This window comes from Cnephaeus nilssonii, assembly GCF_951640355.1.
Source record: "Cnephaeus nilssonii genome assembly, chromosome: Y".
In the NCBI taxonomy this organism is placed as follows: Eukaryota; Metazoa; Chordata; class Mammalia; order Chiroptera; family Vespertilionidae; genus Cnephaeus; species Cnephaeus nilssonii.
In genome coordinates, this window is record NC_137096.1 from 10,544,185 (window position 1) to 10,616,273 (window position 72,089).

Consider the following 72,089-nt stretch of genomic DNA (forward strand, 5'->3'; position numbering starts at 1 on the left):
TCTTATCCAACAATCTAGGCCTGAGACTTCAATTGTTCTTTTCTGTCCCTTTCACTTTTTCCTTGGATATCACCTCATACTAGCATTCCTACCCATTTTCTCTGTAAAAGACTCTCAACCTCTCACCTGTCACCCCTTATAGGAAGCAACATGGCAGCCACCCTCGCGGTTTGGAGTGCAGAATGAGGATAGAGACCCCCATATGCTGCAACTCAACTTTTCTCTCTACACCTTTCAGCTTGTATCCATAATCAGGGAGCCTTCGTCCTCTGTGGACAAAACACATATGTCTGTCTCCCCACAAAATGGACAGGGACTTGAACTCTCATCTATCACTCACCCAATGTAAATATAGCCCCCAATATTCAGTCCTTGCCCATCCCTGGAACACACCATATCCAATACAAAAGAGCGCCCGAGCTAATCCCTCTCCTTATTACACTCAGCATTTCATCAGGGGCTAGCACTGGAATAGGGGGACTGGCAACTTCCCTCTCCTACTACCAGAGCCTACCCAAAGACCTTTCTGACAGCTTGGAAGAAATAGCCCAAAGGATTGTTGCAGTACAGGATCATATTGACTCACTGGCAGCTGTTACTCTCCAGAATCCAAGAGGACTAGACCTTCTCACAGCAGGGAAAGGGAAGCTGTGCCTGTACCTTGAGGAAGAGTGCTGTTTTTATGCTAACCAATATGGTATTGTAAGAGATGGGGCCCAAGAAACTAGCTGATCCAGCTTCAAAAATAAGACAGGAGTTATCTCAGACCTGGGCTACATGGGAGGTGGGGGCGGGGGGAGGGAAATGTTTCCTTCCATTGACAGGACCAGTATTAATGCTACTCATAACCCTAGGACCATGTCTTCTAAATCTGTTAATTCGCTTTATCTCATCTCATCTAAATGCCTTTAAACTTCAAATGGTCCTGCAAACCAGAAGAATTCCCTACAAACCTCTCTGAGAGGAAGAAATGGGATGTTAACCCTTTGGTCATCGCCCCTTTCCAGCAGGAAGCAGTAAAAGAGCGGTCATAATACCTGAACACAATAACACCCTGTGGTTATGGTACCACAAGGCTAAAAAGTTTGTGGGACAGGCCGGGGGGATGACAAGGCTAACCCATATTTTGTAAAACTACTTTTTTAAAATTCTCTGCTGTTTAGATAGTCCCATATTCTGTAAAGTAAACTCTGCTAATTTTAAACAGCCCCTTATTCTTAAAAAATAACTTTGCTTTCTAGCCTGCTTGAGTAATAAGGAAGATAAACTTAGCTGTCTGACTTTGTAGGCCAGAGACTAGAATGGCCATACCCTCATGCCATGTCAGATGCATTTTTTAATTGGATGGAACTGTTGTTTTCAAGGCCACCAGCAGGGTAACCACTAAGCACACATAGGGCTGGCTCTTTAATTAAAAGTAAAGTTCTGCTTGTAGCTCTGCTTAGAATTTTAATTCACTTTTCTCTAAGCCCACTGGTGTATGTATTAAAAAGTGTAATGTCAAAGTCTAAATGCTGCTTGGTTTTCTTCTCCAGTCTTTTGCAACAAAACAACACAAGCCTTTTCATAGAATCTAAATGAAAAGGACCCAAGTTCTGTGAATGGCAGACACCCTTCTAAATTTATTGTTAAAAGAGGAAAAGGGGCATCCTGGAGGCAAAGACCAACAGTAGTTAGCATAATAAATGCAAGAAGTCCCTGATAAGGCTGATGGACTTTGCTATTCAGCAGGGTTGAAAATCTGCATATTATTACCTGCTATTGGCTGAACAGCTGAAGGCAATATCCCTAACCTGAAAATCCTTTATTGTTTACCAAACCTTATCTTTGATATGTGTGTTTGCTTTGCTGAAGGGCAAAATGTATCAATAAAAAGCCTTGAGTCCTGAAATTTGGGGACCACTCCACTAGAGAGTAGGTATCCGTCTGGCTTGCCCAAATATCTTCTAAATATATATTTATTGCCTAGTTTATCAATTTATGTTGCACCCCATTCTCCAGATTCCTGAACTCTTGCTGCAAACACACAAACAAACAAACAAAGAAACGAACAAAAAAATCGCATCGTGGTTTCTGGAAATTATTTTTAATGTAATACTATATGTGAAATTCATTGAAAAATTTGGAGACTGGAACCTCAGTTGTTTAAGGAGTTTAAAGTCTAGCAAGTCAGATTGGGGGACTGTGGGGGAACAAGCCCTGGTGGGTTTTGCTCAGGGAGCCCCTTTTCATTGCTACCTGGTATGCTGCTGGATTGGTGAAACACTTAATAAAGCCATTTGCATATCAAATTTACTCAGGTGAATTTTACCAATGTAGGTTTGAATTGATAATGTACTTTGGTGCAGAGAAATACAAGAAGGCAAACAATACAAAACTTCCCAGCATAGAATAGATCACATTATATAGAATCCTTTGGGGAAGTGGACTACAAAGGAAGATTAAAGGAGAAGAAGGAACAGCATAAAAATTCTGACCATGGCATAGGACTCCTTCTTGAATTTCTTAAATGGATATTCTGGGTATCAGAATTCTAAGCTATTTACATATTTTAGATATATTTTTTTTTGTTTTTTTTTTTTTGTTTGTTTTTCAGAAAGGAAGGGAGAGGAAGAAAAAAGTAGAACCATCAATGGTGAGAGAGAATCATTGATTGGCTGCTTGCTACAAGACATCTACTGGGTTTGGAGCCCACGACCCAGGCATGTCCCGGACTAGGAATTGAACCCAGACCTCCTGGTTCAAAGGTGGAAACTGAACACCTGAGCAAAGTGGACCAGGCTTTGGCTCTTTTTATTGAGAGTATTCCCTTAGACATCCGTGTACACAAGCTGTCCTAAATCCAACCTGCCTGACTGCTGTGCAAATTGGTGGACTCGGGGATAAATTCAATAGTAAGAAATCGACTATGTGTGCCTTACTCTCCCTGCTTGCTTTCTGATGGTCTGGAGATCCTCATCCATGGGGCCTTCATGTACAGAATCCCTGTACACCAGCAGTCACCACCTACCCAGGGTCCCTGTATGCCCATCTTCACAGATGATGTTTCTATCTAAACATGCACTTTCTATGCCTCATTGCCTTGGTACTGAGCCTTTTTTAATATTTTCATGGAAAAGTCCAGATTCCAATAAGGAATTTTCTGGATTTCTCAGTTGTGGTCTCCAGAAGGAGTTAAGTGTCAAGTGCAGAACACCCTGTTGGGAGACAACATGCAGCAATGAGTGTTCTTTGTTTTGTCTTGTTTAAATGTGGTGGGTTTTATAATTGACTAGAAGCCCGGTGCACGAAATTCGTGCACGGTAGGGGGTTGTCCCTCAGCCCAGCCTGTACCCTCTCCAATCTGGGACTCCTGGAGGGATGTCCGACTGCCCCTTTAGGCCCGATCCTGGTGGGATCGGGCCTAAACGGGCAGTCGGACATCCCTCTCACAATCCAGGACTGCTGGCTCCCAACTGCTTGCCTGCCTGCCTTCCTGATTGCCCCTAACCGCTTCTGCCTTCCAGCCTGATCACCCCCTAACCACTCCGCTGCCAGCCTGGTTGATGCTTAACTGCTCCCCTGCCAGCCTGTTTGCCCCCAACTTCCCTCCTCTGCCAGCCTGGTCACCCCTAACTGCCCTCTCCTGCAGGGTTGATCACCTCCAACTGCCCTCCCTTGCAAGCCTGGTCCCTCTCAACTGCCCTCCCTTGCAGGCCTGGTCCCTCACAACTGCCCTCCCTTGCAGGCCGGGTGCCTCCCAACTGCCCTCTCCTGCTGGCCATCTTGCGGTGGCCATCTTGTGTCCACATGGGGGCAGAATCTTTGACCACATGGGGGCAGCTATATTGTGTGTTGCAGTGATGATCAATCTGTATATTACCTTTTTATTAGATAGGATAGAGGCCTGGTACAGGGGTGGGGGCCAGCTGGTTTGCCCTGAAGGGTGTCACAGATAAGGGTGGGGTTTCCCTTGGGGCGTGGGGTGGCCTGAGCGAGGGGCCTGTGGTGGTTTGCAGGCCAGCCACGCCCCCTGGCAACCCAAGGGGAGGTCCTGGTATCTGGAATTTATTTTCCTTCTACAATTGAAACTTTGTAGCCTGGGGCGGCAGCCATTTCTGGGGCGGCAGCCATCTCTGTGGCAGTTAATTCACCTTCTACAATTAAAACTTTGTAGCCTTAATCAGGTGAGCCCGGCCAGGGTGTGCGGAAAGCTTTGCTTCCCCTGTTGCCACCGGCAACCCTGGCCTGCTCTCTCAATTGAGTGGAGGCTTAGGCCTGCAACGGCTATGGAAAGCTTGGCTTGCTCTGTTACCTGGGAAACCTTGCTCTCTGGCTGTAGCCATCTTGGATTGGGGTTAATTTGCATACTCGCCCTGATTGGCTGGTGGGCGTGGCTTGGCTGGTGGGTGTGGCTTATGTAGCGTAGTAATGGTTAATTTGCATATTACCATTTTATTAGAGAGGATTCTTTAGAGAGAGATGAATGGAGAGAGACAGACAGAGAAGCATGCATTCATGTGGTCCAGAAATATTAATGGTTGCCTGGGGAACGGACCTGCCACCTGGACATGTGCTCTGACCAGGAATCAAACATGTGACCTTTGTGATGCACAGGACAATGCCTAGCCACACTGGCCAGGGTGCACTGACTTTCACTTTTCTTCGTTAACTTGCATCTGGTAGCTAATAATCACTATTAATGGTAAGTCCAGAACAGGACATGCTGGCAAGTGCTTTACATAAGTTATCCCCACAGGTGAATCTAACCACAATGTAATGGGACACTGTCTCTATGTGTCGTGAGGAACCAACACCTAGATCATGCAATGTTTAGCCCATGCCCTTCCTCCCCCAGAACCTGCCCATTTTAATACTTTTCCTCAAATTCCCGAAGTTCTGATTCCCATTATGAACACTGTTCCCTGTCAAGGAGGCATAGGATGACAAGATGCATGTCAGAGATGGAGAGAGAGAGAGAGAGAGAGAGAGAGAGAGAGAGAGAGAGAGAGAGAGAGAGAGTTTGATGTAAGAGTGAAGCTTTTTCAGATCCTTGTTATCTGATCCCCTTTCGTGGGTTTTAGGAACTCACCATATGTTATAGAGATTTCAGCATTTTCCCTTACCACTAGAAGTAGTAGAGTGTGCCTGGCAAGTGTTGCTCAGTAGACCATAGCAGATGGTCAGGGGCTCCCGGTCTAGTATGGTGGCCATAAGCCACGTGTGATGATTAAGCCCTTGAAATATATCTAGTGCACTTGAGTAGCTGAGTTTTTATTTTAACCTAACTTTCAATGGAACACATTTTTGGTTATTGTTTGGAGCGCCTTGGGTGTATGAGTGAATCTATTTTTTCAAATGTCAGGAAATGCAAATAAAGACCCACCATTTCTGATTAAAAAAGATTAAAATTTGTACTGAATCCTTAGTGAGATGGACTTTGAGAGATATCAAACTAAGAAGACTTTTTGCAAAACATGAAGGTAAAATAACTCATTAATATTTTTGTTGTGGCTAAGTTCTTCTAGGCTGGGCTAATAGCCAAACTAACAGAGAAATATTAATAGGAGAACATCAGGGTTTAGTACATGTGCAAGGAGGTTTCACATAGAAAAGATAAATGCAAGGAGGTTTCACATAGAAATGATTAAAATTTCAAACACACTGAGGAAACATTAGCTGTAGAAGACATTTTTTAACCTTTTAAAACACATTTTCTTGATTTCAGAGAGGAAGGAGAGAGAGAGAGAGAGGTAGCAACATCAACAATGAGAGAAAATCTTTGACTAGCTGACCCCCATGGCCACAATACTGGGGATCCAGAATGAAACCTGGCATGTGCCCTGATGGAATATCAAATGGTGACCTCCTGTCTTCATAAGTCAATGCTCAACCACTGAGCCAGGCCGGATGGACTGTATATAATATATTTTGAATAAAGGAGAAAGGGTAAAAATGGGATATTATTTTTCAGCAGTGAGAATGGGAGATTTGCAAGTAGTCCAGAAAGAACAGAACACACGTGTCAGGAAAATTAAGAAACCATGCAACATGGGTTATCTAGATGACAGATACCTGCCGGAACCCTCATGTAGCCTATCATTAAGAATTAAAGGGAACAAGACTCTGACAATGTGAAGATGCTTTGGGGGATATTGATTTTCAGCTGTTAAGAGGCAAAAGTCTCAGAGAGAACCTTTGGAAACCACCAGCTACCCCCTGCCCAAAAGATTAGAGAGAGGAAAACCTGCTTCAGGAAGGTTGTTGCCTTTTCCTCATTTGAGTGAAACATGGTAAACAAGAGGACTTCAACAGGTGTCTATTAGCTAGAACCCCGTACTCCCCGTGACAGCATCAATCAGGCATGCGGGGGTGGTTCCCAGACATTGTTGGTTCCAAGCAGTAGGGTTAAAATTCCACAGTGGCTGCTGGGACCAGTGTTGAAGATGGTGGCTGTTCAGCTCACCCAGAACACCTCCTGAGCCCACAGCAGGACAGGGAAGAGGCGGGATCCCGGTAGGCTTGGCCCAGGACCAGGAGAAGAGGGGAGAAGGCATGGAGGGGTGACTCAGGTAAACTTGGAGGGGAGGGAGAGGAGTCAGTCCAGGTAGCCACATAAACTGTCCTTCGGAACTGTCTCCTGGGCCCTGAGTGAGGACAGAGAGGGGAGTAGAGCCTAGGACTTGGGGGAGACCCCTCAGGGTTCTGCCTTCTGAGACTCTGACACTTGTAAGTACACCCACGACTGACTCTCTCATCCTCTCCTCCTCCAGCTTCTCAGGTGAGGAGGGATATCCATGCAAATTTATTCCTGAGCTCTGAGGATTCTAAGTTCTTTTGTTCCAAGCTGTGAGTCTTAGCAACCAGGGGAGCAACCAGTGGACACCCTGTTCCAGGCAGGACTGGACCAGGCCTGGTGGCGCAGCCAAGTCCTCTTCCCAAGAAGTTGCTTTGAGGTGGTCCAAGGCCCTGGAGCTGTGGGAGCCCCTCCTGTCAGTGAGCAGCTGGCCTTCAGGTGAGTGTTCCTCTCCACACACCGGACCTCTCCCCCAACATTTACACACCCGGGAGGGCCGTACCCTCTTCATGTCCAGCCTCTCAGAGGCCTAAATCTGGGAGAAAGGGATGCCGCCCACAGGTGAAGATTCCTGCCTTCCCCTTGGGCTCCTGGATGGGTAGCCCAGAAGGATTTTCAAAAGGTGTGGTTCACCCAAATCAGTACACACATCCTAGGGAATGCTCACCTGCCACCCTGAGTGCTCTCCAAGACCTTTCACATAGGCTAATCCTGCAGTGGACTGGGCGTACAGAGGACATTGCAGGTAACTGTTACTAAATCAGGAGGCTAATGTACAGGGCGTGTGATGGAAGTGCAAGTCAGCCCCCAATTCCTTCCTGATTAGCCCACCCTGAATTTACCTCTGGCTTAACCTTTCTCATCTCAGTGTCTTCACCTGAAAGAAACAACAACTGACAGCATTAATGTTCAAAGTTTCCTGGCATGAGTCTGGGTAGAAAATCACCTTCCACTGATGCATCCCTTGCCCGTCTGTCACTCTTATCATCTCCATTGTACCCCAGTCTCTCTTGTGTCCTCATATTGGCCAAGCACTTTACTCTTCCAGAATTTGTGCAGTCTGTCCTCACGCCCAGAACAGGATCCTTCCAAGGCCCCAATGGACCTTCCTTGCTCAGACCTCAAGGCAGGAGTCTGCCTGCCTCTGTACGTTTCCATACCATGCCCTGTGTTTCTAGACAGAATTCGTTACAAAGAGCCAGTTGTAGACAATGGTATCATTTGCTTTGGATGTGTGTGTGTGTGTGTGCGAGTGTGTGTGTGTGTGTGTGTGTGTGTGTCCTATTTTCATCCTAAACCTTGTGAGGAGAGACTGTGTGTAGCTCTGAGCATGGCATTAGCAGCAACAGTAGGACAAATACATGCCAAATGCATCTAGAAGAGAGGAGGGAGGGTAGGCTGAACCTCTAGTTCCAAGGTGAAATAATTGAGGTTTTTGGTGTTGTAGTTTCCTATCTGCTCTGCTCTAGGTGACAATCCCTGATCCACTGGGGATGAGTGCAGTGGCCTCATTTGTACTCATCTGTTCATCCATGTAGCTGCAACTCTAAAACTCTTCTAGTTCATATGCATGGGGAACATCTGGAGGAATGGCGGGGTAGGCTCACAAAACAAGGTAGACTTACCACCCTGCCTGTTATTCTCAGCCCCACGACCTTCCCTCAGCCTATGGTAAAGAGATGCAGAGCCACCTGCATGACAGGGACACAGTGCCCACTGCCACTATCCCTCTCAGGAAAAGTGTCACAGTTGGAGGAGTCTGAGTATTTCCCAGGCCTGAGTGAGGAAGTGAAACGGGACACAATGTGTCTGAGGCTGCCTGTCACTACTTGAGCCAAAATAAGCAGAGACAGGGTAGAAGCACATGTGAGCGTTTATTCCAACAATGCGGTCAATAATGGGGTCAGTAGTCGCTCACCCTGGAAAGGCTGCTCTGACCCCCTGGGGGGAAGATAGCTACCTGTAGCTGCCAGCTGCTAGTGTAACATGGAAAGGGGAGGGGAGGGCCTGCAGTCCGGCCTTCAGGAGCACAGACTACTACAACACGCTGGCTAATCTTCTATGACCTTAGCAACAGCTCAGCCCCTTCCTGGGAACGGAGAATGGTCAGCCTTCCTGAGAAAAGAAGGGTGAAAGCGTGCCGTGTCCTTGGTCTGTTCCTAAATGCAATTATTTTCTGAGTAATGGCCCCATGGAGGCAGCTTATGTTTTTAGTACAGCCTGGTTCATCCTCCAGTGTCCCAGGGCCTCTTATTCATAGTTTGGGAGGTGAGTAATGATGAAACAACTGTGGCTCTATTCTTATTACATGCCCTTCCCCCCTGTCTGAAGCTGATTTCAAAAGAACCCACAGAGAAGCTTAATGCCAGCATGAATGACAGGGCCTGGGCCTCTGCTTTGCATGTCACCTCTCCCTCTCCTCTCCAGCCTGACTTTTGTCTCCTAAAGAGACTATGGAAAAGCAGGCACCAAAACCTGTCACAGGGAGGTGCCAGCCCCCTGGGCCCCCTGGAGGCACCATCCCAGAGGGGAGCCCAGGTTAAGGTTAATCTAAGGGGCAGCTCTGCCAGAGGCTGCGCACCAGACTGCAGCTGGTGCCTCCCACCTCTCCTCAGCTTTGTTGGCCTGCTCCCCCTCAGGAGCCTCCTGCCCCTCTTTCTGTTTTCAGGCCCAGTTGCCACTTTGCCCAAAGGGATTTGTTGGGGAGAAGGCGGCTTGGGGGAGGTGAGCAGAGCAAACGGGGCAATTGGGGCTGCTGACAGAGCTCTGGTAACCCAAACCCCAGGGGAAGATGCGGAGAGCAGCTGTGGAGAGAGACACTGTAATTGCTTGTGGCCGGCTCTCCTCTGCCCAGGGGGTTACAAATATGTCCCCGTCCAGACAGTAGGGACAGTGGCCTAGCCGGGGCAGGGAGCTCTTTTCTAGACAGAGGGCTGCGGTGGGGGTGGGAGAGGGGCCAAGCCTCGCTCAGGGACCCCTGGAGGTGAGTGGCAGCCCAAACCTCAGAGGGAAGGGGCCTGAGGGAGAGGGCTGCAGGGAAACACAGACCAGGGGTGGCAGTGGGAGGTAAGCTGGGGGTCGGGGCCTCCTGTTTCTCCCTGCACATCCGAGCCCACCCCACCCACCCCACCCTCATACCGGAAGCACCGGGTCCCCCACACTGCCCCCCACCGGTTCCCACCCCTTGCAGCTGGTGGGCGGGCCCCAGCGCCCCCTCCTGGGCTCCCTGGGAGACCCCGCTGGTGATCTCGGGATCTCGCGAGGGTTCGCCCCTGAGGACCCGGGCCGCAGCTCCAGGAAGCTCCTCAGGCGGCCACCGCTGCTTTCCCTCCAGCCGCTGTGCTGTGCAGACCAGCTGGTGAGGAGCGCGGCCTGTGGAAAGGTAAGTTCACACTCTGGGTTCTTGCTTTCTCCGGGGTGAACTTCTTCCTCCTTGGGGCAGCTTGTGCTGGTCATGGTACCCCGCAGCCCCTCCCCGCCGCCATTTTCCTCTGAAAATGAGCTCCCCGGGGGTTGGAGGGAAGGCCTGAGGGAAAACCTGGCTCTTCGTGTGAGGCCAGGCCCTGGGCTGCGCACACGTGGCGCTCGCTGAGGAGACTGACACGCAACAATTCATGGAACTCGGGCACCGGCGTTCATTGTTGGACCTCCGCTGGCCGCCTTTGCACTTGACAAAGGGTGCCCCCCACCCCCCACCCCACCCCACCCCCGGGATCGGCTCCTCTGGCTCCTCAAGTCTGTGGGCTCTCAGGCCAGCCCAGCCCTGCTCCAGGGCGTGGGGGACACAGAAGGGGCAGAAATGTGGCTGCTGGACGGTGGGCAGTGTCCACTTGGGAAAGGTCGCTGTTGACAGAGCATAAGGCCTGTGGCCAACGTCGTCCTCTGGATCAGCCGGTGAGAAAGTGGTGGTCAGGTTTGGGGATAAGAGGTGATGCCCACTGAGAGGACAGGGTCCTGTCTCCCGGGGTGCGTGTGTGTGTGTGTGTGTGTGTGTGTGTGTGTGTGAGAGAGAGAGAGAGAGAGAGAGAGAGAGAGAGAGAGAGAGAGAGAGAGTTCTCACCTGATGATATGTGTGAGGGTTTCTTATCTTTGTTACTGGTTAAGGTATTACATATGTGCTCTTATCGCCCCATATCCCCTCACCCCTCAGTCATGCCCTCCCCCTCACCCCCGGGTGTCTGTGTCCATTGGTTAGGCTTGTGTGCAGGCATACAGGTCCTTTGGTTGATCTTTCCCCCTCACCCCCACCTTCCCCTACCTTCCCTCTGAGGTTTCAGCAGCTGATCATGCTTCTCTGTCTCTGGATCCATTTTTGTTCATCAGTTTGTGTTGTTTATTATAATCCACAACTGAGTGAGATCATGTGATATTTATCTTTCTCTGACTGACTGAGTTTGCTCAGCATAAGGCTCCTCAGCCCCATCCATGCTGTTGCAAATGGTAAGCGTTCCTTCCTTTGTATGGCAGCATAGTCTTCCAGTGTGCAGATGCACCACAGTTTTTTAATCCACTCATCTGCTAATGGGCACTTAGGCTGTTTCCAAATCTTAGCTATGGTGAAGTGTGCTGCTATGAACATAGGGGTGCATGTATCCTTTCTGATTGGTGTTTCTAGTTTCTTGGCATATATTTCCACAAGTGCTTATTACTGGGTCAAATGGAAGTTCCATTTTTAATTTTTTGAGGAATCTCTATACTGTTCTCCGCAGTGGCTGCACCCATCTGCATTCCCACCAGCAGTGAAGAAGGGGTTTTTTTTCTCCCCATCCTTGCCAGCACCTGACCTTTGTTGATATTTACCATTCTGACAGGTGTGAGATGCTACCACAGTGTCATTTTTATTTGCATCTCTCAGATGACTAATGACTTTTGTCTGTTGGCCTTCTTATGTCTTCTTTCAAAAAGTATCTATTTAGATCTGTTGCCCACTTTTTGATTGGGTTGTTTATCTTCCTTTTGTTAAGTTGTATGTTTTCCCTCTAGATATTGGAGATTAAACCCTTATTAGAGATAACATTCGCAAATATCTTCTCCCATGTGGTGGGTTTTCTTGTTGTTTTGGTAATGGATTCTTTTGCTGAGCAGAAGCTTTTTATTTTGATGTAGATCCATTTTTTTCCCCTTTAGTTCCATTGCCCTAGGAGCTGGACCGATGAAGATATTGCTTTGGCATAAGTCTGAGATTTTGCTGCCTGTGGATTCCTCTAATATTTTCATGGTTTCCTATCTTATGATTAAGTCCTTTATTCATTTTTGAGTTTATTTCTGTATATGGTGTAAATTGGTGGCCTAGTTTCATTTTTTTGCATGTATCTGACCAAATTTCCCAGCACCACTTATTGAAGTGACTGTGTTGACTCCATTGTATGCTCTTGGCTCCTTTGTCAAATATTAACTGAGCATAGTGGTTTAGGTCTATTTCTGGGTTCTCTATTCTATTCCATGGGACTATATGTCTGTTCCTGTGCCAGTACCAGGCAGTTTTGAGAATAGTGGCTTTGTAATACAGCTTGATAGATGGTATTGAGATTCCTCCTACTTTGTTCTTTCTCAGGATTGCTGCAGCTATTCGCGATCTTTTCTTTATTCCGGATGAGTTTTTGGAGAGTTCGTTCTAGGTCTGTGAAATATGCTGTTGGTATTTTAATGGGGAGTGCATTGAATCTATAGATTGCTTTGGGTAGTATAGACATTTTAATGATGCTGCTTCTACCAATCCATGAACACAGTATGTTCTTCTATCTGTTTATGTCTTCCTCTATCACTTTTCTCAGAGTCTTTTTTATTTTCTGAGTAGAGGTCTTTTACCTCCTTAGTTACGTTTATCCCTAGGCATCCTAATTTTTTTGGTGCGATGATAAGCGGGATTGTTTTCTAAATCTCTTTTCTGTAAGTTTACTATTGGTGTATAAAAATGCCATAGATTTACTGGCATTGATTTTGTATCCTGATAAATTGCCGAATTCATTTATTAAGTCTAATCTTTATGGAGTTTTTAGGGATTTCTATGTACAGTATCCTGTCATCTGTAAATAATGACAATTTTATTTATTTATTTTTTTCCAATTTGGGTGCCATTTATTTCTTCTTCTTGTCTGATCTCTGTGGCTAGCACTTCTAGTACCATGTTGAATAGGAGTGGTGAAAGCGGGCATCTCAGTCTTATTTCTGTTCTTAAGGGAAATGGTTTAATTTTTTGCCATTGAGTATGATGTTACCGTAGGTTTGTCATATAAGGCTTTTATTATGATCCTGCTATTCCCACTTTGCTGAGTGTTTTTATCAGGAAAGGTTGTTGGGCTTTGTCAGATGTCTGTTTCTGCATCAATTGATATGATTATTTGATTTTTATCTCTCAGTTTGTTTATGTGATGTTGACCTGTGGATATTGTATCAGCCATGCATGCCTGAAGTAAATATCACTTGTTCATGGTATATGATCTTTCTGATGTCATGCTGGATCCGGTTTGCCAGAATTTTGTTGTGGATTTTAGCATCTATGTTTATCCGGGATATAGGCCTGTAATTCTGTTTCTTTGTGGTGTCTTTATCTGGTTTTGCTATTAGGGTAATGCTGGCTTCATAGAAAGAGCTTCGACGTGTGCCTTCCTCTTGCATTTTTTGGAATAGTCTGAGGGGGATTGGATTTAGTTCTTCTTTGATGTTAGGTAAAACTCCACTGTGAAGCCATCTGACCAGGGCTTTTGTTTGCTGAAAGCTTTTTGATTACTGTTTCAATTTCATCAGTATTTATTGGCCTATTCATGTTTTTTTTTTTTTTTTCTAATTGAGTTTTGTAAACTTGTATTTTTCTAGGAACGTTTGAATTCCATTGAGGTTGTCCAGTTTGTTGGAATAGAGTTGTTCATAGGATTTTTTTTTTTTTTTTTTTTTTTTTTTTTTTACAATCCTTTGTATATCTGTGGGGTCAGTTTTTACTTCACCTCTTTCATTTCTGATTTTGTTTATTTGGGTCCTCTCTCTCTGCTTCTTGGTGAGCCTGGCCAAAGGTTCATCAATCTTGTTCAGTCCTCTCAAAGAACCAGCTCTTGGTTTCATTGATCTTTTGTATTGTTTGTGTTTGTTTGTTTGTTTGGCTCTCTGTAGTTTATTTCTGCTCTGATCTTTATTATATTCTTCCTTCTGGGTACTGTGCGCTTTTCTTGTTACTCTCTTTCTAATTTTTATGTTGCAAGGTTAGATAACTTATTACCACTTAGGATTGCTATTTCTTTGATGATTTTTTTCTTTAGAGGGTTTATCCAGTGGTGTCATGGGGTATTAAAAGCCCCTACTATGAATGTATTGCTAGCGATTTTTCCCTTGATATCTTCCAGAAATTGTTTTATGTATTTGGGTGCTCCTGTATTGGCTTCATATATGTTTACCAGAGTTATATCTTCTTGTTGAAATGCTCCCTTTAGTATTATAAACTGTCATTCCTTATTTCTTGTTATGGCCTTTACTTTGAGGTGTATTTTGTCTGATATAAGTAGTACAACCCCAGTTTTTCTCTATTTCTGTTGCAGGAATTTTTTTCCATCCCTTCACTATCATTCTGTGTGAATCCTTTGTTCTGAGGTGGGTATCTTGCAGACAGCAACTATATGGTTCATGTTTTTTTTTTTTTTTTTTTCCATTCAGCTACCTTATGTCTTTTGAATGGAGCATTTAATGCATTTACATTTAATTTAAATATATATATATATATATATATATATATATATATATATATATATATATATATATATTTTTTTTTTTTTACAGAGGAAGGGAGAAGGTTAGAGAGTTAGAAACATCGATGAGAGAGAAACATCGATCAGCTGCCTCCTTCACACGCCCCACTGGGGATGTGCCCACAACCAAGGTACATTCCCTGGAGTGGAATCAAACTTTCAGTCTGCAGGCCAACGCTCATCCACTGAGCCAAACTGGTTAGGGCAATGCATTTACATTTAATGTTATTATTGATAAGTACTTGTTTGCCATCATTTATTTTCTTAATGTTTGTGTTTCTTCTTGGATTTCTGTTTCTTTTTTTTTTACAGCACCCCTTTAGCATTTCTTGCACTGCTGACTTGGTGGTAATAAACTCTCTTAGCCATTTTTTGTCTGTGAATCTCCTGATTCCACCTTCAATTTTGAATGATAGCCTTGCTGGGTATAGAATTCTTGGATTCAGTCCCTTGCTTTGCATCACTTTGTATATTTCATTCCATTCCCTTCTGGCCTGGTGTGTTTCTGTTGAGAAATAAGTTGATATTATAATGGGATATCTCCTGTAGGTAACTTTCTGTCTCTCGCTGTGCCCTTGTTTGGATAAGAGCTTGCCCAGCGGAGGCTCACTTTAAGATTCATACTTTGTTGTTGATGTTTGCCAATTTAATTATGATGTGTCTTGATGTTGGTGTTTTTGGGTTCATGGTGTTTGGCATTCTGTGTGCTTCTTGGAATTGCATAGTTGTTGAGGGTTTTTTAGTTTGTTTGTTTTGTTTTTCTTTTTATCTGGCCAATATCAAGTAAGTTTTCTATCATTATTTCTTCAAACAGGTTTTCTACTCTTTGCTTGGCTTCTTCTCCTTCTAGAACCCCTATAATGTGAATGTTGTTTTGTGTTGTGTTGTCCTAAAGCTCCCTTAGGCTGTCCTCTTGCTTTTTAAGTTTTCTTTCCAGTTGCCACTGTGTTTGTGTGCTTGTTCCTACCTTGTCTTCTAATTTGCTGATGTGGTCCTCAGCCTCTTCTAGTCTACTATATAAGCTTTTCAATGTGGTCATTTTTGCAGCTATGTCATTCTTCATTTCATTTTGGTTCCTTTTCATGTAGGTCACATTTTCATTCAGCTCCTTGAATTTCTCATCAGTTGTGTATTTGGCATCCAGCCATTTCAGCATCCTTATAACAATTAATCTGGATTCTTTATCTGACATGTTACTTGCCTCCATTGCATGTACCTCCTTTTCTGTTGATTTCTGTTTTTCTTTTCTTTGGAGATTGCTTTTTTGTCTCCCCATATTTTGTTGTAACATTTTAATTGTTTCTGTGCCCTAGATCCAACTGCTTTGCTCCCCAGATTCTTTTGGGGTGTTCCTATGATGTGATCTCTCATGTCGCCTGGACTTGTTAATTTACTGGAGTTCCCTACTTGAGCTATTTGTGTTCTCTTGAGGTAGTTGTGTCTTGGGTATTAGTTTCTTATTCATGGATGAAGTCTCGTCAGGGGTCAGCAATATGACTCTCCCCCATGGTCATTATGCAAACTACCTTGGCTGTGATTGTGGTTCCCGCTCTTGTGGAAAAGGTTGTCAAAGGTCTCACTGGTATATGCTCACTGTTGGTTCCAAGAGTCCACAGCCTGGGAGGAAGGAGTCTTAGGGCCTGAGGCTCAGGACTATGAATTTGGTCAGTGTGGTGTGACACTTGCTGGATTAGCATCACTCTGCAACTCACTACAAGGGGCCCAGAGCCCATGACAGTGGGGGTAGGGTGGGCGGGTGTCTCTTAGTCTGTGGTTGAGGCAGTGGGACTCTGGTCACATTGATTTCCCTCTCTGAATCATGCAGGGGTTCAGGATCCAGCAGCAGGCTGTCCAGATGTAGTTGGCCAGGAGCGGGATGTTGTGGATCCTACCGAGGGAGCCATGCACCATTGGTTGGAGAGGTACATGTCCCGCGGCAGACACAGAGGGGCCGGGGCTCTCTGCCAGGGGTGTGTGCTTGCGGGGCCCATACGCTTGATTGGAGTGATTGTGGTGTTCCACTGGGCCCATGGAGGGAGAATTCTCATTTTTTGCTTTGGGGAATGTGTGCCTTTTGTTAGATATGGATGTCCAATGGCTGCTTACAGAGTTGTATAGGAGCTATCTGCTGGGGCAGTGGGCTCCAGGGGCCCTTGTGCTGGAGTGTCACTACCAGAGGTACTGGATGCCAGTGGCCATGGTTGTGCCTTGAGGCAGCTCAAAGAATCACCCAGGGCTTGCCGGCCGAGGTTGCAGGCTAATGGGGCTTGCGTGCTCAATCGGTGCAATGCAGTGACTGGAGGTCAGCAGCTGAGGAGGAGGAAGTCCAAGTTTCTGCTGCCGAGGCCTTGAGCCCTTGGTTGGGTACAAGTGTGCCTCAGGGCATCTCATAGTGGCACCAGGGAGTTGTGTGCTGGGATGATGACCTCAGGGGTCTGTGTGCTGAAACCATACAACTGCAGTGTCTGTGGGTAGACAGCCAGGAAGGGGGGAATCCAAATTTCTACTCCTGGTGCCGTATGCCCTTGTTTGGATAGGAGCACACCCAACCAGGGCTCAGGAGGCACCCAGGAGCCGCTTATAGGGGCAGCGGGCTCCGTAGTCCTGCTTGCTGTAAAGGCACAACTGCGGTGGTGAAGTCAGCAGCCGGGAGGGTGTGTGTCCCAATTGTTGCTGCCTTGTGCCCATGGTTGAAATAGCGTGTGCCCAGCTGGCGCTCACAGAGGTACCGAGGAGCTGTTTGTTGGAGTGGTGGAACTCAAAGGGACTGCACACTGGAAAGGCACAATGGTGGTGTCCAGAGTTCTGCAGCTGTGGGGTGGGCAGACTCAGTGTTTGGTGATGCATCCATGGTTGGATACGCACATGCCCAGTGGTGACTCACAGGGGACCCGCGGTGCATGTGCCAGCGAGGCTCACTGATGCACTCTGCAGGGCCCTTGCGCTGAAACCATGTAACAGAGGTGTCTGTGGGCACGTGTCCAGGAAGAGGGGATTCAAAATTTCTACAGCCAGGGCCCTGTGCCCTTGTTTGGATAAGAGCTTGTCCATCGGGGGCTCACAGCAGCACCCAAGAGCGGCCTGTGCAGCGGTGGGCTCAGGAGGCCTGCGATCTGGAAAAGTGTGACTGTGGTGTCTGGGGTTCTGCTGCTGGGGAGGGGGGCAGTCACAATTATTGCTGCAGGAGCCTTGTACCTCTGGAGTAGGAGGTCTTAGGGTCTGCAGGTCCGAGCTTGGGGTAGCAGGATTTTGGCTGGAGTGGCTGCTGGGTCGCAGGCAGTGTCCAAAGCCTGTCTGTGCGGTGGTGTTGATGAGTTCCTAGAAGAGGCCGCTCTCCCCTTCAAGATGGCATGGGCTCCGTGCCTAAGACCTGCAGCCCGGCGAATGTCCCCAGTGGGGGTAGGTGCTCCCTGTCCAGGAGAGCCTGTTCTGCCAGCTCCTGCTACTCCTGCCAGATTTAACTGTCCCTCACTCACTCACACAGACACACCACACACATCCACGTACTCTCCTTTCCCCCGTCACTCACATCCTCTCCCTCACCTCTATCCTGCCAGCGGCCATCTTCTCAAGTAATCTTGGTATCTTTTCTTTCCATTGATTTGAAAGAGAGAGAGGAGTTGTGGGGCAAGAGAGAGAGGAGAGAAATACTGCTGACTCCTGTATGTGCCCTGACCATGTGACTTTCCATGGTCAGGAAGATGCCCAACCAGCCAGGGCGTGTCTCCAGTTTTCAGTTTCCTCCTCAGTGTTTTCAAAGATTTTCACAGGAGCCCAGGGCTTCCTGTATGCGTGCATTGACATTCTCTTTCCTTGTTTGGGGAGCATTTGGTTCTTACTCTCAGACCTGGGTGGACGCAGGTGACTTGAGACTATAGGACACCAGGGAAACCAAGTTCTGGAGGGCCTGAGGCCATTCTGAGCTGAACCAGTGTGAAAGGAAGACATCCTCAGGTGAGCTGGTTATGGGAGCCGCCTTGGGTCCTGGAGGAGCCCTGCACCTCTCCCATTCTCATCATCGGGAAATAGGTGGGATCTGCATCCTCAGGCCCCTCCTGGGGAGCAGAAACAGGAGCAGCCCTTGTATTCTCAGGTCATTCCCCCAGGATATCATTTATTCTATTGCCTTTTCATGAGGTAATGGAGAGCGAGTGAGAGACAAGAAGCTGTAGTGTGTTAGGGACGCCATGTTCAGCAACTCTGCTCGGAGCAGGGCTGGCATGAGAGCCCACAGACTTACTTGACTGGTGTTTAGTGTCAAGTAGGTTTTGGTCTCTCTTCCCCTGAGCTTGCACCACTGTGGATGCTTCTTGAAACAAAGTACCAATAGAGCACATCTTGTCCTCTGGCTACAGCCCAAGGAGTCAGGGAGGCCTTGGAGCTGGGGTAGGGGGCTGGATAGACCAGGCCCTCATGCATTGGGAGTATCAGGCTGCACACAGATGCTGCTGGTACTAAGGCCACCTAGTCGTAACCCCTCGTGTTACCTGTGTCTCAGCCACACTGAGAGTGGCTATGAAACGACATATTGGGCCCAGGACCCTGAGAGGAGAGGTCAAGGCCATGACTCCAGAGTAGGTTAGGGCAGAGAGCAGGGTCAGCCCTGGGCTGCCAGAAGGTGCCGTCCTTAGTATGACCCATCTGTGCAGAGGGTGAGGAGGAGGGGCAGAGCAGAGCCCAGGCCAAGGGGGAGACGACCTGGAGCTATGCCTCCTGTAGCCCGGTGCTGGGCTGGGCTCCCCACCTCTTTCATACCCTGTCCCTCAGATGTGGGAGGGGCCTCCAAGCTCATCTGCTGCCCAGGTCTTGAGGGTGACACCCAATTTGTGAGCTTGCGCATCGTTCCTGGTTCTCACTGTGAATATCCCACCATCCAGCCCCATTCTCCTGGAAGACCAGTCTGGGTCCAAACACCAGGGCTGAGCACAGACCTGCCGAGCACCTGGATTGTGGTGGGTGATTGTCACCTAAATGGAGACTCCTGCTCTTTGCCCATGACCCTGATCTTGCCCACCGCTGCCACCCATAGAGTGGCATGTTCCCATTCGCTGGTGACTTCTCTAGGCACACCCCCATCAGGCTGGCACAGGTGATGGCCATGGGAGCCTTAGACCAGGAACCAGGGCCTTGTTCTGTGTCACCATCCCATGACCCACTCCGAGATATGAGTGCAGGTGACTCACTTGTTCAAGCCTCAGTTACTGCACATGGAAAATGAAGTCAATTTAAGGCCCCTGCCAAGGTCTCATATCTTGAGAGATAAGAAATGGGACTAGGAAAGTGAAATGCGTCGGTAATTTCTTAAATTCTGCCAAACATGAGGCATTTCTTTTACTCACCATAGTGACTCAGAATCCAGCTTCAAGTTTACAATGCCAGCTCTCAGAGAAGTGTAAAAGAGGAACATGGTTGTGACCAAAAAAAGTATGGAGAGGTTCCCGAGGAAGCCATGAGGGCAGAAAGCTTCACACTAAAGGAACTCATCCAGAGACAGGTCCCCATGTAGGCAGCAGGAAGGATGGGACCTTGGAAGGTAATCCAAACATAGAAAGCAGTGTGACAGTTCACCAGTGCATGGAAAAGATTCTCACTCTGTATGTGAAGCATGGTGGTCCCTCCTTTGGAAAACTGCTGTTTAAAACTGCTGTTTGAACTACTCTGTTCTTTTTAGATAATCTCTTATTCTATAAAAAAAATAACTTTGTTTTTAGCTTCAATAATAGCAAAGATAAACGTAACTGTCTGACCTTGCCAGCTAGCCATCTAAAAGGGCTGATAGAGTGATACAGATATTAATTCTCATATTGTGCCAAGTGTTTGTTCATCCAAGGTTACAGGTGTCTAATGGATATGATATGTACTCAAAGTTAGAAGTTGTCTGTATAGATATGACAGGTGTTTGATTAGACATGATACGTACTCAAGGTTATAAGCTGTCTTACACAAAGAACTCAATGGATACAAAAAGGAAATACCACCCCACTGTGTTATTTCAGAATTTGACAGAGGTAATCAGCTCTGAAACTGCGTGCAAGATGACTCCTAACTAATTGGCTCATTAGGCGTCTTCTCCAGCTCGCTGATTTGTGATTCAACATATGGAAAACTGTATGACCAGAAGAACCGCAAGCCACCTTAAACTACTCTTGAAAATATTTTACAAAGGCTCATTTCAGTTTTTAATTTTCAAACATTTCAAATCGCAAGGTACTTAGTAGTGAGTTTACTACTTTATTTACTTACATGTATGGTATATTTATCACAGAGTTTTTAATGTTGTGACAAAAATTTATAATGGCCATTGAAAAGTAACTTTTCCGATGGTTATTAAGATTGCTGGCACTGTATTAGTTCGAGGTACCATTCTTTGTGCCCTGCTCTACTGTGCAAACCAACACCAGTCTGTGATTTACCCATTTTTCAGCTCACTTGTGTTTTTATTTCGTTTGTCTACCCAATAGAGTGGGGGTCCATGCCTCAGAGATGCTCTGAAGGAGACCATGACATTCTCATGAGGTGTCCCTGCCGATGACCCAGAGTAGCAGTGGATGTACCTTAGGCACTCAGGAATCTTTGTGAGTAAATCAAGGATTGAAGGAGAAGAGAGGGGTCTGGCTATGGCCGGTGAGGATCCGCTGACCCGGGACGTCCCTGAGAACATGTCCACTCTGTGCCAGTGCCTCCTGCCAGCCCTCAACACAGGGCATAGCGGTTTTCCTGTCCAGCATGGAGCCTGTCCTTCTGTGACCCTGAGGCTTATGGCACCCCTCCAGGGGAATGCACTGCAGTGGAACGGGCTGTACAACCTAGAGCATCTGGTTTTGCTCTCAGCCACAATGGGCTTCCTATGGCTTGGAGTTGGAGACTTAGGTCAGTGGATTCCAGGGATGCAGTAGCAGATGCCGTTCTCTCCTTCTCTGGTCAGAAGCATAATTCTTACCGACTAATGGGGCAGAAGTGCAAACATCACCAGGAGCATCCCTCTGCAGGCCTAAATGCCATGATTGGGCCGTCCACTTCCCTCCAGACCTCTCCTCATCTTTGTGTCCAGGATCTGTGCTTGACCCTCCCCCCCCCTGACTCTGCACTCTCCATTGGCATGACTCTGTGCCTTTGGGGTTGGGCATCTGGGAGAGTCACTGGCACCTCATCTAGGCCAGGGCAATTAAACCCAGACACTCAGGACACTCCCAGCTTCTACGTCCTGACCCAAAATGCCACCCCTGCACCCCAAACCCATTCCCCAACTGCACAATCCAGTAGACAGGTCTCCAATATTTAAGGGATACGGCTCGTCAGAGACAGGAAGACTGGCCCCTGCTCTGCAGCCATTTCCCTCCTGTCCCTCATTCTAAGGTTCCTCATGGGAATCTCTGGGCCATTCTCTTCCCATTCCCTCCAGCCTGGAGGGAGTGATCGTCCCCACCCACCTCTCCTGTGCCTCTAGAAGCACCTCCCTTGGCATTAAATGGCTAGAGCCAGGTGTGCCCTGGATGTCAGGCATGCCCTCCTTGGGGAGGAAGAAAGACGGGCAGTCTATTGTTTAGTCTAGATGTCACTGGGTCTGAGGTGAAACCAGGCCTTTTGGGGCACAGGCAGAGCAGGTAGTGTGAGCAGACACTTTTGAGTTTCTAAAAGGCACAGAGGACAATATACGTCAGGGTAAGAAGAGGTCTGACTTCAGAGGGAAAGACGCAAGGTGGAAGCTTGTCTGGTCAAAGGCTGGGTTAAGAGAGCTGAATGTGGGAAAGCCCATGCATGTGGACTGATCCCCAGGGCCTGTGAAGGTTCACAGAGGCAGGGCTTCCTCTGGAACCCAGGAAGGGCATCCTCCTGCATCCTCGGTGCCATTCTGAATCCAGGAAAGTAGCTGGGATGTTGTTTTTCCTTCTGCACATTGTAGCCTGTCATGTTCTCCAAAACAGCTCAGATGAATTGGGGGGAACTGCAGATTTCTGTCATCAGTGGGGGTGCCCAGCATCAGGATCATGAGAGGTTGCCTGACATCCCAGGGATGCATAAAGAGGGCTCCCAGCCTTGGGAGCACATTCTAAGGACCACCCTCCCACTCAAAAAAAAAAAAAAAAAAGTTCAGAAGGGCATATGCCTTGGTATCCCAGTAGGAATCATGTGCTCAAAGGCTGCTGTGGGCTGGACATGAGTGAGGGCCATGATGAGGGCAGGTGGTAGGTGACCAGAATGTGGTAGAAACATCCCCCAGATTCATGTATGGGTGCTGGGAGTTGGCGGGGCCTGTCAAATACTGGGCAGGAAGGACAGCCCTTGATACAGATGTGCTCCTGCCTCCAGTGCCACAGCTCATGCCCTGGGAAAGCATGCTCTGCATGGGGGTGGGAAGAGGAGTGGTTCTTGCTCAGGAAGAAGGCATGTTCGGCTCAGACTTTGTTTCTAGGTCATTCTAAGTGGTACCTCCGGTCTCCTTGTATCTCCTGGACACTGGGATCTCATAGAAGCTGCCTGAGCTTGGACTCCTACAATTTTCCAGATTCTGCCTGGTGCATGCAATGTCAGTGTTAAAGAGAAATACAGCCCCCAGGTGGCACCACTTGTCCTGAAAGCCCAGGATACAAGTCTAGATTAACTTCCTAAAGTCATTACAGTTTGAATCTCTTCCAGAAATCTAATCAACCAGTATGAAATTTTCTGGTGAACACCACTGTGGTATTCTGTCACATGGTCCCTCTCCCTGGAATATGAGAGTTGTTTGGGCATCACATTGGAGTGGGTAGAGAGGAGCCTGCAGAAAAGTTGTGCATCTCTCTCTCTCTCTCTCTCTCTCTCTCTCTCTCTCTGTCTCTGTCTCTGTCTCTGTCTCTGTCTCTGTCTCTGTCTCTGTCTCTATTACAAAAGATACAATTTGTGATTCAGTGCAGCATGGGATATCGCATAATATGGCAGATCCTTACATGCAAAATACTAGTACAGCTTCAGATCTTTGAAGGGGGAGGTGTATGTGGGCACTGTGCTTAATCCCGAGAGAGGACACTCTTCCCTCACAATCTGAGTGAGAGTTTTAGGCCCAGAAGGAGCTTTTTGAAGCCAATTTGCATGGGTTGTTTTATAGGGTTGAGCAAACATTAGTTATCCATACAGACTTTGGCAGTCATGTTTAGGGCCAGGCCCCTGGAACTTGCCTGGGCCTAATATGCTGCCTGTGGAAGGTCAGGATGTGAAAAAGGAGGCCTGAACCAAAGAAAATGCCCTCTGGGAGCAGCTCCTTGATAAGGATACATAGGTGTTTTGGCCCACGTGTATTTTTCTCTGTGCCTCCAAGATTCCAAAGAGCCCACAAATCTCTCCCCTCAATGGCTTTCAGAATTGGATAAGTCACCTCCCAGGTTCCGCTGCCACACCTCTCCTCTGGCCTCTGCACAGCCCACATTTATTTTTACATTTAATTTTCTCAAGCCAGTTTGCTGAGCTCATCTGGCTCTTCTATAGAAAATGCCCTTTACCTCCACAGAGGGAGGGTGATTGAACCTCCTGTCTGTACTCCCCACCAGCTTGGGTTTCAGGGATGCACCATATTTTCTTCTTAACCACCAGCCTTTTAAGTTCTCAAGTTTATCTAGTCAGAGCCTTTGAGTTTCCCAAGTGTGCACCTTGCCTTGGGAGATTCCCTTGGTCCCATTACAAGCTTGCAGCCCCTCCCTTCTACTGATCAATCCCTAGATGTGATTTTGGCCCTACCTCCTTTGGGGAAGGCATGATACTCAAAATCTGGAAGACCAAGTGTCCCTCTGTTCCTCTTTGAATGGGCACAGATGTGCAACTGAGGTAACATCAAGTGTCAGGGACTATTTGGTACTCAATACTGTTGCATTGTATACCTTTTTCTCTTGAGAGGATACCCTGTCTGCCTAATGGGGTGTTAAGACAAACATTAGGGAATTTAGATGTGGTACCAACAACCCATCAAGTTACTTCCATGTTGGTTTCATTTTCTTTTCCTTTCATGAATGGACCTAGCATTCAGTTGCAGGTGTGAAGAGTGCAAAACCCAATCAGGTTAACTGCCTGGAGATCTAGTACTAAGTTTCAGCTTTCAGTTGTAAGTTGCCACTTTAGCTAGGACCTCAAAAGAAGGTGAGGCCAGATGGGGTATAATAGTTTCTGAGGAGGCTGAGAAGGGATCAGAAGCTAGAGCTTGAGAGTCACTGCCCAGGTCTGAGCAGAGGGCTTCCTGCACCATGTCCACTCTGGTGAGTCAGGAGCCTAATGTGGTCCTCAAGGGCATGCAGGCCAAGGTCCCACAGAGAATTGGCATTCCTTTCCTTACAAATGAGCAGATTTTGCCTTTGCATCTAGATGCAGATTAGCCGTGATCCAAAAAGTTTTGATTTCTGTTTTGATGTGTGCCATTCATAGAGGTTTACAGAGCAAGTTTCCCTGCTATCTGAAAGATGAATATTCCTAAGGAATCTATTGTAGTACAAATTGGCAAAATTCTTTTTGTAATTTTATCGGCCAGGCTGTGTGTTTGACAGTAGGTCTTAAGGGAGTTCTTTAATAAAAGCCAAGTGATGTTTAGAAAGAGAAGAAGGGAGAAAGAGAGGGAGAAACATTGATGGGAGAAACATCCACCAGCGGGCTCCTCCCACCCCCTAATGGGGGTTGGGAATGGAGCCTGCAAGAGACCTTTGGGTGCAAGGGGGGATGCTCAACCAACTGAGCAACACTGACCAGGGCTTGCAGTCCCTTTTGAGAGGAGGCTTAGTTGTGACATGTGAGCCCTCTGTTGTCATGGATTAAGTGGTCATTCTAATATTCATAGAAGGGACACTGAATAAACTGAACATCTCACAATTAATGGTTATTTTTCTCACCTCTAGCTACCCCATGCTTTAGAAATCTTTTGTGCTGCTTTTACTCTTTCTAATTTAAAATGTCTCCAAGGTCAGAAGGTACGCATTGTGTGGGTGTTCCTTAATCTTCCCCATCTGTTTTATTTGTTGGAGCTTAGCAAGAGGTGGTGCTTGGCCAGGCACTGCTGCCTACTCCAGGTGCTCTCAGTCCTTCAGTGATAATCAGAAAGGTTTCCCTAAAAGGGTGGGAGCAGGTTTCCCAGTACTCATTGTACAGCAGAATTACAGGTAGGCAGTGGGTAGATGTGGGAGGGGTCCAGTGGTCATCTCACCCCTCCTTGGTGACTGGGGAGGTGCTTGTCCTGCCACCACCCTAGGAGAGGCAGGGCTGAGTGGCTCAGCTGCCCCTAAGCAGAAAACGGGATTGGGGTAAAATGGGGACACTCCAGTTGTTGTCAGAGCAGTGCCTTTTGCCTTCAGCTGGTTCCTCTGAAGGGAGAAGGACCAGGTTGCTCATGCTCAGCCTGAGAAGATGCCTTGCTCCGCCCATTTCCCAGGATCTCTTTAAGAGCCACTTCATCAGGATGAACTTCCAGGCTCCACGGAGACATCTGGAACTGACATGCCAGAGCCTGCTGAGGGATGAAGCCTTGGCCATCGCTGCTGTGGAGTGGCTGTCTATGGAGCTCTTCCCACCTCTGTTCACAGCTGCCTTGGCAGGGAAGCACAGCAAAGCCCTGAAGGCCATGGTGAAGGCTTGGCCCTTCCCCTGCCTCCCTCTGGGGGCTCTGATGAACCGTTGGCAGCCTTACCATGATATCTTCAGACTGTGCTAGATGGGCTCCATGCCCTGCTTGCCCAGGAGACTCGACACAGGTGCGGGGGATTCAGTAGCCTGGTTGGGCCCTGGGGATCTGAGCAGTTACATCTGGGATATGGGAGAGTGCAGGGCCAAAGGGAGAGTTCAGGGAGACCTTGGAGCCACTGCTGGTGTCATTCTGGAGCAGGCTTCGCATATATAGGGCTGATGAAGATGCAGAGGGAGACTGAAGGGACATGAGCCCACCCTTTCTGGTGGCACCTAATGGTCCCAGAAATGGGGGCCACGAAGGATCCCAGTAGTGCAAGTAGCAGCTGATTTTTGGGGTGTGGAGTAAAAGTCCTGTCAGGTGTCTGATTCAGGTGCCCAAATTCCTAGACTCAAGGCCATAGTCTCATTCCCTGTTATCTTAATTCACCCCAGGCTACATCCTATTTTCTCTTCAGGAGATGGAAAATGAAGGTGCTCAATTTACAGAGGGGAGCTCATCAGGAGTTCTGGATCATGTGGGCCGGAACCAGAGCTGATGTGTGCTCACTGCTGGAGTCTGAAGCCCCACTTGGAAGAGGGGGAAGGTGGACAGCTTAAGGGTGGGGCCAAATACACCCTTGGCCCCCATGAAGGTGTTAGTATACCTTTCCCTTAAGAAAGGAGTCCTTGATGAGTCCCTCAGCTACCTTATTAAGAAAGTCAGCGAGAGGAGAGGTTTGCTGCACCTTTGTTGTAAGAAGCTGAAGGTTTTTGCCCTTTAGAAGGTAAACATTACCATCCTGGATATGTTGCAGCTCGACTCTGTTCAGGATTTGCAGGTAAATTGTACCTGGAAGCTGTCCACTCTGAGAAATTTTGCTTCTTACCTGGGCCAGATGGTCAATCTGCGTCGGTTCCTCTTCTCCCACGTCTTTACATCTTCTCACACCACCTTGGAGCAGGAGGAGCAGTGTGTTAGCCTGGTCACCTCTCAGTTCCTCAGCCTGTTCTGCCTCCAGGAGCTCTATATGTATGATGTCTTCTTCCTCAAAGGCCGCCTGGACCAGAACCTTAGGTGAGGTGTGGTGAGGTTTCCCTGCAGACCAGAGCAAGCCCCTTCTCATTTTAGTCAACAGTGATGGGACCTCCTATGTGCGGTCCATCAGCCGTGCTAAAGAGCCTGAATCACTAGATGATCCACACAATCAGTGTCTTGTTCACTGCTCTGCCCCCTTGCATGTTGTCAAGAAACACCTCCCCCCCGACTAAGGTAGGATGTAAGAAAGATGCTATTAAAGAGACTCCTTGCTAGGAATGGAAGTAATGGGGGCTTCGGGCCAGTGGTGGTAGCTTGGGAATCTTCTAAGTGGTGTCTAAGAGAAGATTATGCAATGGAACCAAGTGAGGATGGCAGTGAGGAGAGGAAAGCCCGTCAGAGGTAAGGTTTCAGGGGTTAAGGTCCACAATTAGCTATTTGGTGATGGCAGCCTTTCATTCCAAACCTGCCTGGAATCACCTGTCTGCCAAGGATTTCCAAAGTCTCCCACTAAGGGAATGCGTGGTGAATGCAGGATTTTGGAGGGAGAAATCATGAAAAGGGATAGGTGGTTTATGGATAATACAGTGATCTAAGTTCCTGCAGGGTGGCAGCCACTGATGGTTGCTGCATGACCTTGCCAGTTAGCCCTTCCTGCAGGTCTGATGGTAGCCTCATTGGGCTAAGAGATGAGGGTGACAGGGGTCCAGGCTGTGGCTGGAAGGAAGCACAAGTTGAAGGCATTTCAGGTCATGTCTCCAATACTAAAATTTACTGGTTGCCTCCTGCTTGAGATGTTGGGTCAGGCTCCTTCCTGAGCTTGGGTGGTAGATTCGGGGATTACCTTTGCTTGAACAGTTGTGAATAAATGTCAGTAATAAAGGGAACTGAATGTGAACCATCTCGTGTCCTCTATGACATGTTAACCCAATTCTCCCATCTGCAGTACCTGGTCAAATAAGAGGGCATGAGCATCCATGATGCACAGACACTAGGCTGCTGAGGATAGTTCCAGGAGATCACATCACCATTTGTCCTGTCCGGTTTGCTGGTACTTTCTAGGGGACTGGTACCTCCTCCCTTACCTCTGTGACTGTTCAGTGCGTCAGCCCACAGTAGGTGCATCCGCAGGGAATGGAACAAGTGGCCTCCGGTGAGCACTACTGAAGTACAACTTCTTAGGGGCCATCACAGGTAACTAATCCAGTCCCTGGACTCAAACATTCCTCCCCCCTTGGAGCCATAAGCTGCTGCCCTAGCAGGGCTGAGTGGACAGGGTTCCACCATCTTTTATCTGTGGGCACTGCCATCTTTGAGGGTGGGGCAGTAAATTAGCATACCCCTCTCATGGGCGCCATCATTTTTGCAAAGGTTTCAGGGTAAATTAGCATAATCCCTCTTTATTAGATTGGATAATAAGACAGGTGGGCAGTAGTGTTTTTGGATTTTTTTAATGAAAGTTCACTCACCATTGAGCCCAATTTGGACATAAAGGAAATATCCACTTTCTGTTCAAAATGGCCTTTGCTATGGTCCTGAGTACTTGGAACTATTTTCTAGAGCATCCTGATAATACTTCACCCCCATCAACTGCTGATTATGGATTTGCAAAGCTATGCAACCGAGGATTTCACACTTCTGAGACCTCAGGGTACACTTGGCTTTTGGTGGGAAGCTGGTAAGAGAGGGTAAACAGCTCACTCAACAGCATCAGAATGGCAGCCAGAACCACCATGGGGATGATGCTGCTGATCTCCTGCCGGTCGGGCCTGAAGGGGATGTGGAAGGATGGTGGGAAGCGTATGCCCTCTTCATTCATCACAGAGTGGTAGTTCCATATCATGGCAATGAAGATAAATGTGCCAGCAATGTTGCTCAGGACTCCGGAAGCCAAGAAGAGATTGCAGGTGTTTTCCTTCTGAAGATGAGCCACGCACACTCTCTGCAAGCCCATGACCATGAGCACTTTACCCTGGAGAATGAGGAGGCTGGGGGCCAGCAGAAGGTGCTGAGCGATGCGAATATTCAGTGGCAGGTAGGTGTCACTGTAGGTGTAGAGGTGACAGGCTATGACTTTGCTCTGGAGGCTGTTGGACTGGTAAGTGCAGACCTTCCACATTCATATACAGGCCAGCCTCAGGAAGAGGGCAGAGCTGTTCTCCATGTACCAAACCCCCTACTCCGCCAGTCCCACGCAAGTCATGGAGAAGATCCATCCTACGGTGGTGACAATGAAACCCGCTACTTGGCAGTTGGCACTGTGGACCAGCGAGGTCATGGCATTGTATCCTGGGGAACTGTAAACCAATAGAGAGGGTCATGAGGGTGGGACCCACCTGCCTGGAACTGCCCCCTGGGGATGAGCAGGGCTATATTGGAGAGGGAAATTCCATATTCCAGAATGGAGATACTTGACCCCCATGCTCTGCTGGGAAGGGTCCTTGGGAAATTTTTACTGAAAGCCTTAAAATATGCAGACTTTCACCCTGCAGGTACCTAAGTGGTTAGAGCGTCTTCCCAACTGGCCAAAATTGCTAGTTCGATCCCTGGTCAGTGCACATACAATAAGCAACCAATGAATGCATCGGTAAGTGGAACACCAAGTCGATGTTCCTTCCTCCCTCCCTCCCTCCCTCTCTCCCTCCCTCCCTCCCTCCCTCTTTCCCTCCCTCTCTCCTTCCCTCCATGTCTTGAAATCAACAAAAATATGGTCAAACTTTCAAACAGGCAGTTCCATTTATGGACATTTGTTGAAAGACCCAATTAACATTGGCGACAAATATTTTACAATAGAGATGGGCATCACAGGAGACCAGGATCTGTGGCGGGAGGGGCCAGGCGGGGGCACAGAAGATGGGCCCAGACCTGCCCTGTGCCCACGAATCCCACACTTCCTTTCATGCACTGGGCACCTAGTGTGTATATATAAAACCCTAATATGCAAATCGACCAAACAGCAGTACATCTGGTCTCTATGATGCACACTGACCATCCTGGGGAAGAACCTCAATACAGAACCTGCTCCCTGGTGGTCAGTGCACTCCCAGAAGCCAGGCTCACAGCTGGCAAGTGCCCTGGAGGTGGCGGAAGCCTCCATGTCAGCGCGAAGGATCCCTCAGGGGATGTCTGACTGCTGCCTTAGGCCTGTTCCCAGAAGGTGAGAGGGCACAGGCTGGGTAAGGTATCCCTCAGTTGGCACCCTCCACCCTCAGTGCATGAATGGCATGCCTCTAGTGTTTTCATATATCTCTTGGCCTTCTATAGGTCCTGTTTGGAAAAGTGTCTATTTAAGCCCTTTGACCTTTTTTTATTGGATTGTTTATCTTTGTTAAGTTTTATGAGTTCCCTGTAAATTTTGGAGATTCAACCCTTACTGGAGATAACATTGGCAAATACATTCCCCCATGCAGTGGGCATACTTGTTTTGTTGATAGATTCTTTTGCTGAGCAGAAGCTTTTAATTTTGTTGTAGTCCCTTTTTTTTATTATTATTATTTTCTCCTTAGTTTCCTTTGCCTTAGCTGGATCAGTAAAAATATTGCTAAGACATACGTCTGATATTTTGCGGCCTATGGATTCTTCTAAGATTTTTATAGTTTCCCATCTTCCATTTAAGTACTTTATCCACTTTGAGCTTATATGTGTATATGACGTAATTTGGGGTCTACTTTCATTATTTGCAAGTATCTGTCCAATTTTCCCAACACCATTTATTGAAGAGAGTATCTTGCTTCATTGTATGCTGTTTTATCCTGTTGCAAATATTGAGCATAACACCTTGGGTGGATTTCTGGATTTTCTGTTCTTTTCCATTGACCTATATATCCGTTCCAGTGCCAGTAACAGGCAGTTATGAGAATCAGTGGCTTTGTAATATAGCTCAGTATCTAATATTGTGATACATCCAACATTGTACTTCTTTCTCAGGCTATTCAAGGCCTTTTTTAATTCTGTGCCAGAGGCCCAGTGCATGAAATTCATGCTGGGCCTGGCCGTCAATCCGGGCTGATCTGTGGGGTGACCAGCGGGGTGATCGGAGGCTCCTGCTGGCACTTGCCTTAGCTGGCCTGGGGCTTGTGGACTGGGGGCTGCTCCTGTGTTGAGCATCTGATCACTGGTGGTCAGTGCGCATCATAGCGGCTAGTCGTTCTACAGGTTGTTCTGCTGTTTGGTCATTTTGTAATTAGGCTTTTATTATATAGGATGCATTTTTGGATACTGTTCTAGGTGTGTGAAATATTCTGCTGGTATCTTAATGGGGAGTGCATTGAATCTACAAATTGTTTTGGATAATATGGCCATTTTAATGACATTTTTTCTGCCAATCCATCAACACAGTGTATTCGTTCATTTGTTTATGTCTTCCTCTACCTCTTTTTTCAATGTCCTCTCATTTTACAAGTACAGTTCTTTTACTTCCTAAAGTTTATTCTTAGGTATCTTAATTTTTTTGTTATAATGATAAATTGGATTTTTTTTCTCTTTCTGTAACTTCATTATTGGTATATAAAAAAGCCATAGATATCTGGAAGTTAATTTTGTATCCTGCCACATTGCCAAATTTATTTTTTAATTCTATTAGTTGTTGTTTTTTTTTTTAATGGAGTTTTTGAGATTTTCTATGTACAATATGTCATTTGCGAATAGTGACACTTTCACTTCTTCTTTTCCAGTTGGGATGCCTTTTATTTCTTCTTTTCTGATCGCTATGGCTAGCATTCCCATACTATATCAAACAGTAATCATGAAAGTTGTCATCCCTGTCTTGTTCCTGTTCGTAGGGAAAATGGTTTTAGTTTTTGCCCATTGTGTATGATGTTGGCTGTAGGTTTGTCAGATAGGGCATTTATCATGATGAGATATGCTCCCTCTAGTACCACTTTGCTGAGAGTGTTTGTCAAAATTGGGTGCTGGATTTTGTACAATGGCTTTTTTGTATGTATCAGTATGATAATGTGTTTTTTTTTATCTTTCAATTTGTTTATATGATGTATCACATTATTGATTTACAAATATTGTACCAGCCGTGCATCCCTGAAATAAATCCCATTTGATCGTGGCATATGATCTTTTAAATATATTTCTGGATGAGATTTGCTAATACATTGTTGAGTATTTTAGCAGCTATGTACATCAGGGATATTGGACTATAATTATCTTTCTTTGATGTGTCTCCATCTGGTTTCAGAATTAGGATAATGTTGGACTTATAAAAAGAGTTTGGAAGTGTTCCTTCCTTTGGATTTTCTGAAATCGTTTGAGGAGTATAGGTGTTAGTTCTTTTAATGTTTGGTAGAACTTCCCCATGAAACCACCTAAACCTGGGCTTTTGTTTGGTGGGAGTTTTTTTATTACTACTTCTATTTCATTAGCCCATTTCATTAGTTGTTCTTAGCCTATTCATTTTTTTTTTTTATTCTTCTTGATTCAGTTTTGGGACTTTGCAATTTTTAAGGAACTTGTCTATTTCATCCATACTCTCTAGCTTGTTGGAATATAGTTGTTCATAGTATTTTATTACAATCCTTTGTATTTCTGTGCTGTCAGTGGTTAGTCCTCCACTTTTATTTCTGTTTTTATTTATTTGGGTATCTCTCTTTGTTCCTTGAAGATTCTGGCTAATGACTGGTTTATTGATTTTGTTAATTCTTTCAAAGAACCATCTCTCCTTTTCATTGTTTTGTTTTGTTTTTGTATTTTTCAGTTATTTATTTCTACTCTAATATTTATTATGTTGTTCCTGCTACTTAAACTGGGATTTTCTTTGTTTTTCTCTTTCTAGTTATTTAAGTTGAAAAGTTAAATTGTTTATTGCTGATTTTTTTCTTTTGCTCTTTCTTTTCTTCCCTTTTCCTTTCCCTTTTCTTTTCTTTTTTATTTTCTTTTCTTCTTTTTTGTGATATACCTGTAGCAATCACTGTTTTGGTTCAGTGGATAGAGCATGGGCCTGTGGACTGAAGTGTCTCAGGATTGATTCCAGTCAAGGGCATGTACCTTGGTTGTGGGCACATCTTCAGTAGGGCATGTGCTGGAGACAGCTGATCAATGTTTCTCTCTTATCATGTTCCTAACTCTATCTCTCTCTCTTCCTCTCTGTAAAAAATAAATAAAATAAATAAAATAAAATAAAATAAAATAAAGAAGATATGCCTGTAGTGCTATGAACTTCACTCACAGGACTGTTTTTTGCCGTGTCTCAGAGATTTGGGGTTGCTCTGTGTTCAGTTTCATTTGTTTCCAGGAAGTTTTTGTTTTATTTCTTTATCTCATTGGTAACTCAGTCATTGTTTATTAACATGCTATTTATCCTCTATGTGTTTGGATGTTTTTGGTTGTTTTTACTGTAGTTGATTTTTCCTTTAATTCCACTGTGATCTGAGAGATGCTTGATATGATTTCAGTTCTTGAACTAGTAGAGACTGCTTGTTTATCCTAACATGTGGTTTCTCTTTGTGAATGATTTTGGGTGCTTGAGAAGAATGTATATCCTGCATTGGCATGAATTGTTTTATAAATGTCAATTAAAACCATCAGATCCTTTTTGTCCTTTAGAGTCTGATTCCTTGTTATGTTTTATTTTTTTTTCCCTAGGCTCTATCCAGGGAAGCCAGATGGGTGTTAAAAGTCTCCTACTATGACTGTGTTATTCTCAATCTCTCTGTTAAATTCTTCTAGAAAAATTTTATTATAGGAACTAGAGGCCTGGTGCATGGAATTCATGCACAGGGTGGGTATTCCTCAACCCGGCCTGCAACTTCTCCAATCTGGGACCCCTCAAAGGGGGGTTTACATGGATCGGGCCTAAACCGGCAGTGGGACATCTCTCTCACAATCTGGGACTGCTGGCTCCAACCGCTCACCTGCATGCCTGCCTGCCTGTTTGCCCCTAACCACTCTGCCTGCCAGCCTGCTCACCCCCAACTGCCCCCCTGCTGGCCTGCTTGCCCCCAACTGCCCCCCTGCTGGCCTGCTCAATCCAAACTCCTCCCCGCTGTCCTGATCACCTCCAACTGACCCCCACTGATGACCTACTCACCCCCAATTGGCCCCCTGCTAGTCTGCTTCCCCCAATGTCCCCTGCCATCCCATCCAGGCCTGATCAACCCCCCGGCAACCCAAGGTCCTAGGCCCTCCTATTTTTCTTTTTTTTTTTTTCAGCACCTCCTTGAGTGGAGGCCAGAGCCAGCTGGGAGCAAGTATCTATGGTTACTTTATGTTCCGTAATTGAAACTTTGTAGCCTTGAGCAGATGACAGGGTCGACCAGGGCAGGCAGGAAGCTTGTCTTCCTCCATTGCCGGGGACAACCCAAGCCTCCTGCTTCCTCCAGCTCCGTGGCCCCCACCATCTTGTTTGGGTTAATTTGCACACTCGCTCCTGATTGGCTGTTTAGTGTGGCTTGGCATAGTGGAGTGATGGTTAATTTGCAGGTTTCTCTTTTATTAGCGTAGATACTAGAGGCCCAGTGCATGAAACAAATTAAGTATTCTCCTTGGAAAACCTAAATGAAAAAAAGTGTCGGGGAACCTCCAACAAGTCTGAAAAAAAAATTGTTCACCTCCTTCCTATGGCATTTTGTATGTCCTCAACCATTAAAGGAATAATATAAGTAGGAAGAAAAATTACATATGGATTGATATCAATGTTTGGAGAAATCTAAATGGAAGCATCCTTTTGCTTATTGAAATGACATCAGCACCTGACTGATATGGGAATAAGATTGAAACAGAGATTGCACTTAAACTGAACCAGTTATCTTTCCTGATTACACCTCTGAATGAAATGAACAAAAGTGCCCCTTGATAGGGATATGTATTTTACTGTACAACTACTCATGAACTTTCTCTTCAACTATTTGACATTTAATGTACCATAAAGGGTATGCTCGCCCAAACATCAAGTTTTATCATGAGGCCTCAGTAATTTTATCAATGAATGTAAACAAAAACCATGAACAGGAAAGGTTTTCAAAAATTCACCTCTTGGCTTGTTGAGTGTATAGTTATCAACAAAACTTGCAACGCAAATTTTAAAAATTACCACAAAAATGTGTGGTTTCTTAAAATTAATTTTATTAGAATAGTGTATGTGAAGTTCATTGAAAAATTTGGAAGCTGGAAACTCATTTTTTTAAGGACTTTAAAGTCTAGCATGTCAGATTGGGGGGCAGTGAGGGAATAAGCCCTGTTTGGATTGGCTCAGTGAGACCCTTTTTCATTGCCACCTGGTATGCTGCTGGATTGGTGAAATACTTAATAAAGCCACTTGCACATCAAATTTACTCAGCTAAATTTTACCAATGTAGGTTTGAATTGATAAGGTATTTTAGTGCAGAGAAAAACAAGAAGGCAAACAATACAAATCTTCCCAGTATAGAATAAAACACATTATATACAATCCTCTGGGGAAGTGGACAAAAAGGAAAATTAAAGGAGAAGAATGAACAGCATAAAAATTCTGACTATGACAAAAGGCTCCTTCTTGTGTTTCTTAAATGAACATTATGGGTATCATAACCCTAAGTTATTTTATATTTTTAGATATATTTATTTTTGTTGTTTTCAGAGAGGAAGGAAAGAGTTAGAACCATCAATGGTGAGAGAGAATCATTGATTGGCTGCTTCCTACAAGCCATCTACTGGGCTTGGAGCCCACAACCTAGGCATGTCCCAGAACTGGAATTGAACCCTGAGCTACTGTTTCACAGGTAAAAAATCAACCCCTCAGCCAAGCAGGCCAGGCTTTGGCTCTTCTTTATTCAGAGTCTTCCCTTTAACAGCCCTGTCTCCCAGATGCCCCAAATCCAACCTGCCTGACTGCTATGCAGATTGGTGGATTCTGGAGTACATTCAATAGTAAGCAACTGACTATGTGTGCCTTACTCTTCCTGCTTTATTTCTGATGGCCTGGAGACCCCCATTTATAGGGCCTTCATGTACAGGATCCCTGTGCACCACCAGTCACCACCTAGGCAGAACCCCTGCCCATCTTCACAGATGATGTCTCTATCTAAACATGCACTTTCTAAGCCTCATTGCCTTGGTACTGTGCCTTTTTGAATATTTTGATGGAAAAATCCAGATTCTAATGAAGAATTTTGCTGGATTTCTCAGTTGTGGTCTCCAGAAGAAGTAAAGTGTCAAGTGCAGGACACCCTGTTGAGAGACAACATGAAGCAATGAGTTTTCTTTTGTTTTGTCTTGTTTTAATGTGGTGGGTTTTAAAATTGATTCTTTAGAGAGAGATGAATGTAGAGAGAAAGACAAAGAAGCATGCATTCATGTGAACCAGAAATATTAATGGTTGCCTGGGGACCGGACCTGCCACCTGGACATGTGCCCTGACCAGGAATTAAACAGGTGACCTTTGTAATGCACCGGACTATGCGTCGCCACACTGGCCAGGGTGCACTGACTTTCACTTTTTGTCCTTAACTTGCTTCTGGTTACTAATAATCACTATTAATGCTAATAACAGTGGGTAAGTCCAGAACAGGACATGCTGAGAAGTGCTTTACATAAGTTAGCCACACAAGTGAATCTCAACACAACATAATGGGACACGGTCTCTATATGTGGTGAGCAACCATCACCCAGATCATGCAATGTTTAGTCCACGCCCTTCCTCCCCCAGAACCTACCCATTTTTATACTTTTCCTAAATTCCAGAGGTTCTGATTCCCATCATGGACACTGTTCCCTGTCAAGGTGGAGATAGGAAGACAGGTGCAAGTGAGAGACAGAGACAGAGAGAGAGAGAGAGAGAGAGAGAGAGAGAGAGAGAGAGAGAGAGAGAGAGAGGTAAGAGAGAACCATTTTCTTGTTCTCTGATCCTCTTTCTTGGGTTTTGTGGGCCTCACTGTCTGTTATAGATATTTCAGCATTTTCTCTTACCACTAGAAGTAGCAGAGTGTGCCCGACCGGTGTGACTCAGTAGACCTATAATCCAAGAGGTCATAATTGAATTCTCAGTTGGGACTGATGCCTGAGTTCAGGACTGACTCCCCAGGGGGCATGTGCAGGAGACAGCCAACCAATGATTTTGTCTCATTATTGCGGTTTCTATCCTTCTCTTCCTCTCCCTTCCTCTCTGAATTAATAAGAAATGCACTTAAGAAATGGTAAAATATGCTCCCAAGTTGATGGGCCCAAACAATAAGAGGGGAAGGAAGAACAAAATAAAGTAACGGCAATAAAAAGTATGAAGGGCCGGGTGCTTTCTGTGGCAAGCTAGGAAGCAGCTGACACCCAGCAGAGAGAGACAAGCACATGAGTAGCTGGCACTTCATGAGAGGCAGTAGAAGGAGATAAAGCAGGACTGACTCCCTCACATTAAGGGAGATTAGATGCACATATAGAGCCCTGCCCCTGGGCCTGGGTGTGTGGCCTTCTTCCCAGGTGTTCCTCTGGCAGGCCACACAGTAAGCCAAATGAGACAGCCTAGGGCCAGAATGCAGTGGCATGTAGACAGGGAGCCTGTTTCTTACTGGACAGCTGACTTTGCGTTGACTATGGGATCCACCCGCAGAGTATGACATCTCCCTTTCACTTGGTTGTATTGCCCCGCAAGGTGGCCCTCCATACCCACAACTGCCCAGAGTGATCTTCACCTGTGTCCATTTAAGTGCTCTCCGGGAACTGGCTTGGTGTTGTCCACTCTTCAGACACAAAACCCAGGACAAGTCTGTGGCTCAGAGCTGGTTTACGACCTCCTTGATTGAGGGGAAGGAGGGACATGTGGGGAGAGTCTTCTCACATTATGACCTAGCCTCCACAAATGGTTTCATATTCTTAGTACAGTACACGGATACTAAGCAAAGTTTTATGCCAGGTTAGCATTATGCTGAAAGGAATATAACTGTGTTTACTGGCCACAATCAATTGCATTCAAGCAGGGGCTGGATCCAGGGGGATGACAGGCATGGATTTTTGAGTTCAAGCCTCTGACTAGCTGGATGATGTCCCTTTCAGTACTGGGGTCTGACTTGTGCACAGGGAAGCTCTACCATGGAGCGGCCAAAGGCCAGTAATGGAGGCTCCCAGTGGGGATCAGTGTTTGAGTCCATGGCCCCTAGGAAGTTGTAGTTCAGTAGTGCTCATAGGAGGCCACTCGTTCCAGCCCCTATGGATGCACCTTCTGTGGGTTGACCCACTGAACATTCACAGAGGTAAGGGAGGAGATACTGGTGCCCCAGAAGGACCACCAAACCAGAAAGGATAAATGGTGATGGATCTCCTGAAACCAACCTCACCAGACTAGTGTCTGTGCATCACAGATGCTCATGCACTCTTATTTAAACAGTAACTGCAGATGGGAGAATCATGTTAATATGTCATAGAGGACACCAGATGGTTCACATTCAGTTCCCTTTATTACTGACATTTATTCACAAGCATTCAAGCAAAGGTAATCCTTGCATCTACCTCCCAAGCCAGAATCCCTCCCCTCTAGAGATTCAGGTGCATATCTCTAACTCCTTAGGACCCATCTCCCCAAAGAAACCATCTGCCCCCCTGTCAGCATTTCCCCCCACCACTGAGTAGTTGTCTGAAACTGGCTGCTGGGTTCCTGTAAGATACACTTAGGTCTGGGCTTCAGTGTCCAAGAGCCGAGAGTAAAGCCTATGAGATGTGCACCGAGCTAGACAGACATGTATCAGGGTCACATAATGGGGTTTGGGTTTTAGAAGATTCTACAGCCACAGTGAGGACAGGGGTAAGCACAAAACCATATCATGCCGGGCTGCCCCAACTCCTGGAACATATGTTTCAGCTTGGCATGCACCTGAGCAAGTCGGCCCAGGTGGATGGTGCTGCTCCTTTCCTCGTAACTCTCCAGGGGGGCAGGATACAGCACGCAATTCAGCTTGCTCAGCCCGATGATGTGGCGAAGCAGGTCCTCCCAGACGGTCATGCAGATGGTGTTTTCACAAAAACTTAGGGTCATGAGGTTAGAGCAGTGGCTCAGTGCAGGCAGGAGGACCATGATCTGGGGGTCCATGATCCCACACTCATCCAAGTCCAAGTCCTGCAGTGTGGGGGTGGCTCTCTCTAACAGAAATTGAGGTTGGTCAGGTTGAGCCTCCTTAATTCAGGACTCTCACCTGGCTGACATTCAGGTGCTGAGAGAGATGTCTCAAGTCACTTTCTAAAAGCAGGCAGTTCGTGATGGACAGAGTCTCCAAAGGCTTCTTCAGGCAGCTGGGAGATATAGAGCAGTTAGGTGAGGGGGGGAGGACCTTGGGGGAAGAGCAATATGAGCATAAGGCAGGCCTTAAGGTAAAGAGGCCCATGTCACCAAAGTCTAAAGTCTTCCAGATGATGATCAAACACAGGATGTTGCACAGTGACAAGTGTGATTCATGTCAGTGCAAATTTGAGTGGAATCTTTTCTCCATCTCTTATCTGCTCTGCGAGGATTTCAACTGGATGAAACCTCATACTCTCCATTTGCTCATCTGTCACCAGGAGCACATCATACACCCCCACCCTCATACACACAGGTATTGTGAGCATGAATGATGGTAGGTAAATATGGGAGGAGCTCAGAATGGAGCCTGACACAATGTCTAAAGCAGGAAGCAACCAGTGAACTTTGGTATTGGAGACATGACCCAAAATGCCTTCAATTCAGGTTCCCTTCCAGCCACAGCCTGGGTACCTGTCACCCTCATCTCTTAGCCCATGAGGCTACTGGCATAGTTGCAGAAAGGGCTAATCTGGACACGGTCGGGTAACATCCAGTGGGGGCTGCCACCCTGCAGGAACTTAGATCACTGCATCATCTACAAACTACCTATCCCTTTTCATGATACCTCCCTCCAGAATCCTGCATTTACCAGGAATTCCCTTAGCAGGAGCCTTTGGCAAGCCTTGGCAGACAGGTGATTCGAGGCAGGTTTGGATTGAAAGGCTGCCATCACCAAATAGCTAAGTGTGGACCTTAACCCCTGAAACCTCACCTCTGATGGGCTTTCCTCTCTTCACTGCCATCTTCACTTGGTTCCATTGCATAATCTTCCCTCAGACACCACTTAGAAGATTCCCAAGCTACCATCACTGGCCTGAAACCCCCTTTACTTCCATTCCTAGCAAGAGTCTCTTTAATAGCATCTTTCTTAGTTCATACATCCTACCTTAGTCTGGCGGGGCGGGGGGTTTACTTGACAACATGCAAGGTGGCAGAGCAGTGAACAAGACACTGACTGTGTGGACCTTCTGGTGACTCAGGCTCTCTAGCACTGCTGATGGACAGCACATAGGAGGTCCTGTCACTGTGGACTGAAATGAGAAGGAGCTCGCTCTGGTCTGCAGGGAAACCTCGCCACCCCTCACCTGAGCATCTGGTCCAGGCAACCTTGGAGGAAGGAGACATCATCCAAATAGAGCTCCTGGAGGTGAGACTGGCTGAGGAACTGAGAGGTGACCAGGTTAACACACTGCTCCTCCTGCTCCAAGGTGGTATGAGAAAACATAAATTCGTGGGAGAGGAGGAACCGACGCAGATTCACCATCAGGCCCAGGTAAGGAGCGAACTTTCTCAGAGTGGACAGCTTCCAGGTACAATTTAAAACCTTCAGCTTCTTACAGCAAAGGTGCAGCAAACCTCTCCTTTCACTGACTTTCTTAATCAGGTACCTGAGGGACTCATCAAGGACACCTTTCATGAGGCAAAGGTCTACTAACACCCACACGGGGGCCAAGGGTGGCTTTGGCCCTGCCCTTAAGCTATCCACTTTCACCCTTTTTCTCATGGGCTGTGGGGCCTCAGGCTCCAGCAACGAGCACACATCAGCTCTGGTTCCGGCTCACAAGATCCAGAAATCCTGATGAGCTCCCCTCTGTAAATTGAGCATCTGCATTTTCCAGCTCCTGCAGAGAAAATAGGATGTAGCCTGGGATGAATTAAGATAACAGCGAATGAGACTATGGCCTTGAGTCTGGAAATCAGCTGCTCCTTGCACTACTGGGATCCTTCATGGTCCCCATTCCTGGTACCTTTAGGTGCCACTAGGAAGGGTGGACTCATGTCCCTTCGGTCACCCTCTGCATCTTCATCAGTCCTATATATGTGAAACCTGATCTCAGAATGACCACAGCAGTACCTTCAAGGCCTCCCTGAACTCTCTCCTTGGCCCTGCACTCTCCCGTATCCCAGATGTAACTGATCAAATCCCCAGGGCCCAACCAGGCTGCTGAATCCCCCTCACCTGGGTCGAGTCTCCTGGGCAAGCGGGACATCCAGCCCATCGAACTCAGCCTGCAAGATATCATGGTAAGGCTCCCTATGGTTCATCAGGGCTCCCAGAGGGAGGCAGGGGAAAGGCCAAGCCTGCTACATGGCCTTCAGGACTTTGCTGTGCTTCCCGGCAAAGGCTGCTGTGAACAGAAATGGAAGAGCTCCATAGGCAACCACTCCACCGCAGTGATGGCCGAGGCTTCATCCCTCAGCAGGCTCTGGCATGCCAGGTCCAGGAGTCTGCGTGGAGCCTGGAAGTTCATCCTGATGAAGTGGCTCTTAAAGACATCCTGGGAAATGGTTGGGAGCAAGGTATCATGTCAGGCTGAGCATGAGCAACCCCATTTCCTCTCAGACCAGAGAAACCATCTGAAGGTCAGAGGCACTGCTCTGGTAACAACTGGAGCGTCCCAATTTCCCCCATCCGGTTTTCTGCTTAGGGGCCGAAAAGCCACTCAGCCCTGCCTCTCCTAGGCTTCCTGGCAGGACAAGCACCTCACCAGGCACCAAGGCGTGGTGAGGTGGCCACTGGACACCTCCCACATCTACCCACTATCTACCTGTAATTCTGCTGTGCAATGAGTACTGGGAAATCCGAGAGATGGTCCCACCATTTTCAGGGAAAATCTTTCCAGGACTGAAAGCACCTGGAATAGGCAGCAGCCCCTGGTCCCGCACCACCTCTTGCTAAGCTCCAACAAATAAAGCAGATGGGGAAGATTAAGGAACACCCACACAATGCGTACATTGTGGCCTTTGATATGTTTTTAGTGAGAAAGCATAAAAGCAGCACAAAAGTTTTCTAAATAATCGGGGAGCTAGAGGTGAGAAAAATAACCATTAATTCCGAGATGTACATTTTATTGTGTGTCCCTTCTATGAATATTAGAATGACCACTTAGTCCATGACAACAGAGGGCTTTCAGGTCACAACTAAACCTCCTCTCAAAAAGTGACTGCAAGCCCTGGTCAGTGTTGCTCTTTTGGTTGAGCATCCACCCTTGCACCCAAAGGAATCTTGCAGGCTCCATTCCCAACCCCCAGTATAGGGTGGGCAGGAGACCTCTGTTGGATGTTTCTCCCATCAATGTTTTTCTCTCTCTTTCTCCCTTCCTCTCTTTCTAAACATCACTTGGCTTTTATGAAAGACCTCCCTTAAGATCTGTTGTCAGACACACAGCCTGGCCGCTAAAATGCTAAAAAGGATTTTGCCAATTTGGCCTACAATAGGTTCCTTAGGGATATTCTACTTTCAGATAGCAGGAAAATTTGCCCTGAAAATCTCTATGAATGGGATATATCAAACCAGAAATCAAAACGTTTTGGATTATGGCTAACCTACATCTAGAGGCAAAGGCAAAGTCTCCTTATTTTTTAGGATAAAATGACAATTCTCTGTGGGACCTTGGCCTGCATGTCCTTGAGGACCACATTAGGCTCCTGACTCACCAGAGTGGACATGGTGCAGGGAGCCCTCTGCTCAGACCTGGGCAGTGACTCTCATTCTCTAGCCTCTGGTCCCTCCTCAGCCTCCTCAGAAACTATTATACCCCATCTGGCCACACCTTCTTTTGAGGTCCTAGCTGAAATGGCAACTTCCAACTGAAAGCTGAACCTTAGTACTGGATCTCCAGGCAGTTAACATGATTGGGTTTTGCACTCTATACACCTCCAACTGAATCCTAGGTCCATTCATGAAAGGAAAAGAAAATGAAACCAACCTGGAAGTAGACTTGATGGGTTGTTGGTACCACATCTAAATTCACTAACGTTCCTGTTAACACACCATTAGGCAGACAAGGTATCCTCTCAAGAGAAAAAGGTATACAATGCAACAGTATTGAGTACCAAATAGTCCCTGACACTTGATGTTACCTCAATTGCAAATACGTGCCCATTCAAAGAGGAACAGAGGGACAGTTGGTCTTCCAGATTTTGAGGATAAAGCCTTCCCCAAAGGAGGTATGGCCAAAAATCACATCTAGGGATTGATCAGGAGAATGGATGGGTGCCAGTTTGTATGGGACCAAGGGACAAGGTGCACCTTTGGGAAACTCAAAAACCCTGACCAGATGAGCTCAGCAAACTGGCTTGAGAAAATTAAATGTAAAAATGTGGGCTGTGCAGAGGCCAGAGGAGAGGTGTGGCAGGGGAACCTGGGAAGTGGCATATCCAATTCTGAAAGCCATTGAGGGGCGAGAGTGTTGGGTTCTTTGGAATCTTGGTGGCACAGAGAAAAATACACGTGGACCAAAAGTCCTATGTAACCTTATCAAGAAGCTGCTTCCAGAGGGCATTCTCTTTGGCTCAGGCCTCCTCTTTCACATCCCAACCTTCCACAGGCAGCACATTAGGCCCAGGCATGTTCTAGGGGCCTGGCCCTAAACATGACTGCCAAAGTCTGTATGGATAACTAATGTTTGCTCATCCCCAGGGAACAAACCATGCAAATTGGCTTCAAAAAGCTCCTTCTGGGCCTAAAATTCTCACTCAGATTGTGAGGGAAGTGTGTTTTCTCTCAGGTCTCAGCACAGTGCACACATACACCTTCCCCTTCAAAGATCTGAAGCTGTATTAGAATTTGGCTTATAAAGATCTGCCATAATTTGGGATATCCCATGCTGCACTGAGTCACACATTGGATCTTTTGAAATTGAGAGAGACAAACATAGAGAGATTGAGACAGAGGAGAGAGAGAGAGACAGAGAAAGACAGAGAGAGAGAGGGGTGGGGAGAGAGGGAGAGAGAGAGGCACAACTTTTCTGCAGGCTCTTATCTACCCCCTGCAATGTGATGCCCAAACAACTCTCCTATTCCAGAGAGAGGGTCCATGTGACAGATTAGCACAGTGGTGTTCACCAGAAAAGTCCAGACTGGTTGATTAGATTTCTGGAAGAGGTTCAAACTGTAATGAGTTTAGGAAGTTAATATAGACTTGTATCCTGGGCTTTTAGCAAGAGCGGTGGTACCTGGGGACTGTATTACTCTTTAACACCAACATTACATGCACCAGGCAGAAAGTGAAAAATTGTAGGACACTAAGCTCAGGAAGCTTCTATGAGATCCCAGAGTCCAGGATATACAAGGAGGCAGGAGGGACCACTTAGAATGACCTAGAAACAAAGTCTAAGCTGAACATGTCGTCTTCAAGAGCAAGAAACATTCCTCTTTCCACCCCCATGCAGAGCCTGCTTTCCCAGGGCATGAGCTCTGGCAATGGAGGCAGGAACACATGTGCATCAAGGGCTGTCCTTCCTGCCCAGTATTGGACCAGCCCCACTGACTCCCAGCACCCACACATGAATCTGGGGGATGTTTTTACCATATTCTGGTCACCTACCACCTACCCTCATCATGGCTCTCACTTATGTACAGCCCAGAGCAGTCTCTGAGCATATGATTCCTACTGGAATCCAAAGGCATATGCTCTTCCGAAAATTTCTTTTTTTGGAGCAGGAGGGTGGTCTTTAGAATGTGCTCTCAAGGCTGAGAGCCCTCTATTTGCATTCCTGGAATGTCAGCCAACCACTCATGATCCTGATGCTGGGACACCCACTATTGACAGAAATCAGGAGTTCCCCCCAATTCATCTGAGCTGTTTTGGAGAACATGACATGCTCAATGTGCAGAAGGCAAAACAACATCCAAGCTGCTTTCCTGGATCCAGAGAGGCTCTGAGTTGGCTGCAGGATGCCCTTCCTGGGTTCCAGAGCAAGCCCTGCATCTGTGGACCTTCACAGGCCCTGGGGATCAGTCCCTATGCATGGGCTTTCCCACATTAAGCTCTCCTAACCCAGGCTTTGAGCAGACATGCATCCACCAAACTGGACATCCTCGACAGAATAGACACATTCCTAGAAAAATATAAGCTTCTAAAACTCAATCAGGAAGAATAAAAAAAAAAAACACACAACATGAATAGGTCGATAACTAGTGATAAAATGGAAACAGTAATCAAAAAGCTTCCAGCAAACAAAAGCCCTGGACCAGATGGCTTCACAGTGGAGTTTTCCCAAACATCAAAGAAATTAAAATAAATACTTCTCAGACTATTCCAAAAAATGCAAGAGAAAGGCATACTTCTAAGATCATTCTATAAAGCCAGCTTTACCTTAATAACAAAACCACCTAAAGACACCACAAAGAAAAACAATTACAGGCCTATATCCCGGATGAACATTGATGCTAAAATCCACAGCAAAATTCCAGCAAACCAGATGCAGCATTACATCAGAAAGATCATACACCATGAACAAGTGAGATTTATTCCAGGGATGCAAGTCATGTACAATATCCACAAGTCAATAAATGTGATATGTCACATAAACAAACTGAGAGACAAAAATCAAATAATCATATCAATCGATGCAAAAAAGGCATTTAACAAAGCTAAACACCTTCTCTGATAAGCCCAGCAAAGTGGGACTAGAAGGATCATAATAACAGCCTTATATGACAAACCTATGGCCAACTTCGTACTCAATGGGTAATAACTAACACCATTTCCCTTAAGAACAGGAACAAAACAGGGATGCTGCTTTCACCACTCCTGTTCCACACAGGATTAGAAGTGCTAGCCAAAGTGATCAGACAAGAAGAAGAAATAAATAACACCCAAATTGGAAAAAAAAATAAAGTAAAATTGTCATTATTTGCAGATAACATGATTCTGTACATAGAAAACCCTGAAGACTCCATCAATAATTATTAGACTTAATAAATGAATTTGGCAATGTAGCAGGAAACAAAATTAACGCCATGATATCTATGGCATTTTTATACACCAACTAGAGAATCTACATCTATGGCACCCACCTTACAGCTGTGAACCTGAGAATACAGGTTATCAATGGTGCAAGCACGTGGATTCAGAGGAGCTCTACACTCCCTCACAGAAAGGTCAGATTTTGCCTGGGATAAGGTGAGGTTCATGGACCTAGCAGGAGAGAGAAACTCGTGTACAGCGGGAGGTGGAGAACCTGGGGAAGTCTGTGCCCAGAAAAATCCGTGGCCCTTGTGGCTGGCATGATCCCTGAATGTGGAAGGGGGTCCTCAGAGCTGCTAACAGAAGAGAACTCTAAAAAGCAACCCATTTTAATCTGGACACAAAAGGACAGCCTAGATATTTTAAAAGTGTGCCAGCTGCTTAGACACAAGAGGAAAAAAGACTGCACAGACTTGCACCGCAGCCCTGGAGTTCTCACACTTACTCTGGCTCCTTTTTTTTCTTCTTTTTTTTTCTCTTTAACTCCTTGCTTCTGATTACTAAGCCCAATACATAGGTTCACCAAATTGGGGACAACCAAAGAGACTGCAGGGGAAAGTTGTTTTTCTGGAACCTGGGGATCAGAGCGGGGAATAACCATCAGAGAAACAGCTCTAGGGCAACCCACTCCCACAAACAAAGTATTAAGTGCCACAGGAAAAACAAAATCTAAACACCAGCTAGAGAGAACCTATAGTCCTGGAGGTCAATCCAGAAACACTGTCACCCAGGGGTTGAATCACAAATGGACTCTTGTGTAAACACAAATAAAGGAATACAAGAAATAGAGATGTACTGCCTGCTTAAAACTCAGGACTGACTTACAACACAGAGGAGCAGTGGAACTCAGGGAACTTCAACACTGTCCTGACTAGGAAACAGGCGTGCCAAACAGAACAGTAGAGGAAGTTAATGACCTTCACTACTGCACATTTTTTATTTTTTTCATCTTTTAATAAAGAAACTATTTTTTTCTTTTTTCCTCACTTGATTTTACCTTTTTAATTATTACATCTTTATTTTCCATCAGCATTATTACTACTACTATTTTAGATTTTTTTAAAGTGTCATTTTACTTTTTCTTTATTTTACTTTGGGATTAGTGTTCTACATTCTATTTTCATCTTTCCTTTAGCATCATTTTATTCTACCTTAAATTTACCTTTATGCCATCACTCTCTTACTCACTTTTCCCCTGTTGTTGTCCTGTTTCCCTTACCCTATTTCTGCTTTAGATTTTCCCTATCACTTCATTTTACCGCTCTTAAAATTTCACCCTACTTATATTCCAATCCCCTGCTCCAAGTCCATACACACCTCTCTCATCTCTTTCTTCACTTTCCAATATTTTTTCTCTCTTTGTTGTTTGCTTGATTGTTGATTATATTAATTTTGCTTGTTTGTGAGATTGTTTTGCTTATTCCTTTTTTTTTCTTTTTTGTTTTTGTTTTTTGCTTCTGTTTTCCCTGCCCTCACTTAATATTAGTTCTTGTTTGTAGTGTGCATTCATCTCCAGGTACTTGTTGCTGGAATTTGCTGGGATTAGTGTCTTTTCTAATCGAGTTTTCTCCATATATATATATATATATATATATATATATATATATATATATATATATATATTCTGTTCCCCTCTTCTTTCTTATTCTCTTTGTCTTCTCTGTTACTTTTTTATCCTTTTCCCAATTTCATTTTTGCATTCCATTTCTTTTCTCTCTTCTTCTTTCTCTCCTACCCTGCAATTCACCTTTCCCTGTTGGTCACCTTTATTTGGGGTTACTAATATCATGAATACATTTCTGTTCGGTGCCTTGTGCATTGTACCTGGTTGTGTTGTATTTTGTGCCTTTAAATGAATGCAGGAGAGAGAGAACTATGTAACCAGACATCTGGAAAAGTAAGATCATGGGGATCCAAAGAAACAGACCGCACATGAAAGAAAAGCAGGCATCACCAGAAAAGGAATTAAACGAAATAGAGGCAAGCAACCTGTCAGAGAAAGAATTCAGAGAAATGGTCATAATGTGGCTGAAAAGAATGGAAGACAAACTCAACAATATGTGCAAGAACCAAGAGGAAATGAAGAAGAACCAAGAAGAAATGAAAAATGACATCGCTGCTGTAAAGAACTCCATAGAAAGCATCAAGAGTAGATTAGAAGAGGCAGAGGACCGCTTCAGTGAGCTAGAATACAAGGTAGGAAAAATACCCAAGTAGAGAAGCTTCTAGAAAAAAAAAAAAAAAGGAGGAGAGCCTAAAGAAACTTTGGGACAGCTCAAAACAAAACAACATCCACATAATAGAGGTTTGAAGGAGAGGAAACTGAGCAAGGAACAGAAAACCTGTTTGAAGAAATAATGACAAAAAACTTTCCTGATATATGGAAGAAAACCACACACAAATCCAAGAAGCTCACAGAGACCCAAGCAAAATGAACCCCAAAAGAACAACCCCACGGCACATTATAATAAAACTAGAAGCCCGGTGCACGACATTAGTGCATGCAGGGGTGGTGGTGGTTTCTCTCAGCCTAGCCTGCACTCTCTCCAATCTGGGACCCTTCTAGGGATGTCCGACCCTTTTTAGGTGCGATCCCGGTGGGACTGGGCGTAAACGGGCAGTCGGGCATCCCTCTCACAATCCAGGACTGCTGACTCCCAACTGCTTGCCTGCCTGCCTTCCTGTTTGCCCCTAACTGCTTCTGCCTGCCAGCCTTATCACCCCTAACCACTCCCTTGCCAGAATGCTTGATGTCTAACTGCTCCCTGCCAGCCGGTTTCCCCCTAACTTCCCTCCCCTGAAGGCCTGGGTCCCTCCCAACTGCTCTTCCCTGCAGGCCTGGTTGCTCCCTAACTGCACTCCCCTGCTGGCTTGAAGGTCCAAAACTTCCCTAAATTGCAGGCCTGTTTCCTACCAACTGCCCTCCCATGCTGGCCATCTTGTGTTGGCCATTTGTGTCCACATGGGGCAGGATCTTTCACCACATGGGTGCAGCCAACTTGTGTGTTGCAGTGATGGTCAATCTGCATATTACTCTTTTATTAGATAGGATAGAGGCCTGGAGCATGGGTGGGGCCAGCTTGTTTTTCCCTGAAGGGTGTCCTGGATCAGGGTGGGGGTACCGTTGGGGCGTGGGGCGGCCTGGGCAAGGGGCCTGCGGTGGTTTGCAGGCCGGCCATGCCCACTGGCGACCAGGCGGAATCCCTGGTATCTCGGGTATATTTATCTTCTACAATTGAAACTTTGTAGCCTTAAGTGGAGCCAACACTCCTGCTTGCTTCTTGGTTGTAGCCATTTCTGTTGGAATTTATGTATCTTCTATAATTGAAACTTTGTAGCCTCAAGTGGAGGCCTGGGCCAGCCAGGGTGTGCAGAAAGCTTGGCTTCCTCCATTATCAGGGGCAACCCTAGCCTCCTGCTCTTTCCAACTCCGTGGCTGCCACCATTTCTGTTTGGATTTATGTATATTCTGTCATTGAAACTTTGTAGCCTTGAGTGGAGGCCTAGTCCGGCAAGGGCAGACAGAAAGCTTGGCTTCCTCCATTATCGGGGAAACCCAAGCCCCCCTCCTGCTCTCTGTGGCCATAGCCATCTTGGTTGGGTATATTTGAATATTCGCTCCTGATTGGCCAGTGGGTGTGACTTGTGGGCATTGCTTGTGGGTGTAGCGGAGTGATGGTTAATTTGCATATCACTCTTTTATTAGATAGGAAGGAGGATTGGCTAACACCAAGGAAAATGTAAAAATCTTAAACGTGGCCAGAGAGAGACAGAAATTTACCTACACAGGATCCCATATCAAACTAGGAACTGATTTCTCAACAAAAACACATTAGGCCAGAAGGGAATGGAATAAAACATACAAATTCGTGCAAAGCAAGGGTCTGAATCCAAGAATACTGTACCCAGCAAGGCTATCAATCAAAATTGAAGGTGAAATCAGGAGTTTCACAGACAAAAAAGGACTAAGGGAGTTTATTACCACCAAACCAGTAATGCAAGAAATGCCAAAGGGTCTGCTGAAAAAAAAAAAAAAAAAAAAAGAAATCAGAAGCGAAGAAGGAACACAGGGGTAAAGAATAAAAATGGTGACAAATAAGTACCTATCAATAATAACTTTAAATGTAAATGGATTAAATGCCCCAATGAAAAGACATAGGGTAACTAATTGGATAAGAAAACATGACTCCTATATCTGCTGTCTACAAGAAACCCACTTCAGAAAAGAAGAAGCACACAGACTGAGGGTAAAAGGATAGAATAAGGTTTTCCAGGTGAATGGAAATTTAAAAAAAAAAGCTGGGGTAGCAATACTTATATCTGACGAATTAGATCTCAAAATGAAAGACATAAAAAAAGATAAGGAAGGCCACTTCATAATACTAAAGGGAGCAATTTGACAAGAAGAAATAATACTGGTAAACATATACGCAAACAATACAGAAGCACCCAAGTACATAAAAAGACTCCTGGAGGATCTCAAGGGAGAGATTGACAGCAATACAATCATAGTAGGAGACTTTAATACCCCACTATCACCATTGGAAAAATCCTCTAAAAAAAAAATAAGCAAAGAAACATCAATCCTTAACGACTCACAAGACCAGATGGAATTAATTGACATCTTCAGAACATTTCACCCCAAAGCCACAGAATATACATTCTTCTCAAGTGCACATGGGTCATTTTCAAAGATAGACCAAATATTGTGTCACAGGCAAAGTCTCTTCAAATTCAAGAAGATATAAGTCATATCAAGCGTCTTCTCAGATCACAGTGGCTTAAAACTGGAAATCAACTACAATAAAAATAATCCAAAAACATCAAATACAAGGAGACTAAACAGCATGCAATTAAACAATCACTGGGTTATCAGAGAGATCAAAGAAGAAATAAAATACATCAAGACAGCAAACGACAATGAAAACACAACAATCCCAAATATATGGGACACAGCTAAAGCAGTCTTGAGAGGGAAGTTCATTGCTCTAAAAGCCTACAGTAAAAAACAAGAAACAACGGTAATAAATCACATAACCCTACAACTCAAAGTGTTAGAGAGAGAGCGACAAGAAAAGCCCAGTGGAAGCAGAAGGGAGGAAATAATAAAGATCAGAGCAGAGATAAATGACATAGAGACAAAAAAAGAAAAAGAAAAAGAAAAAAAAACAATACAAAAGATCAACTAACAAGAACTGGTTCTTGAAAGGATAAAAAAAGATTGATGAACCTCTAATAAGGCTCACCAAGAGGCAAAGAGAAAGGACCAAAATTAACAAAATCAGGAATGAAAGAGGAGAAATAACAACAGACCCCACAGAAATACAAGGATTTTTTAAAAATACTATGAACAACTCTATTCCAACAAACTGGACAAACTGGAGGAAATGGACATACTCCTAGAGAAATATAACCTTCCAAAATTCAATCAGAAAGAATCTAAATATCTCAATAGACGAAGAACTATGGAAGAAACTGAAGTAGTCATCAAAAAGCTTACAGCAAACAAAAGCTTGGGGCCAGCCGGCTTCACAGGGTAGTTTTACCAAACATTCCAGGAAGAACTAAAACCTATTTTCCTCACACTATTCAAAAATTTCAAGAGGAAGGAACACTTCCAAGCTCCTTCTATGAAGCCAGCATCACCCTAATACCAAAACCAGATAAAGACAACACAATGAAAGAGAATTATTGGCCAATATCCCTCATGAACATAAATGCCAAAATTCTCAACTAATTCTACCAAATCGGATCCAGCAGTACATCAGAAAGATAATATACCATGAACAAGTAGGATTTATCCCATGAATGCAAGAATGGTAAAATATCCGCAAATCAATAAAGGTGATACATCACATAAACAAATTGAGAGATAAAAATCACATAGTTTTATCAATTGATGCAGAAAAAGCATTTGACCAAATTCAACACCCTTTCTTGATAAAATCTCTCAACAAGGTGGGAAACAAGGATGATACCTCAACATAATAAAAGCTATATTTAATAAACTCACAGCTGACATCATGCTCAATGGGCAAAAACTAAAACCATTTCCCCTTTGAGCAGGAACTAGACAGGGATGCCCACTCTCACCACTCCTGTTTGACATAGTACTGGAAGTATTAGCCATTGTAATTAGACAAAAAGAAGAAATAAAAGGCATCCATATTGGAAAAGAAGAAGTAAAGCTGTCCCTATTTGCAGATGACATGATATGGTACATAAAAAAAAACAAAAAACAAAAACTGAAAGAATCCATCAAAAACTAATAGACTTAATAAATGAATTGGGCAATGTAGCAGGATACAAAATTAATGCCAAGAAATCCATGGCATTTCTATACACCAACAGTTGATTTACAGAAAGAGAGACTAAAAAAGCAATCCCATTTACCATCGCATCAAAAAAAATTGAGATACCTAGGAATAAACTTAACTAAGGAGGTAAAAGAACTATACGCGGAAAACTACCGGACACTGAAAAAAGAGATAGAGGAAGACGTAAACAGATGGAAGAACATAACTTGTTCATGGATTGGTAGAATCAACATCATTAAAATGCCCATACTACCCAAAGCAATCTATAGATTCAATGCACTCCCCATTAAAATGCCAACAGCATATTTCACAGACCTAGAAAGAACTCTGCAAAAATTCATCTGGAATAAAAAAAAAGACCCCAACTAGCCACAGCAATCCTGAGAAAGAAGAACAAAGTTGGAGGGATCACAATACCAGATATCAAGCTGTATTACAAAGCCATTGTTCTCAAAACAGCCTGGTACTGGCACAAGAACAGACATATAGACCAATGGAATAGAATAGAGAATCCAGATATTGACCCAAACCACTGTGCTCAATTAATATTTGACAAAAGAGGCATGAACATACAATGGAATCAAGACAGTCTCTTCAATAAATGGTGTTGGGAAAATTGGACTGATACATGCAAAAATATGAAACTAGACCACCAACTTACACCATACACAAAAATAAACTCAAAATGGATACAGGACTTGAACATATGATGGGAATCCATAAAAATACTAGAGGAATACACAGGCAGCAAAATCTCACACATATACCGAAAGAACATCTTCACCGATACTGCTCCTAGGGCAATGGAAGCTAAAGAGAAAATTAACAAATGGGACTACATCAAAATAAAAAGCTTTTGCACAGCAAAAGAAATCATCAACAAAACAAAAAGAAAGCCCAATGTATGGGAGAACATATTTGCAAATGTTATCACTGATAAAGTTTTAATCTCCAACATCTACAAGGAACTTATACAACTTAATAAAAGGAAGATAAATGATCCAATAAAAAAATGGGCAATGAACTTAAAATCTTTTTCAAAGAAGACAGAAGGAAGGCCAAGAGACATATGAAAACATGCTCAAAGTCACTAATTACCCGAGAGATGCAAATCCAAACGACAATGGGGTACTATCTCACACCTGTCAGAATGGCTACCATCAACCAATCAACAAACGACAAGTGTTGGCGAGGATGCAGAGAAAAAGGAACCCTCATGCACTGCTGGTGGGAATGCAGACCGGTGCAGCCACTGTGGAGAACAGTACTTTTAGTCAAAAGACTAAAAATGGAACTACCATTTGATGTAGTAATCCCACTTCTAGGAATATATCCCAAGAAACTAGAAACACCCATCAGAAAGGATATATGCACCCCTATGTTCATAGCAGCACAATTTACAATAGCTAAGATTTGTTAACAGCCTAGGTGCCCATCAACAGATGACTGGATGAAAAAACTATGGTACATCAACACAATGGAATACTATGCAGTCACAAAAAAGGAGGAATTCTTACCATTTGCAACAACCTAGATGAAACTGGAGAACGTTATGCTAAGTGAAATAAGCTGGTCAATGAAAGAAAAATACCACATGATCTCACTCATTTGTGGATAATAAAGAACATTATAAACTGATGAACAAAAATATAGATACAGAGGCAGAAAAGCATCAAATAGACTGTCAAATTACATTGGGAAAGTTAGGGAGAGGTGGGGAGATAAGAGATCAACCAAAGGATTTGTATGCATGAATATAAGCATTAGCAATGGATGCAAAACACTGGGGGGTGATGGCATGTATGGTAGTGGAGTGGGGAGGCAATGGTAAAATATCCTACATAATAAAAAGGCAATATGCAAATTGCATCACTCCGCTACGCCCACGATTGGGCCGGCTGGAGGCGTGGGGGGCGGGACTCAGGGTGGCCGTTTGGCTGGCGGTAGGAGCGGGGGGCGGGGACTCGTGAGTCCCCGACTCCCACTCCTCCCACCGGCCTTTAGGCCAACGCTGCGGAAGGACCCATGGGGCCTGCGGAAGACGCTGGTGGTGGCCAATTGCATGGCTGCTGGCAGCAGTTTTCCACCAGCACCAGTTTTTCTCTGGCCACCCGCTGATCGGAGCGCCTCCTGGATCAGAGTTCATCTTGGTGTAGCGAATCACGCTGGCAGGAGGCGCTCTGATCGGCGGGTGGCCAGAGGAAAACTGGTCCTGGCGGAAAACTGCTGCCGGCAGCCAGGTGAAAGTCTATTGCACGAAACTTCGTGCAACGGGTTTCTAGTGTACACATATAATACCTTAATTTAAAAAAATGGGGAAAAAAGAATAAATAATTTCTCAATGTGAGCACAGAGGGAAGAAAGAAGTTGGTACAATGTGAGAAAATTCCATGTAAAGAGCAGAAAGCACCCTCTACCTCAATGCAAGAAATCACTAAGAAATTATGAAAAGCTGCAGTAAACTGTAGGAAATTCTTTGAAAAGAAGTGTAAAGCATTTCTCAATGTGAGGCAATGTTGAAGAAAGGTATTTATACAATGCGTGAAAATCCCTTCAAATAGAGCAGGAAGCACACTACAGCACAGTGTTAAAAAACCACCAGTAATTCATTGGAAAGCAGCAGTAACTGATTGCAACTGGTTAGAAAACAGGTAAAAGTCACCTCTATGTGAGAAAAGAATGTAGAAAGAAGTTTGAAAAATGTGAGATATGCATGAAATAGAGCAGTTAGCATACTATAACTATGTTAGAAACCACTCTGTATTCACAGAAATGCAGCAGTACATGATACAATATCAGTGGAAAACAAGTATACATCATTTCTCACTGTGAGAAAAGAGGGAAGCTAAATTTCTGTACAATGCAGGAAAATCACATAAAGACATCTGTAGCCGCAATAGAGCACATTGTTAGAAGCCCTAGGAATTCACTGAAAATCAGCAGTGACATACACCGAATAGAGAAGACAAGTGAAAATCACTTTGGAACATGAGGAAAGTGTCTAGAAAAGTGTTGTACAATGTGGTGATATCCATGAAAGAGAGCAGAAAGCAGAGTGTTAGAAACCTCTGGGTACTCACTGAAAAGCAACAGTAAACTATAGAAAAGAGCTGGAAAACAAGAGTAAATGATTTCTCAATGTGAGCACAGAGGAAAGAAAAAAGTTGATACAGTGTGGTAAAATCCCATGTAAAGAGCAGAAAACACACTATACCCAATATAAGAAATCACTGAGAATTTACGAAAAGCTGAGGTAACCTGTAGGAAATATTTGGAAAAAAATTGTAAAGCATTTCTCAATGTGAGGCGTGTTGAAGAAAGGTGTTTGTACAATGTGGGAAAATCACATAAAGAAAGCTGTAACCGCATTAGAGCAGTCTTAGAAGCCCTAGGACTTCACTGCAAATCATCAGTGTCTAACACCAAATAGAGAGAAGACAAGTGAAAGTCACTTAGGAATGTGAGGAAAGAGTCTAGAAAGGTGTTTGTACAATGCGGTTGAATCAATAAAAGAGAGCAATATGCACAACATAGTACAATATTAGAAAACAATGAGAATTCACTGAAAAAGAAAAGTAAATGACAAAATAGCTAGAAAACAAGTGAAAAAATCACTTTGGAATTTGAGGAAAGAGTGTAGAATGGTGTTTGAGCACTAGGAGATATGTGCTGAAGAGCAATACATAAGTTAGAGCACACTTTTGAAAGCACTTTGAAATCAGTGAACAGCAGCTGTAATCTCTACAATACAGACGGAAAACAGGTGGAAATCACTTATGAACTTGAGGAAAGACTATACAAAAGTGTTTGACAATGTGGGTATTTCAGTGCTAAAGAGCAGAAGCACACCATAGCACAGTGTTACAAACCACTAGTAACTGAATGAAAAACACCAGTAACTTATACAAAATGCTTAACACAAGTAAAAATCACATCGCTCTGTGAGGATAGAAATAAGAAAGGTGTTTGTAAAATGAGGTGATATCCATGAAAAAGAGCAGGATGCAACGTATAGCAGTGTTGGAAACCTCTGGATACCCACTGAAAAGCAACAATAGACTATATAAAAGGGTTGGAAAACAAGAGTAAATCATTTCCCATTGAGAGCACAGAGGGAAGAAAGAAGATGGTACAATTTGGGAAAATCCCAGGTAAAGAGCAGAAAGCACATTATACCCCAAAGAAATCACTGGAAAATTATAGAAAAGCAGCAGTAAACTGTAGGAAATACTTGGAAAATAAATGTAAATCATTTCTCAATGTGAGGAAATGGTGTAGGAAAAAATGTTCTATGTCCTGTGGGGATAGAATGTTTTTACAATGTGTGGAAATGCCTTAAGTAGAGCAATAAGCACACTATATGAAGCACAGTGATAAAAACCTGATGTAATTCACTGAAAAGGAGCAGTAACTGATGCAAATGGTTTCAAAACAAGTAAAACTCACTTCTCCATGTGAGGAAAAAATATTAAAAGGAGTTTGTGAAATGCGGTGATATACATGAAATAGAGCAGTAAGAATTGTCAAACTATTCTAGAAAAACACGGTGAATTCACTTAAACTCATCAGTAAGTGATACAAAATTGTTGGAAATACATGTACATCATTTTACACTGTGAGGAAAGAGTGAAAAAGAGTTTTTGTACAATGCGAGAAAATCACTTAAAGACAGCTGTAACCACAATGGAGCACAATGTTTGAAGCGCTAGGAATTTGATGAAAATCAGCACTGATGTACACCAAATAGAGAGAAGGCAAGTGAAAGTCACTTTGAATGAGAGGAAAGAGTCCAGAAAGTTGAATATAAAAGTCTGTGAAATAATGAAAAAGAGGAATATGCACAATATAGCACAGTGATAGAAACCAATGTGAATTCACTGAAAAGCAGCAGTAAACGACAAAATACTTATAAACAAGTGAAACTCTCCTTTGAAAATGAGAAAAGACTCTAGAACGGTTTTTGAGCACAAGGAGAAATCTGAGCTGAAGAGCAATACCCACATTAGAGCTCACTTTTGAAAATATTCTGAAATTAGTGAACAGCACTTGTAATCTCTCCAAGAAATCACCGAGAATCATGAAAAGCTGCAGTAAACTGTAGGAAATACTTAGAAAACAAGTGTATATCATTGAAAACAAAACTAACTTCTCTATATGAGGAAAAATATAGAAAGGAGTTTGTAAAATGGGGGGATGTCCAAGAGATAGAACAGTAAGCATACTATAACTGTGATAGAAACCACTCTGTATTGACAAACACAGAAGTAAATGATACTAAATCTTGGGAAGACAAATGTACACCTTCCTCACCTTTAGGAAAGTGTGAATAAAGGTATTTGTACAATGCGGGAGAATCAAATGAAGCTGTAACCACACTAGAGCACAGTGATAGAAGCCCTAGGAATTCCCTAAAAATCAGCAGTGATGTATACCTAATAGAGAGAAGACAAGTGAAAGTCACTTAGGAATGTGATGAAAGAGTCTAGAAAGGTGTTTGTACAATGTGGTGATATCCATGAAAGAGAGCAGAAAGCAGAGTATAGCAGTGTTAGAAAATTCTGGGTACTCACTGAAAAGCAACAGTAACTTATATAAAAGAGTTGCAAAACAAGAATAAATCATTTCCTATTGTAAGCACAGAGAGTAGAAAGAATTTGGTACAATGCAGGAAAATCCCATGAAAAGAGCAGAAAACACACTGTATCCCAATCTATGAAATCACTGAGAAATTATGAAAAGCTGCATTCAACTGTAGGAAATACTTAAACTGTTCACAGAGCAAATAAAGGGATTACATAGACACCCCCCTCCTAAGAAATCTCAGGGCTCTCTTAACTAGGGTAAAAAAATAAAGCACAATGGTTACCCAGCCAATACAGAAGGCAGGAGGAGGACGTCTCAGAGGTACAAATGGTAGCAACTGCCAGATGTAACAGAGATGAGGAAACCAAACATTCTTATGTTTCCATGACTCCCAGGGCTGGCCTGCAGGCACACCTTAAAAGGCCAGAGCCACGGAACAGGTCTTCAAGAATTGAAGTCTTTCTATTGTAGAATGTCCTATTTGAGGTCTTAGACCAAATAGTCACTGTAATCCATCCGTGAGTTAAGTAGAAAAACTGGAAATAGAGCCGTGTTGATGGGGAGCAAGTCTCATGATAGGGAGCTAGTTCCAGGCCACCGGGTGGCCTCCCTGAACAGTCCTTGGACCAGGACCTTGGGGCGAAACTGAGTTGGGCCCTGGCTGTCACCTGACTCTGCTTCCAGTTGGACCTTACTTTGGGAGGATCCCAGGGAGGAGAAAGAATGAGAGAAATGCTACCTCCCTCAGGCGCCCTTGCTGTGTACTGCCCTGATGGGAAAGGTGCAGGACACATTCTCTTGCCTTATTCCTGTGAAAAAATAATAAAGTGAGAACCTTAACCAGTCATTCCCAAAGAGCCCTTGACAAGGTCTTGGAACTGAAAATGGCCTTTTCTATTGTGGTGAGTCCTTGCAACTATTTCCTAGAGCATCCTGATAATACTTCACCCCCATAAACTGCTCATTGTGGATTTGCAAAGCTATGAAACCAGGAATTTCACACTTATGAGAACTCGGGGTACACTTGGCTGTCCGGGGAAGCTGGTAAGAGAGGGTAAACAGCCCACTCAGCAGCATCAGGATGGCACCCAGAACCGCCATGGGGACGGTGCTGCCCATCTCCTGCTGGTCGGGCCTGAAGGGGATGTGTTAGGATGGCGGGAAGCATATGCCCTCTTCATTCATCACAGAGTGGTAGTCCATATCATAGCAATGAAGATAAATGCACCAGCTATGATGCTCAGGACTCCGGAAGCCAAGAAGAGATTGCAGGTGTTTTCCTTCTGAAGATGAGCCACGAACAGTCTCTGCAGGCCCATGACCATGAGCACTTTACCCTGGAGAATGAGGAGGCTGGCGGCCAGCAGCAGGTGCTGAGCAATGCGAATATTCAGCGGCAGGTAGGTGTCACTGTAGGTGCAGAGGTGACACGCTATGACTTTGCTCTGGAGGCTGTTGGACTGGTAAGTGCAGACCTTCCACATTCATACACAGGCCAGCCCCGGGGAGGGGGTGGAGCTGTTCTCCATGTACCAAACCTGCCACTCAGCCAGTCCCATGCAAGTCATGGAGAAGATCCATCCTGTGGTGGTGACAATGAAACCCGCTACTTGGCAGTTGGCACTGTGGACCAGCGAGGTCATGACATTGTATCCAGGGGAACTGCAAAACAATGGAGAGGGTCATGGGGGTGGGACCCACCTGTCTGGTACCGCCCCCTGGGGATGAGCGAGGCTGTATTGGAGAGGGAAATTCCATATTTCAGAATGGAGATACTTGACCCCCATGCTCTGTTGGGCAAGGGTCCTTGGGCAATTTTTACTGAAAGCCTTAAAATATGCAGACTTTCACCCTGCAGGGTTCCTATGTCCTTAGAGCGTCTTCTCAACAGGCCAAAATTGCTAGTTCAATCCCTGGTTTCTTTCTGGTCAGTGCACATACAAAAATCAACCAATGAAAGCATCTGTAAGTGGAAGACCAAGTCAATGTTCTTTCCTCCATCCCTCCCTCCCTCCCTCCATCCCTCCCTCCCTCCCTCCCTCCCTCTCACCTAACTCCCTTACTCCCTCCCTACCTCTCTCCCTCCTTCCCTCCCAACCTTTCTCCTTCTCTCCTTCCCTCCATCCCTTTTTCCTTTTTTCCTTTCCTCTCTTTCATCCCCCTCTCTGTCTCAAAATTCAACAAAAATATGTTCAAACTTTCAAAGAGGCAGTTCCACTTATGGGCATTTGTTGAAAGACCCAATTCATATTGGCTACAAATAATTTACAATAGAGATGGGCATCACAGCACTGCGTGACATTGAACATGCAGTGCTGTGATGCCCATCTCTATTGTAAAATATTTGTAGCCAATATTAATTGTAGCCAATAATATTTGTAGCCAAGTAGGGTTTGGTGAAATAATGTATGCTACAACCATACAATGGAGCTCCATACCAAACTTACAAGTGCAGCCAAGTCGCACTTGGTGTGATGTTTGTTGTCTAGCCCTTCTCACCTCGCATAATGTTTTCAAGGTTCATCTGTATTATAGCTCCTGGGAGCAGATCATTCCTTTCAATGGCAGAGCCGTCTTCCATTGTATGGATGTACCACAGTTTGTTTATACCTTCGTCAGTTTTTGGACATTGAGATTAATTTAAATTTTGGCTCTTACAAATTCCATTGCTGTGAACATGTGAGCCTAAAATTTGCATGGTGTATGTTCTCATTTCTGGAGTGTAGATAGGTAGGAGTGAGACCTGTGCGTGGCTCATGCTGTAACTGTATGTGTTTAACTTTGAACAAAGTACTAAGCTGTCTCCCCAAGTGGCTGCACTTTTGCAGTGAATGTAGGAACTGCCTGTTGTGAGTTTTTTACATTCTCACCAGCTATACATTCAGGTTCTAATTTCTCCGCACCTTCTCCAACTTTTAATAGTTTTTGATTACACAATGGAATACTAGGCACCTATCAAAAACAAGGATCTCTTGCCCTTTGAGACAGCATGGAGGGACCTGGAAAGTATCATGCTAAGCAAAAGAAGTCAGTCAGAGAAGGACAAGTATCTCATGATCTCACTCTAATGTGGAATCTAATGAGTAACATAAACTGATGAACAGAGTGGATCCAGAGACTTAGAAGCATGGAACAGAGGGCGGAGTCTTGGAAGAAAGGCAAGGGGAAGTGATTAGGTAGGAGGTAATTAACTGAGGAACTTGTTTGCATATGCAGAATGCATGAACACAGACAATAGGGTGCTGAATTCCTGAAATGTGGGACAGGATGTGCTGGAGGGGGTTGATGGGTGAAAAGGGGGACAATATGTAATCTTTCAACAATAAAGTTTAACAAAACACACTGATGAACAAAATAGATCCAGAGACATGGAAGCATAGAACAGAATGCCAAATCTCTGAGGGATGGTGTGTGTGTGTGTGTGTGTGTGTGTGTGTGTGTGTGTGTGTGTGTGTAGAGGTGGGTGGGTCCATGGGATGAGATTAACCATAGAATGTATATGCATAACACATGGATATAGGCAATAGTTCAGTGAATACCTGGGGTGGGTGCAGGGTGGAGGGAGTTAATAGGACAGGGAAAAAGGACATCTGTAATACTTTCAACCACAAAGAGAAATTTAAAAGTAAAATAAAAAAATAAAATAAAATGTAATGTGACCAAAGGGAAGATGTCAACAATATACCAAGTGCAAGCAGCATGTTAAAAACTTGTACAGACAATGGGATCAGAGGGACGGTGAGTTTTAAAGCTATTAATATTGTGCAGAATCACATTCATATAGAAAAGTGCACCAAATCTATGTGTACAGATCAATGACCTATCAAGGGATAAATACACCTATTGCCACCCCTCAGCATAAAAGAGGTAATATCTCTGGTTTCTTGCTTGTCTTTAGTTTTTCACCTCAGCAAGAATCCCCAAACACCTTGGTTCCCTTCTGCTTGTTTTTAAAGACAGGAATTGTGCCCAGGGCATTCCTGTGTAAATGGCTTCCTTTGCTCCATGACCTGAGGCTATGATTTCAGAGAGAAAGGGAGAGGAAGAGAGAGATATAGATGCATCAATGAAGAGAGAATATTATGGATCTGCTGCCTTCTGAACATCCCCTACTGGGGATCAAGCCCTCATCTATGGCATGGGCCCTGACTGGGATTTGAACCATGACCTCCTGGTTCATAGGTCGACACTCAGACACTGAGGCACAGTGACCAGGCTGATTTTTTAAATAATCTGTGGCTGTTCGAAACGTTCAGTTATTTATCATGAGCATAATATTTTGAAATAAAAACAATAAAAAAAAAAACTTAGGAAGCAAAGGAGGATCAATTCTGGCACACAAATATGTTTCAATACTTAGTATTAAAGTAATTAATTCCCTGTAGTACCCAGCAGACATGAGAGGAGAAGAGAATTAAGTATCATGGGAAAAGGTCATGGTGGGTTGAATTTAAAATGAAAATAAGATTCCTGGTTGAGGTGGCTTAGCTGGGTGGCCATTGTCCTTTGCATCAAAAAGTTGCCGGCTTGATTTCTGGTCATGACATATATCTGAGGTGCCAGCATGGTCCCTTTTAGGGGGCATGCAGGAAGCAGCTGACAGATGTTTCTATTCTCCCTCACTCTTCTTCTCTCTCTAAAAATCAGTTAAAATTCATAATACAAAATTAAAAATGAATAAAATGAGGATAAGAAAATTATAAGTGTGTAGCAGGATCTTATTTTTGTCCATTCTGAAATACACTGGGAAGATAAAACAAGATGGCATCTGCTGGGATTACCAGGGATATTTCTATATTTTAAGTTGGAGATAAATGGGGGCATGTAGAGCAATACAAGAATAGAAATGAACAAAGCGTGAATAGGAGTGGGCATCGAAGCCAGTGCATGGAGAGCTTTGAGGGGTTAGGGCTTTATTCTGAGGGACCCCCAGTGGGAGGGATAGGAGGAGAGAATGCCCAAGCTGATAGAAGAAATTCCTTCTCATGGCCAGATAATCATGGAAGATGCCTTATTTATAAAGATCATTCCTTCGGGCCAGATAACCCTGAACAACTTGTGGAAGGAACACTTGAAATGGCATTGTGGGCCTGGTTGGTGTGTCTCAGTTGTTGATAGTCAACCTCTGAACCAGGAGGTCAAGGTTCAATTCCTGGTCAGTTGGATACTCTATTCTCAGTAGGAGTGGTGCAGTAGGCAGCCAATCCGTGTTTTTCATCATTGATGTTTATTCTCCCTCTCCATGTCCCTTCCTCTCTCTCTCTGAAATCAATAAAAACATTTTCTTAAACTAGACAAGTCTTACATAAAGGATGAACAATTAAAGTGGCCTACCTTCACCTCTCTGCAGGACTGCTGATGACAGTTAACCTGTTCACAGAGCAAATAAATGGATTACATAGACACCTCCACACCCCAAGAAATCTCAGGGCTCTCTTAACTAGGGTAAAAAATAAAGCACAATGGTTACCCAGCCAATACAGAAGGCAGGAGGAGGACATCTCAGAGGTACAAATGGTAGCAACTGCCAGGCTATAACAGAGATGAGGAAACCAAACATTCTTATATTTCCATGGCTTCCAGGGCTGGCCTGCAGGCCTATGACAATAGGCTCCTTAAAGGGCCAGAGTCACTGAACAGGTCTTCAAGAGTCAAAGTCTTTCTACTGTAGAAATGTCCTTTTTAAGGTCTTAGACCAAATAGTCACTGTAATCCATCCAAGTCTTAAGTAGACCCTGGAATAAGAGCCACGGAAATGGGGAGCAAGTGTTATGATAGGTAGCCAGGGCCAGGGCAAGGGGGCGAGGGGGCGTGCAATACTGGATCAGTCCTTGGACCAGGAACCTGGGGTGAAACTGACTTGGGTCCTGGCTGTCACCGGACTCTGCTTACAGTTGGACCTTACTTTCTCCCTGGAAGAGTTCCTGCTAGGAAATTACAAGGGACAAGTGAGCTGGGGATGGAGGTGGGCGGGAGAAGAAAGGGCCAAAGGGGGTGGCAAACAGGGAGAACAAGGAAGAGAAAGGGCAAAGTGACTCCTGAGTCAGGAAACAGTCAGCTCACTGGGTGGGCACTGTGACAGGCACCTGCTGGTGTCCCTGTGCCCGGGCGCTGCCTCTGCTGGGTCTCCCTCCTCAAGTGCTCTCACAGGGACCCCTCCCTGCCTGGCGCCCCAACAGAGGCCCGGCACTGTCCCACACTGACCCCCAACCCAAAGGCCACATGGCAGCCTCTAGCTCCTGGGCACCTTGAAAGGATTCCCAAGGAGGAGGAAGAATGAGAGAAATATCACCGCCTTCAGGCGCCCTCGCTTTGTGCTGCCCTGATGGGAAATGCACAGGGCACATTCTTTTGCCTTGTTCCTGTGAAAAAATAATTAAGTTAGAACCTTCAACAGTCATTCCCAAAGAGCCCTTGACAAGGGCTAGGAACTCTTTTCCCAGATTCCCCAGAGCACACCCCGCCATGGTGGCCGCCTCACCTGCTGTGTCTGAACCCTTATGACCTGTCCACTTGCTCTCTGTTGACAGTGAAGGCAAAGAGGGGTCAAGAGACAGCTTTCCACAGCCCCAGAGGTTCAATCATTCTCCTTTTGGACCAGCAGGAGGCAGGCGCACTTCCCTCAGCAGGTTATCATGTTCCAGAAACTGGTCCTCATCAGAAGCATGTCCCCCAAGAGCTTCCTTTTTCAAATAACCACAGGTTTGACTCACTTAAATAACACACGTCCTGTTTCAAACTTATATGTCCTGTCAGTCTGTTAACAAGGCCTACTTCGGGGACAGATTCATGGGGGGAAACATGGTGTTTACCTAGGAACCATATCCCAGCCTTCCAGACCTGCAAGGAGAATAGCCAAAGGATCCAATGAATATTCTGGGGTCCACAGGCAATGTCTTTGGAATACATGTTTAAATAATTGATATACTTATGCTCCAAGGGGAAATTTTGTCACATACTCTGCTCTCAGAGACATAAGTATTCTTTGAGAAGAAAGTCATTTCACGTCAGCCCTTGGATTTCTCTGCGCTAGCTCTCACATTAAAGTGAGTCTGTCTCAATTTAAACCTATTAATGACCTCCCCCAGTTAATTGTTGAGTTTTAAGTCAGTCCTTTGAAACTTCTGAGGTGCTGTGAGCAATGAAACAGAGGGTGTGGGTAAAGTGTATGTTATGGCCCCGCAGTACTTGACTAGATATATTAGAAGCACTTCTCACATGAAAGATATCTAGTTAATATGGCCTGAAAGAAGCCATCAGTAAGAGAGTGAGCTGAAGTTGTCTCTCCTGAAATGCCAATAAACATGATTTTGGATTGTAATGACATGAGGATGTTAGTAGAGGAGCGGGCGGGGGGGTGTAGGGGTGAGCTTACAACTTACCCAGGAAGTGAGTTGGACCACCCATGAAGCATGGAAGAGAAATGTGTTGTGGTTGTTTTTTTTCACACAAGGTATACCTATGGAGTGAGGTTCTGAGGGCAGTTACCTAGATTTGTAGAAACAAGACCTATGCTGACTCGGAATCCAGTTAAGCTTTAAGAGATAGGTAGCAATTTTAAACACAGGACAATTGGCTCATTTTATTCAGCAAACCAAAATCTTTTTACGAAAATAGCAAAGAAGGTGTGGAAGGGGGAATACTTTCAATTGAGCCTTAAGAGGCAGCCTGAACATCTTATGCAATAAAAGAAATAAAATTGTACAATTATTTTGTAAATATATTATTATTTATTTCAGAGAGGTGTGGAGAGGGAGAGAGAGAGAGAAACATCAATGATGAGAGAGAATCATTGATAGGCTGACTCCTATATGCCCCCACTGGGCATCCAGCTCAAATCCCGGGTATGTGCCCTTAACCAGAATAGAACCTGGTACCTTTCAGTCCGCAGTCCGATGCTATATCCACTGAGCCGATCCAGCTAGGGCTGTACAATTATTTTTAAAGCTTTAAAAATTCTAATAAGAGTTTGATAATAACAACAAAAGGTTGTTAACGTTAAAGGTGTACTGTCATTTTGCAGGGAAATGTCCTTTTTTTAGACACTACTTTTGAAGTGTATAAGGATGAAGAAATGTGATGTCTGGGGTTTGCTTTAGGTCTTCAGAGAAAGAAAAATAGATGAAAAGAAGGGAAGGAAGGAGAGAGAAAATGATTATGGCGGAATCGTAATAACTTCTGAGTCTGGTAATGGAAGGCGGATTCCTTCCACTATTTTGCTTTTGCACATTTGGGAAAATTGCCTGTACAGGTGGAGTGGAGAGGTGTTAGGGCCATGGCATAGAAGGTCTGGTTGGTTGTTTGTAGTGGCAGTTTGAGAGGGAGCTGTGAGAATCCGAGCAACTCTCATTTTCACACAATAGGTATATAACCTTGATTATCTATACTAATAATAGAAAAATATGTAAATTGACCGTACCACGGAGATGCCCACAGCCAATCAGAGATGAGCATGCAAATTAACCAGGGAAAGATGGCCGGGCCTGTGGGCAGAGGGCACGGCCACAGGCATGGAGCGGCTGGGAGCAGGGCGGGATGCCCACCCTTTCTCTGTAGTGACTCGGGGGGCATTCCAGCTCCTAGGAAGCTCAGGGCCTATGCACGCATGTGCTGAGCAGCCTGGGGCAGGGTAAGATGCCAAGCGGCCGTGGTCCCGGGGACGCCACTGGATTGGCTGGTCCTGTCAGCCCTGCTTGGGGGTGGCAGGAGTTCAAAGTCTTCTTGGTTTGTGCAGCCCCTGGACTAGAAGTGGCAACCAAGAGCTCGCGGAGCACCAGGAATTCTGGGAATCGTAGGTCTGTTGGCTGGCGCATTGCGGGATCTCCAAAACACTAGAGCAAAGTGAGCCTCTTGCAAGTTACTGTTGTGGGTAGGGGATGGAGGGAAAGCAAAGGTGAGAGGCATAAGTAAAGTCACAGTGTTGAGGAAATATTAAAGGGAAGATATCCTGTGACTTCTAGGAAATCTCCATAATTGGACCAAAGGAAAATAAAAAGGAAAGGACCTCTATTATGCTGTGATCACCAAACCAAATTGGGTTGGGGGTCTCAGAAAATCCGCTCATATGATTTCAAAGACAGACAGAAATTCCGGGATTGGAGAGGGCTCCCCTGAAGGTTCCCAGATTGGAGAGGGTGCAGGTGGGCTGAGGGACCCACTCCTTGTGCACAAATCTTTGTGCACCGAGCCCCCAATAATTAAGACAGGTGGACAGTGGTGTTTTTTTTTGCGTTTTTTTTTTTAATGGAAGTTCATTAACCAATCAAGGATCTCAATTTGGACATAAACAAATGACCACTTTCTGCTCAAAATGTCCTTTTCTATGGTCGTGAGTCCTTGCAACTATTTCCTAGAGCATCCTGATAATACTTTACCCCGATAAACTGGGCATTGTGGATTTACAAAGCTTTGCAACTGGGAATTTCTCATTTCTGAGACCTGGGGGTACACTTGGCTGTTGGGGGCAAGCTGGTAAGAGAGGGTAAACAGCCCACTCAGCAGCATCAGGATGGCAGCCAGAACCGCCATGGGGACGGTGCTGCCCATCTCCTGCCTGTTGGGCCTGAAGGGGATGTGGAAGGATGGCGGGAAGCATATGCCCTCTTCATTCATCACAGAGTGGTAGTTCCAGATCACAGCCATGAAGATTAATGTGCCAGCTATGATGCTCAGGACACGGGAAGCGAAGAACAGATGGCAGGTGTTTTTCTTCTGAAGATGAGCCAAGCATACTTTCTGCAGGCCCATGACCGTGAGCACTTTCCCCAAGAGAGCCAGGAGGTTGGCAGCCAGCAGCAGGTGCTGAGCGATTCGAATACTGATTGGCACGTAGGTGTCACTGTAGGTGTAGCGATGACATGCTATGGCTCTGCTCTGGAGGCTGTTGGACTGGTAAGTGCAGACCTTCCACATCCCTACACAGGCCAGCCCCAGGGAGGGGGCGGAGCTGTTCTCCATGTACCAAACCCGCCACTCCGCCAGGCCTATGCAGGTCATGGAGAAGTTCCATCCTGTGGTGGTGACAATGAAACCCACTACTTGGCAGTTGGCACTGTGGACCAGCGTGTTCATGGCCATGTATCCCGGGAAACTGCAAAACAATAGAGAGGGTCATGAGCGCGGGACAAACCGTCCTGGAACTGCCCCCTGGGGATGAGCAGGGCTATATTGGAGAGGGAAATGCTATATTCCTGAATGGGGATACTTGACCCTCATACTCGGCTGGCGAAGGGTCCTTGGGCAATTTTTACTAAAAGCCTTAAAATATGCAGACTTTCACCCTGCAGCATACCTACCTGGTTAGAGCGTCTTCTCAACAGGCCAAAATTGCTACATGGATCCCTGGTCAGTGCACATACAATAAGCCAGCAATGATTGCAACAGTCAGTGGAACACCAAGTCAATGTTCCTCCCTCCCTCCTTCCCTCCCTCTCACTCTTCTTCATCTTCTCTCTCTCTTCCCACTCCCTGTCTCAAAACTCAACAAAAATACATTCAAACTTTCAAACAGGCAGTTGCACGTATGGGCATTTGTTGAAAGACCCAATTAAGACTGGCGACAAATATTTTACAATAGAGATGGGCATCACAGCGCTGTGTGACATTGAACAATGGGAAACCATGTCAATGCCAACAGTAGCGTTTGGTGAAATAATGTATGCCACAACCATACAATGGAGCTCCATACCAAACTTTCAAGTGCAGCCCAGTTGCACTTGGTGTGATCTTTGGTGTCTGGCCCTTCTCACCTCACATAATGTTTTCAAGGTTCATCTGTATTGTAGATTCTGGGAGCAGATCAGTCCTTTCAATGGCACAGCCGTCTTCATTGTATGGATGTACTACAGTTTGTTTATCCCTTGTCAGTTAGGGGACATTTAGATCCATTTTAAGTTTTGGCTCTTACAAATTCCATTACGGTGAAGATTAGTGTCTAAAAGTCTGCATGGGTGTATTTTCTCATTTCTGGAGTGTAGATAGGTAGGAGTGAGACCTTGCGTGGTTCATGCTGTAACTGTATGTGTGTTTAACTTTGAACAAAGTACTAAGCTGTCTTTCTAAGCGGCTGCCCTTTTGCAGTGAATGTAGCAACTGCCTGTTGGTAGTTTCATACATTCTCATCAGCTATATATTCAGATTCTAATTTCTCCACAGCTTCTCCAACATTTAGCAGTTTTGCATTGCACAATGGAATATTAGGGACCTATCAAAAAGAAGGATCTCTTAGCCTTTGAGACAGCATGGAGGGACCTGGAAAGTATCATGCTAAGGAAACTTAGTCAGAGAAAGACAAGTATCCCATGATCTCACTCTAATGTGAAATCTCATGAATAAAATAAACTGATGTACAGAGTGGATCCAGAGACATGAAAGCATGAATAGAGGGAAGAGTCTTGGAAGAAAGGCAAGGGAAAGTGGTGGTTGGGAGGTAATTAACTAAGGACCTTGTATGCATATGCAGAACCTATCAACACAGACATAGGGTGCTGAAGCCCTGGGGTGTGGGACAGGATGTGCTGGAGAGTGTTGATTGGGGGGGTAGGAATGGGACACGTGTAATCTTTCAACAATAAACATTTTTTAAAAAAACATTGATGAACAATATAGATCCAGAGACATGGAAGCATAGAACAGAATGCTAAATCTCTGAGGGATGATGTGTGTGTGTGTGTGTGTGTGTGTGTGTGTGTGTGTGTGTGTGTGTGTGTAGAGTGGTGGGGCAATGGGATGAGATTAACCATAGAATGTATATGCATAACACATGGATATAGGCCATAGTTCAGTGAATGCCTGGGGAGAATGCAGGGTTTAGGGAGTTAATGGGACAAGGAAAGGGGACATCTATAATACTTTCAAACACAAAGAGAAACTTAAAAATAAAATAAAATGTAATGTGACCAAAGGGAAGATGTCCACAATATACCAAGTTCAAGCAGCATGTTACAAACTCGTACACACAATGGGATCAGAGAGATGGTGAATTTTAAAGCTATTAATATTGTGCAGAATCACATTCATATAGAAAATTGCACCAAATCTAAGTGTACAACTCAATGACCAGTCCAGGGGTAAATACACCTGTCACCATCGCTAAGCTTAAAAGAGATAATATCTCTGGTTTCTTGCTTCTCTTTAGTTTCCCACCTCAGCAGGTATCCCCAAACACCCTGGTTCCCTTCTGCCTGTTTCTGAAGACAGGAATTGTGCCCAGGGCATTCCTGTGTAAATGGCTTCCTTTGCTACATGACCTGAGGCTATGATTTCAGAGAGAAAGTGAGAGGGGGAGAGGGAGATAGATGCATCAATGAAGAGAGAGAATTATGGATGGGCTGCCTTCTGAACATCCCCTGCTGGGGATCAAACCTGCAACCTGGGCATGTGCCGTGACTGGGAATTGAACCATGATCTCCTGGTTCATAGCCCCATGCTCAGCCACTGAAACACACTGACCAGGCTGATTGTTTAAATAATCTGTGGCTGTTTGAAACTTACAGTTATGTGTTATGAGTATAATTTTTTGAAATAAAAACAATAAAAAAAACCATAGGAAGCAATAGATGATTAATTCTGATACACAAATATGCTGCAATACCTAGTATTAAAGTAATTAATTCCCTGTAGAACCCAGCAGACATTAGAGGAGAAGGGAATTCAGTATCATGAGAAAAGTTCATGGTGGGTTGAATTTAAAATGAAAATAAGATCCCTGGTTGATGTGGCTTAGCTGAGTGGGCATTGTCCTGTGCACTCAAAAGTTGCCGGTTTGATTTTCGATCACAACACATATCTGAGGTGCCAGCATAGTCCCTTTTAGGGTGCATGCAGGAAGCAGCTGACAGATGTTTCTATTCTCCCTCACCCTTCTTCTCTCTCTAAAATATCAATTAAAATTAATGATACAAAATTAAAAATAAATAAAATGAGGATAAGAAAAGTATAAGAGTGTAGCAGGATCTTATTTTTGCCCATTCTGAAATGCACTGGGAAGGTAAAACAAGATGGCATCTGCTGGGATTACCAAGGATATTTCTATATTTTAAGTTGGAGATAAATGGGGGCATGTAGAGCAATACAAGAATAGAAATGAACAAAGGGTAAACAGGAGTGGGCATCGAAGCCAGTGCATGGAGAGCTTTGAGGGGTTCGGGCTTTATTCTGAGGGGCCCCCAGTGGGAGGGATAGGAGGAGAGAATGCCCAAGGTGATAGCAGAAATTCCTTCTCATGGCCAGATAATCATGGAAGATGCCTTATTTATAAAGATCATTCTTTCGGGCCAGATAACCCTGAACAACTTATGGAAGGAACACTTGAAATGGCCTTGTGGGCCTGGTTGGTGTGTCTCAGTTGTTGATAGTGAACCTCTGAACCAGGAGGTCAAGGTTCAATTCCTGGTCAGTTGGATACTCTATTCTCAGTAGGAGTGGTGCAGTAGGCAGCCAATCCGTGTTTTTCATCATTGATGTTTATTCTCCCTCTCCATGTCCCTTCCTCTCTCTCTCTGAAATCAATAAAAACATGTTCTTAAACTAGACACGTCTTAATGAAGGATGAACAATTAAAGTGGCCTACCTTCACCTCTCTGCAGGACTGCTGATGAGAGTTAAACTGTTCACAGAGCAAATAAATGGATTATATAGACACCCCCACACCACAAGAAATCTCAGGGCTCTCTTAACTAGGGTAAAAAATAAAGCACAATGGTTACCCAGCCAATACAGAAGGCAGGAGGAGGACGTCTCAGAGGTACAAATGGTAGCAACTGCCAGGCTATAACAGAGATGAGGAAACCAAACATTCTTATGTTTCCATGGCTTCCAGGGCTGGCCTGCAGGCCTATGACAATAGGCTCCTTAAAGGGCCAGAGTCACTGAACAGGTCTTCAAGAGTTGAAGTCTTTCTACTGTAGAAATATCCTTTTTAAGGTCTTAGACCAAATAGTCACTGTAATCCATCCAAGTCTTAAGTAGAAACCCTGGAATAAGAGCCACGGAATTGGGGAGCAAGTGTTATGATAGGTAGCCAGGGCCAGGGCAAGTGGGCGAGGGGGCGTGCGATACGGGTCAGTCCTTGGACCAGGAACCTGGGGTGAAACTGACTTGGGTCCTGGCTGTCACTGGACTCTGCTTCCAGTTGGACCTTACTGTCTCCCTGGAAGAGTTCCTGCTAGGAAATTACAAGGGACAAGTGAGCTGGGGATGGAGGTGGGTGGGAGAAGAAAGGTCCAAAGGGGGTGGCAAACAGGG

The 72,089-nt window shown here is 44.9% G+C and overlaps 3 protein-coding genes across 3 annotated transcripts; all 3 read right to left on the bottom strand.

The window, feature by feature from the left end:
• Positions 1–28,574: 28,574 nt before the first annotated feature.
• On the bottom strand, positions 28,575–29,063 carry LOC307096534 (claudin-34-like; the record flags this gene model as incomplete). Its single annotated transcript, XM_079766182.1, has 1 exon — positions 28,575–29,063. One exon carries the CDS (start codon positions 29,061–29,063, stop codon positions 28,575–28,577), a length of 489 nt encoding a protein of 162 aa, XP_079622308.1.
• Positions 29,064–38,624: 9,561 nt separating this feature from the next.
• On the bottom strand, positions 38,625–42,641 carry LOC307096535 (melanoma antigen preferentially expressed in tumors-like; the record flags this gene model as incomplete). The annotated part of the gene is given in 5 exon segments (XM_079766183.1): positions 38,625–39,033; positions 39,035–39,142; positions 40,277–40,748; positions 41,741–41,867; positions 42,630–42,641. Coding segments are annotated over 5 exon segments (1,128 nt in total).
• A 24,546-nt stretch (positions 42,642–67,187) lies between these two features.
• Positions 67,188–67,922, bottom strand: LOC307096536 (claudin-34-like; the record flags this gene model as incomplete). Its single annotated transcript, XM_079766184.1, has 1 exon — positions 67,188–67,922. The coding sequence occupies one exon, from the start codon at positions 67,920–67,922 to the stop codon at positions 67,188–67,190; it is 735 nt and encodes a 244-aa protein (XP_079622310.1).
• Between the last annotated feature and the right edge of the window lie 4,167 nt (positions 67,923–72,089).